Raw genomic sequence first — 69202 nt, forward strand, 5'->3', positions numbered from 1 at the left:
GCCCACGCGCCGAGGCTAACCACGGCGCGTATCACGCCACCGCCGCCCCAAATCTCTCCTTTTCTTCTTCCTCCTCCCCCCCGCGGCCTCACGCCGCCTCATACGCCCTCCCACCAACCTCACGCGCCGCCTAAAGCGGCGGTAATCTCCCCTTTCATCTCTCCGTCCGATCTCCACCAAATCAACCCAAAACAATCAAAATCTCACAACCAATTCATCAATTTCATCGATTCTTACCTTTCTTGAAGCTAAGGACTCCGATTTGGGCACCGGGAGTGGTCGAATCGCCGGTGATGCTTTGATTCCTCGGGGAGGACTTGAATCGCGGGGTTTTTGCCCCTTAGTCGATTGCAGAGGCTCCAAGGGCGAGGATAAGCGTCGTGGTGTTGTGCCCTCGCGTCGCCGAAGTGGCGCTCGGTGGCGATGAAGCTTACGGCCTCGGGTTGGAGTGTGGAGGCTGACGACGGCGCGAGGAGGTGCGTCGACCTTGGGGTTTGTAGAGAAGAGCCGTGCGACGCGATTGGGAGGGGCGGTGTTCGTCACGGCAGCCTGGATGGCGAGATCGCCGGCGTGGGAGAAGGATCGGGGAGGGAGGGAGTCGCGAGGAGAGAGAGAGAAAAAGGAGGCGGGCCGAATGAGGGGTTTCCAATTATGGAAACCCTAATTCATAAATGCTCTATTTATACTAGTTTCCAAATCGGAAACTAACTTCCGACGTTAATAACTCTTACGTACGACGTCCGATTTGAACGTGTCACATACTCACGAACTCGTATCGACGAGCTCTACTACTTTCGTGAAGGAAGTTTTCGCAACCGAGCGATGGAATAAAAGTCGATAAAAACGTTCGGAAACTTAACGTTTTTCTTATTAAACGCTCTCGGAACGTTTCCGTTCCCGTTTCGTAGCGTTTGCAACAATCATATTCATTTAAACTGAAAATCATGTCTTTATAGAACTCAAATTAATTCGAACAATGTATTTGAAATTTAGGGTTATTACACCATGCCCAGTAAATTTTATAACTGCACATTTCACTTTATACAAACTTACAAAGAGCCAGTAGTTTATGTCTGAATAGTATCACCCCTAAAAGAGAAACAGAAGTCATAACAAAATGGCTGTGATCATCTCTTCCTTTACAACCCTTGGTAGGCAGAAATGACTTTTTTTTTTTCAGCATAATCTCACTTGCAAATTGTGTCTTTACCACAAGCGTCCAAAACTGTTGCTTCCCAAGCTTCGCAACATAATTGCATATTTATGTTACTTAGTTCTATCAGTTCTTAAAACTAGACATCAACAGGTCGTAATGTATATGGAATGCTTCAATTTGCTGACAAAGCAGATTTTCCCTATTGTTATTGTGTGGACAATTTTTATGCACCCAAAGAACCTCTTTTTACTGTCGTCATCATCATGAATTGAGTTATATGTCACGTCCCTATTTTGGGATTGTCGATCGTGGGCTGCTGGTTGAAAGAACTTCATGCATATATGAGATTTGCTCCAAGATTCAATGTGTGGGAGATATATGGCTGCTCCTTCCGAGGGGTTCAAGCATGCCGACCCGGTTAAATTCGGAGAGCTTGTTGCTAGTCGAGGACTTAACGTCAAAGAGGCGAGTTGGCCGCCCTACACACATGTAGGGGTCTGGAGCCGATCCCCTGATGAGCCCAAGGCAGGGCGAAACCAGTGTATTGCCCCGTTGGATAAGGCTGGCTCCATGGGGATGGAGCGCCACATGGACGAAGTGTGGCAGCCGAATGGCTAGGTCCGTGACAAGTGGTATCAGAGCCACCTCAACATCGATGTCGTTGTGTTCGCCAAGCGCTCACACGTGTCGCCGTGTCCCCAAGATACGGGGGGCTCCGCGGGGGACTCGAGTAGGCAGGGTCGCCTCCAGGGGGGAGGAACGGACGAGAAGATCCGTGGCAATGTCCAGGACAAGAGAGATCCGGCGCGAAGTCATTGTTGGGTGGAAGATCTTTGGGAACTCCTTTTCGTCGCTCTAGGCATCGCGGGTGCACAAGGGATGCGCGGGCCACAAGGGAGGATGCTGTGTACGAGGACGTACACCAAGTTTGGTGGGGGAGGATGTCACGTCTCTATTTTGGGATTGTCGATCGTGGGCTGCTGGTTGAAAGAACTTCATGCATATATGGGATTTGCTCCAAGATTCAATGTGTGGGAGATATATGGCTGCTCCTTCCGAGGGGTTCAAGCATGCCGACCCGGTTAAATTCGGAGAGCTTGTTGCTAGTCGAGCACTTAACGTCAAAGAGGCGAGTTGGCCGCCCTACGCACAGGTAGGGGTTTGGAGCCGATCCCCTGATGAGCCCAAGGCAGGGCGAAACCAGTGTATTGCCCCGTTGGATAAGGCTGGCTCCATGGGGATGGAGCGCCACATGGACCAAGTGTGGCAGCCGAATGGCTAGGTCCGTGACATATAGCTTACCACCTGATTGCATTTTTGTCTCTCAAATGTCTTATCAAACACATTGTAAACTCCTTTCTGTTCTTCACGTCTTCTCAAGATAGAAATTCTTATGATTGTTTAGTCTGGCATTTACGCTAGTTTCCAGAATTTAAAATACCTGTGTCTTTTGGTCAAAAGAGAATTAGATGTACCCAATGGTGTCATTGGTGTGGGAACTTCAATGGACAAATAAAATCATGTTATGCTCCTACCTACAACTTGATGTGACCTGCTATTAAAAATCTCTTGTATTTAATTTTATTTTTAATTTCTGACTGTTTTTCTTTTAATTTTTCCGCACATGGATAATAGAGTGCATAGTTTTGCAGTTTGCTACATGGTACTTGTTGATGTTGTGATTACACTTGATTTAGTACGCCGTATTCCTTGTGGATGTGATACACCGTACTCCTTGTCTTTTCCCTGTCACAAGTGGCACACGTCGTCAAAGTAGAGACCGCGACGGCGTGGTCTTCAACTCTCCGACACTTAAGTTAGAGTGATGGTAATTTATGTAGAGTTACAGTAGGGGATTTAGTGTACTTACCTTATGAGGTCAAGAGTTTGACCTTTTATTGTTGAGTTGAGGTAGATCGTTTACCTATCTTTCGGTGTGGGACGAGGTCCGATTAAGGTGTTCTCTGGAGTCTTCTTTGAGATGCGCGTGAGGGCGCGTCCGTAGTCAGTTTGGACCGCGGGGAGGCCCATTGTGTAGCTAGTGCTGCTGACTTGCTGTCAGTATTGTAAGACTGTGCTATACATTAGCTTTAATACGCTGATAGTTGTGCTGATTATGGCGGGCATAAGCCTATGCCAACAAGTCTCCCCAAGTTTCCAGTCTAGAGAGGTAATTTCTTGACTGGGGAATTAATATTTGAGCGTTTCGCCATAATCAGCAATGGGTCTCACTGACCCTCTCGTAGTCCCCCCACTCCCCGGTTAAGGAATGCCGAGTTTGTGTTTTGTGTAGTACGTTTGATCGCTCTCTTTGAATGTAGTGCGTCCGTCATAGCGTAGTGAATTCTTACGTGTGAGACGTCTTTCATCGCTATCTTTGAGCGTAATGCGTCCGTTATAGCGTGGTATATTTTTTTTACGCGTAGGACGTCTTTCATCGCTATCTTTGAGCGTAGTGCGTCCGTCATGGCGTAGTAAGTTCTTACGCGTAGGACGTCTTTCATCGCTATCTTTGAGCGTAATGCGTATGTTATAGCGTAGTAAGTTCTTACGCGTAGGACGTCTTCAACGCTATCTTTGAGCGTAATGCGTCCGTTATAGCGTAGTAAGTTCTTACGCGTAGGACGTCTTTCATCGCTATCTTTGAGCGTAATACGTCCGTTATAGCGTAGTAAGTTCTTACACGTAGGACGTCTTTTATCGCTATCTTTGAGCGTAATGCGTCCGTTATAGCGTAGTAAATTCTTACGCGTAGGACGTCTTCATCACTATCTGTGAGCGTAGTGTTTGTAGGTTGAGAGCAGCGCCATTCGCGCTGTGGGCAGAACGTGTCGTACATGCATTGGGCGGATGTTTCGTGAATGATTCAAATTCGTGGGGTGACATTATCCGAGAAGACAGTTATTGCATGTAATTAAGGCGTGTGTAACCGAAGCGTTGCCTCAGTAACTCATGCCACGTGGCGAGATCTGGAGCGATGTCTCTTGGGTCGACGGCTAAGATGTGAGTAACAGTTTTCTGGATCTGACGGTTAAGGAATGCTTTTGAGGAATCAACGGGCTAGATGTGAGATGTAGTTTACTATAAAAGGGTGAAAGGGATAGAATGGCTGTCACTATCGACAGATCCAAGTTTTTGAAATCTAAATTCTCTCATTCCCTCTCTTTTGCTCTCGTCTGCTCCCCTTCACGTTTGGAAGAAACTCATCGGGACTTTTGTGTGAATCGGTTTTTTGAGGTATGTTTCTGATCTGAATCTCCTTTATACGGCTTGTGGCTTTGGTTGTTTGTTGGTAGGTTTGTGTTTATAGGGTAAATCAGTGGTTTTAGGTTTGGGTTTTTCCAGCAGATTTGTGGGTTTTGGGTCTATTTGATCTTTGGATGGGTGTTTTCGGCAAAGTGGGGTGTTTGTACGGGCGGTGCGGATGGGTTTTCGCCGTTAACTGGGTTTGATGTTCTTCATGTTCTTCTTGTTCTTGAAACTCGTTCTTGCGAGGTTCGTATGATAGATCTGACTGACTTTCTGACTTCTAGTTCTAGGTTGTTCGCCTTTGACTTCGGTGTTGCTTGCTGCGGCGTAATGCCTAGGATAAATATAATAAATGACAGCGATTCCGCATCTGCAGAAGGAAGTTGGTCCGCGTCGTCATCCTCTTGGTCGTGGACAAGTGAATTGGAGGCCAACTACTTGGATTTGGTGCGACGTAGCGGTGGAAACGACTTGCGCCGTGAAGATCGTGCCGCTGTCTTTGCAAGAGTGCTAGTGTACTGGGACACGAGTGAGTCGTCAAGCACCATGGAGTCACAACGTGAGGAGATTGGAGAAAGTGTGGTGAATCTCGCTCTGGGACAAGATCAAGGCGTGTCAGAGCATATCGCGAGTGCCTCGGGGACTAGTACTTCAGGCCCAACACTGAGCCCAGCGCCTGTAAGGCGTTGGTTAGATGGCGGAGTGCAGAGGTCAGAGGTGGAAGAACCGCATGGAGCTGACTCCGCCGCAGTGGATGGCTACGTGGAGGAGTTTAAGTTGCGTGCCGCGATCGTCGCCTGTGCGATTCGTTGTGATGAGTTTGGTTCTATGTTGCCTAACGGGTACGCGCTAGTAAGTCCTTCCGTACTACGGCTTGGGGTGGAGTTACCGTTAGATCCGCGCCTGCAATGTCTTGTGGCAGAGTTTGGCTTGGCTTTTGGTCAAGTCAGCTACAACATGTGGCGAGTCCTTCTCGGCCTCTGCTCGCTCTTCCACCTCTCAGGGTGTTCGTCTCCTACTGCGGCAGAGGTGCTCCATTTTTTCAATGTGGATTATAACCAGCGCAATGGTAATGGTGGGACCGCGCGATTTGTGAGGCGAGATGAGCGCAGTGAGTACCAGGTTTTAGAGAACTAGCCCACCTCGGAGGCGAACTGGAGGAAAAACAGCTTCGTAGTGGAGAGGGGATGGGAATATGGGTGCATTAACGGGGTAGAGTATCTCCCAGAGAAGCGTATTCCCTCGCGGTTTCAAGCCATTAATTGTAGGTTTCAATGTTTTACTAAATTTTGTCGCTACGGAATAACTGCTTGCTGACGCTCCCCTTTTCTTTGTTGTGTAGCTGGAAGGAGGTTGGTGTTGTCGGAGAGGGAAGTTGATCGAGTAAATCGTGTGACATATCTTTGGAGGTGCCAAGGTGAGGACTTAGTCCACGATTTGAAGGTATTGACGAACACGTACCTCTTGTTCGAGCAAGGATTACTCAGTCGCCATCGTAAGTAAAAGTGCTACGCTCTTCAGTCTTCTATTCTTTGTTTATGGCGTACTAATCTGTTGTTATGTGTGCAGCTACGACGCTCTCGGTGAATAGGAATTTTGAGAAATCGGAGCGCATATGCTACGCAAGATTTCTGCAGCAGGAAGATCCCGACATAACGCCAGATACTGAAGGGCTAGCGCTAACAATGTTGCGGCGCGTTATGTCCAAGAAAGTGGCGGCGTCCACGAAGAAGGTGAATGCCTCGGCGAAGCGGGTCGAGGATTTCCCGCAGGTCGTGGATCTACCTATTCCCTCACACGCGAGCCTGCCAAACGAGCAGGGGTTGCCGCGCCGGAGCGATGCGGAAGGAGTAGGCCGCATTGATGCTGACCCGCATCTAGCTGATCCGGCGGTGTCCCAAGAGACCGGAAGAAAGAAGAAGGTGCCGAAGGCGGGTGCGTCTTCAAGGAAAACAAAGTCCTCCGCTGCTCCCGAAGATGTGGAGGATGTAATGGTAGAAGCTCCGCCTCCTAAGAGACAGAGGACTACGCAGGTGGCGCCTCTCACCTTTACAGATTCTCGGGTCTACGAGGATCTGTCAGCGCTGGATCGTAGTCCCCTAAGCCAACTGGGAGCTCCGAAATTGGAGAAGCTGGTTTTGCTGAGTCAGCATGCCTGGCTCGGAGGACTGCGGCGACCTGAAGGGTCCGGTCTTGAGGTGCGGAGCCCGCTTGGGCTTGCTACGACAAGGGCAGCTAAGATGGTGTTCAACTTGCTCGACGCCGAGCGGGATGCTCTTGAGGCGCAGCGTTATCTTGCCGAGGTGATTGAGCGGGATGGCAATCATGCGACGAGGGTTTTACTTCTAGAAAACAACTTGGCCAATGCTAAGTTCAAGTTGGAGAATGCGGCGAAGCTCCAAGAGGATCTTCGGTAGGAGGTTGCCTGTCGGGAGGTGGCCGAGTCGCTTGCCCAGGAGATGGCCGCGGAGAGAGATGCGGCACAATCTGCTCTTGCGGAGGCTGAGGTTAGGCAGATGAGCGAGGAGGCGGAGACTGAAAAAGCCCGCGTAGCGGAGGAGGCTTTATCCAGTGCAGTGGCTGCCATCAAATCATCCGTGGAAACGACCGCATACCTGGAAGGGTACTACGTCACGGCCGTGGGTGATATGATAGCACAGTTGCAGGAGTTGGAGATGCTGGATCCCGCGGAATATGAGGTTCGACTGGCGGAGAAGGGTTTGGAAGCGCCGCCAATGCCACATGAGGTGACTCCGCCCTTTTCACAGCCTGCTGCTGCTACGGAGGCCCAAGATGGTAAGAAAATCTCTGACTCTTCTTCTTCTGGTTTATCTTGTGATAATGACAGGTCTGATTCTAATCCGGAGACCCCTTCTCCTACTCCTCCTTCTCAGAGCATCAGAATGCACAACCGCCGCAAGGCGAATCGGGGCAAGGGGCAGAGCTAGAGGCTGCGAGTACCAGCGATGCAGCCTGAGCGATGTTGGCGTATCAAGCTGCGAGGGAGGAATAGGGTGGGGTGATAAAACTTTTGTAATGCGTCCCTCGTCCCCGTAGTGCTTCATTTTCATTTCTGTAATTTTTTTTTTTGCATTTTCCCTTCTGTAATGGCCTTTGTGCCGAACTCGCTATCTTTAATGAATAGAAGTTGTCTTTTGGTCCGAGTGATTTTGTTTATATTATTGCCGTAGCAATGTTGTGTGATTGTTATCTTATACTTCTAGCTACATGCTTAATGCTATCTTTGTTGTGCGCACAATGAAATAGTCTGTCGAAGGTATTTAATTGCCGTACTACGCTGGTATAGTAAGGATCAATGGTTTGAAAAATTCCTCATTTCATTGATAGCCTGCCCGTAGCCGTTTTGTACAAAGATAGCTTTGGCAGTGTGCCGAAAGTACTCAAACAGTCCGAGTCCCTGTCTTGCGCTACGCGCAAACCCCTACTTGTAGTAGTACTTAAGCTGTTCCATGTCCTAAGAATGGGCTAATTTCTCTCCGTACTTGTTCTCTAGGCAATACGTGTTTGGTGCCACGATTTCGACGACTTTGTATGGTCTGTCCCATCTCGGGCGTAGTCCAGTGACCTTTGCTTGGACCTTCTTTAGGACCCAGTCACCTAGTTGTAGTGTCCTTCTCTTGACTCTGGAGTTATAGAAGCGCGCCACGCGCTGTTTGTTCTGGATGTTATGACGATGCGCTGCGATGCGTTTCTCTTCCAAGAGATCTTTATCAAGTTGCATATTTTCCGAATTGGTATCAGGGTCGAACAGTGAAACCTGTTGCGTTGGCTGAATTACTTCGATGGGAATGACTGCTTCCTTGCCGTACATTAGGAAAAAAGGAGTTTCGCCCGTGGCTTCTGTTGGTGTGGTATGGATTGCCCATAGCACTTCGTCGAGTTTTTCGGGCCAAAGTCATTTGGCTTCATCTAGCTTTTTTCTAAGGAGGCCTTTGATCAACTTGTTAGCGGCTTCTATTTTCCCGTTGGTTTTGGAATGTGCTACGGATGCGAATTTGAGCTTAGTCCCTCTTTCCTTGCACCATGTGATGAGGTGGTCGTTATTGAATTGTGTGCCGTTATCTGTGATGATAGACTCCGGCGTACCGTGGCGGTAGAAGATGTTGCGTTGCAGGAAGTTTTGGACCTTCTCGGTTGTAATAGCAGTCAGAGGCGCAGCCTCAAGCCATTTGGAATGATAATCAATGCACACAATTACACATTTGAATTGGCATTTCCCGACGGGAAGTGGGCCAATCAAATCCATTTCCCAGAAGCAGTTGATCCACGGGCTGACTATGTAAGATAGCGGTTCTGAGGGTTGGCGTGGTATGGGTCCATGAATTTGACATTTGTGGCCAGATCTGGCGAGCTCCTGTGCATCGGAGGCTAGTGTGGGCCAATAATATCATGTGCGGAGTGTCTTTGCAGCTAATGCGCGGCTGCCGTAATGGTTGCCACAATCACCGCTGTGGATTTCATTCAAGATCTGCTTGCCTTCTTTGGCTGTGACGCATCTAAGGTCGGCGTTCAGCAGACCTTGGCGGTGGAGCGTGTTATTCCGCAAATAATACCTTACCGCTCACCTCCTTAGTTGTTTTCCCACAGTCTTGTTTTCGGGTAGCCTGCCGTTACGCTTGAATGCTATTATCCCATCCATCCATGAGGCTTGGTCGCGCTCTACCTGGCATATCTTTTGCAAGGTCTGGTAGATGGAGGGATGGTGGAGAACTTCAACCCTGGTATCCTTGTGGCATTCGTGTGGTTGCTCCGTGGCGAGTCTTGCTAAAGAGTCCGCCCTTGCGTTATTGGCCCTTGGTATTTGATTGATGTGGTAGAATTCAAATCGCTTTAACAGCGTTGTGGCGTACGCCAAGTAGGCTGCTAATTGCTCATCTTTGGTAGTGAAGGACCCTGTGATTTGATTGACTACGAGCTGAGAGTCGCTAAACATATTGATGCTGGTGGCACCCGTGCTGAGGGCGAACTGTAGTCCTGCAATCAGTGCTTCATACTCCGCTACATTGTTGGAGGCAATAAAGTTGAATTTTAGAGCATACTCGAGTTCGAGTCCCCCCGGTCCGTTCAAGATGATCCCTGCTCCGCTAGATTTGGCGCAGCTGGAGCCATCTACATGCAAGTTCCATGGCGAAACTTTGATGGGGTTAATGACGTCATCTGGTACCACTTTCGTCGTATCTCGGGGGATCATTTCTGCAATAAAATCAGCTACGGCTTGTCCTTTTATGGCGGGTCGTGGCTTGTATTCGATGTCGAATTCTGTCAGCTCGATAGCCCACTTGCTGAGTCGCCCGGAGTGTTCTGGATTCTGAAAGACTTGTTTGAGAGGCTGGTTTGTAAGTACGTGGATGCTATGAGCCTGGAAGTAGTGGCGCAGTTGTCTAGCTGCTACGATGAGCGAAGGGCTAATTGTTCCAGCATTGGATATCTTGTTTCTGGGCCGTTCATGGCCCTGCCTGCGTAGAAAATTGGCAATTCTTTAGTGCCATCACGGCGAACTAAGGCGCTGCTGACCGCGGTTGCGGATACTGCGCGGTAAAGGTATAGATGTTCTCCTGGCTATGGGGTCGACAGTAGTGGTACTGCGGTGAGGTAGTCTTTTAATCCCTGAAAGGCTTTTTGGTAGTCCAGTGTCCATTCGATCAGTTTGCTCTCCAGTTTGAAGAATGATTCGCACTTGTCAGTCAATCTTGATATAAATCGAGATAGTGCCACAAGTCTGCCTTGGAATGCTTCTACGTCCTTCTTGAGTACCGGCTGTGCCATATCCAGGATGACTTGTATCTTTTCAGGATTTGCCTCTATGCCACATTGACTGACGATGTAGCCCAGGAACTTGCTTGTTGTTACGCCGAAAAAACATTTCTCCTGGTTCAATCGCATCTTGTATTTTTTGAGCACATTGAAGATGGTTCGTAGGTTGGCTACGTGGTCTTCGGCCTTTATGCTCTTGGCCAGCATGTCATCAACGTACACCTCAATTTCCCGACCGATGTGTTGGTTAAACATTTGTGTGACGCAACGCATATACGTAGCGCCCGCATTTTTTAATCCGAAGGGCATGACGTTATAACAGTACAGTTCTCTGTCAGTAACGAAGGTCGTAGCTTCCTGATCCGCCGGGTTCATGCGTATCTGATTGTACCCGGAGTAGGCGTCCATCATGCTTAGCAACTCACCTGCCGTTGCGTCGATTAGCTGGTCAATTCTCAGTAGGGGGAAACTGTCTTTTGGGCATGCTTTGTTTACGTTCTTGTAATCCACACAAATTTGCCATTTACCATTGGCTTTACGGACCATAACGCAGTTTGAGATCCACTCAGGGTATTGCACTTCCCGGACGAACTTCATGCCTTTCAATTTGTCAACTTCCTGGCGTATTGCCGTGCTTTTTTCGTCATCGAAGCTTCGGCGCTTTTGTTTAATTGGGTGTACGGAAGGTTTGATGTGCAATTCATGCATGATGATGTCGGCCGAGATGCCGGGCATGTCCTCATAGGACCATGCAAAGACTTCCATGTTGTCGCCCAAGAAACTTATTAAGTCTCTCTCAACAGTGGGACTGAGAGTTACGCCGAATTTGATCTTACGCTCCGGATGGTGTGGGAATGGCGTAATGCTTTTCAATGAAGATTCAGGGTTTGCCGGTGTTTTGGCCTCGTATGGCGTAGCCTTCTGCTTGCTCTTGACTTTCGATGTTTCGCCATCACGTGCGTCGACGACCTTGTCGGTCAAGTTTACTGTGGCATGTACTGCCAGGATTTCGTGCGGTTGCGCGTCTGTCGAATCGCGCGTGTTTGGCAATCTTTTGCTACGGATTGTGAACCCCGGACCTGTCCTGTTACATGCGGAGTTGGGAATTTTATGAGCATCATGTGTCCAGCGATAAAAGTTCGCATCCGGTTTAGTGTAGGTCGGCCGATGATCCCGTTGTAGGAACTGTAGGCGTCGACTATGATGAACTCGGCTTCGACGCAAACCGTGCATGGTGCGGTCCCAATGCGTACTGTCATATAATCCGAGCCTAAGGGTTGGGTTACGTCGCCAGAGAAGCTGATTAGCGGTTCGTGGTCCTGTACTAACTTCTTGCCACTACGGTCCATTTTTTCGTAGCATCCCTTGAATAGGACGTTGACTGCGGATCCCGTGTCAATCATCATCTTCCCTACATCCCATTGTCCGCCCAAGACTGCGTCGATGAGGAAGGCGTCGTCATTGGGTAAAGAGATGCCAATTTCCTCTTCCTCAGTGAAGGTTTTCGACTTCCACCCTTCCTTTTGTCGCTTAGCGTTTCCTCCTGTGATGGCGTACACCTGCCTTGGGTGATTACTGCGGTCAAAATGCTTTTTTGCTCGGTTAGACATGTTTGTCATCGGGGCTCCTCCCTCTATTACGTTGATGCGGCACATGTTCTCAACTACGGCCACCACGTTCTGCTGTTCCCTTTGTTGCGCCGGGCGAACCCCCATGTCGCCATTGGCTCTTAGTATGCGGAGGGTGTGGCAATCATTCGTGTTATGGCTTCCATTTTCGTGAAATCTGCATCACTTACTAGTTTCTGCCTCGGTTTGAGGGCGTAGTGGTCTTGTTGGTTTCCTCAGCGTCCCCTGATGCTTGTGGAAAAAGTCCTCTAAGGTCTCTTCCCTAGGCAGTGTGTGGTCACTACGGCGTCCCATCGCGTTAACTTGGCGAGGGTCTCTGTTGTCGCGACGTTCATTGCCAAGTCTCATGTTCTTGTTCCGGCTTTTGTGCCGATCGTTGTTGCGCGCGTCACGGTGATTGGCATGATGCCACTCTCTTTTCCTTCCTTTGTTATGGTCTTCTGTGTTAGGAAAGAGCTCACGCTGGAGGGGGATAGTGTGTACAGATGTCTGCGGCGCAGTGCTTTTGTCTGATGGTACTAGGGTCCGTTTTTCCCCATATGTGACGTATTCTGCCTGAGCGTATCGTACTGCTTCAGTTATGATGTCATCATATGTGGCGCCGCGCATTCGAGGGTCCACTTTAATATGGAATAAGAAGTTCTCTGACCGCAGTCCTTCCTTAAAAGCGGCCAAGGCGAGCGTTTTGTTCAGGTTCCGACATTTGGATGCTGCTATCTGCCATCGCATGACGAAGGCGCCCAACGTTTCCCTGCTTTCCTGCTTTACTTGAAATAGGCCATTAGTTGTGTGTGCGGCTCCGGCCATGAGGATGAACCGATTAAGAAATGTTGTGGTCAACTGCGCGAAAGAATCCATAGAGTTCGCCGGTTGTTCGAAGAACCAATTCATGGCATCCCCATCTAGTGTTTCGCTGAACAGGTGGCACAAGGTGGCGTCGTCGAACTCTCTACTGGCGGTGACTTTCTTGAAGTTATCGATGTGCCGGAATGGATCGCCTTCACCTATGTACGACGAAATTTTTGGGCTCTTTGATTGAGAAGGGCGCACGGTGTTCATTATTCGCGTAGTGAAGGGGCCCGGCCTGGCTGCGAACACTGGTTGGAACAGTTGATTGGCATCCCATTGTTCTATTGCGGTTAGTCGCTGCAAGATCAGAGCTAGCGTGGCAGACTCGCTGTTGTGAGCAGTTGTGTGGGGTCTAGAATGGGAAGTGACGCTCGTGCTTCCTTCCTCACGATTGTGGATATGCCGTGGTGATGGTGGCCGCTTCTTGGCGAGTTCGGAGGGAGTTAAGCTGATGCTCAAGTGAACTTGTTCTCGTCCTCTCGTTTGCGCGCTGCCCTCGCGGTTTGACTCGCCATGTAAATGACTGCGCTCGGCCCGCTCGAGCTGTGCTCGCATCCTGTCGAGCTCGCCCTGCAGAGCTGCTGCCTTCTCGCATTTAAGTGCCTCGCGCTGCTGGCATTCGGCTAGATCTCGGGCCATGTTTTCCATTCTTGCGGCGGTTGTCGGATCCGGAGTCGCGTTAGTGCTGACGACTGTTCCGGGTGTAGGTGTGAGGATGATAGGGTCGTTAGCGGAAGGTAGGGGTGGTTGAGGCTAAGGTCTGTGATGTCTTCGATGTGACCATCTGCTGGAGTGGAGGGGGAGGGATTGATAGTGCCCATGTCGAAGTGTAGTTGTTTGGCTAAGTGCTGCATGTGGTTTTTTGTTGACTTTTTGTTGCGTTTTCCCACAGACGGTGCCAATGTTGATGTTCTGTTTACACTTGATTTAGTACGCTGTATTCCTTGTGGATGTGATACGCCATACTCCTTGTCTTTTCTCTATCACAAGTGGCACACGTCGTCAAAGTAGAGACCACGGCGGCGTGGTCTTCAACTCTCTGACGCTTAAGTTAGGGTGATGATAACTTATGCAGAGTTACAGTAGGGGATTTCGTGTACTTACCTTATAAGGTCAAGAGTTTGACTTTTTATTGTTGAGTTGAGGTAGATCGTTTACCTATCTTTCGGTGTGGGACGAGGTCCGATTAAGGTGTTCTCTGGAGTCTTCTTTGAGATGCGCGTGAGGGCGCGTCCGTAGTCAGTTTGGACCACGGGGAGGCTCATTGTGTAGCTAGTGCGGCTGACTTGCTGTCAGTATTGTAAGACTGTGCTATACATTAGCCTTAATGCGCTGATAGTTGTGCTGATTATAGCGGGCATAAGCCTATGCCAACAGTACTGAATCAGAAAATAAATGTTCCACTAAATAGGCATCTCCAATTTCTTTACTTTCCAAAAGCTGTATGCATCCCTTTCTTTTTTAAACCCTTGTATATCTACACAACACATTTCTGCAGATTTTCAAATGAAATTTTCATTCATTTGATGTTGATGCACTGATAGTAAAACATTAATTCCCTATCTTCTATTCATCAAGGCCTGAGTCACTCTTTTGAGATCTTTATGCACACCAAAGCCGTTACATTTGTTGTCTTATAAACAATGCAGTGTAAAAAGATGTCTTGAAAACTATTCAAAATTGAACTGATGAATATATATGACCTTGAGAAACTTTGGTTTTGATTGATCAATGAGAAGATGATACAATAGTTGGTCTATCACTATCAAAGTATTCTATACAATTATTTCAATAACTTCCATAAAAAAAATATAATCATTTCAACATGGAACAGATGTCTGCATTTGTTGTACTGTTCTGGTGCTTTCATTTCTAATATTGTTGTAGCTTTTACATATGTAAACCTGAAATGAAACCTTAGTTTTTGTGTGTTAAGGACTTAAAGATTGATTTATGGCCAAGTATTCTCCTTTTTCATGTTTAGTTTATTGGTCCATCCACAACTACAAATTCTAGAAACCTGTCTTGATGTTTCCACATTTGATTCTATACTTCTAAATTCACAACCAAAGCTTTGAAAATTGAAACTTATCTTAGAATTCCAGGTTTGGACCCATTTTTATCTTGGTTGGTTATTTACACATTGGATCATACAGAGATGTCTAACTACTTCATGTTACTGTTATCAGAATCAGAGTCAGCTTATGATATATTAAAAATTTTATTTTAGCAATATTTTTGTGACACATATTACCAAATTAAATAAATAAAAAAATCTTTTTGTGTACAAGATTTTTGCAGAGCTTTTACACCTTGTAGAACTAAGAATGCAGGATGGCTAATGAATGCATTGAAGACTTCACCTGTAAACAATATGTATTAAGTTCTCTCTCTCTCTCTCTCTCATTTTTGAATTTTTTTTGTTCTTTGCAGACAGAAGCCCCCATAGTTTTCGTTGTTGGATACTTCTGATCGATGGATTCTTCGAGCAGGAGCAAGAAAAGTGCTATAGGAGTTTCCTATCCAAGCTTCTACAAGGCTGTTGTCGATGAGGCTCTTAAAAAAAGGTCTGACGGGATGCTTGTAAGTTTGAACCCGTGTATTGTTGTCGATGAGGAATTTGTTGGTTTTAGTATTGTTATCCTGTCTGTCTAATTCTATGAAGAACTCGAAGGATGAGGCATAATTATAAACTTGTTATGTGACTGTACTTAAATATTTGACTAGAAGTGAAAGAAGCTGGCTGTTGATTAGATTTACTTGTCCACCGTCTTTTTTCAACTCCTTTCTTCTTCAAATCTTTAAAGAGTACTTATGCTGAGCTTTCCTGACTAAGTAAAACAGTTAAAACCAAAGCATATCAGAAGCATATGTTTGATGATTTACCACAGCATTTGTGTTTCTGTATGTCGAAAACTAAATTGTAGGTTGATTTGGGGATATTTTGAGTGATCCTCTATTTTCTGTTAGCTGCACATATGTGTTTGCATTCTCTACATCTAACTTTGAGGAAGTTGTTCATTATAGGAAATTGAAGATTATGTTGCAAGGAAGTATGCAGATTTCCTGGAACGCTCAATAGTCCTTACTGATCCGAATGGAAATACGTGGACAATGGAACTCAAATGGAGCAAAGGCAGTGTTTGGTTGAAAAAGGGATGGTTAAAATTTGCCAACTTTTATTCCCTAGAACAAGGATGCTTCATATTTTTTACCCACAAAGGTGACCAATCAGGTTTTCAAGCACGTATTTTCAATAAGAAGAATGTGGAGATAGAGTATCCATTCAAATCAAGGCATTGTGAGATTTCCAAGTCAAGTAGAGGTAATCATATGATTAAAGTAAACTTTCGAGTTTGTGTATTGTATCAGGGGCTATGAATCTTGAATATAGGACAGGTGGTAATGGCGCCTTTAAGAGAGCCAAGAGGTTCGAATGTAGCAATCCGTGTTGTGCTGTCAGAATGCGGCCGTCCTACTTGAACACGAACGGGGGTTTGGTAAGCTCTTCGTTCACAACCCCAGTTCCTAAAAGTGGGAGAGATGCATATATGGCTTCCTTTATTTACATTTTTCACTGCTGTGTGCAGCTATTGAATTCAGCCTTTGTGAAAGAAAATATCTGTGCAATGCGTACCTAGAAGAAAAGAATATAGATTGAATTCTTATTGATTGATCAATATAATTACAATGTATTTATAAAATTCTAGACTACAAATTATCAAGTATGAAACCAAAAATTGTTAATTACTACGGCTAGAGATTTGGTTGGTGAGATCCGGTTGTTGTATATTGACTCACACCAATACTCCCCCTGAAGTTGGTACAAACACATCGATCATGCCCAGCTTGCTAAGTGAGTCATAAAAGGCTTTCTTAGACACTCTTTTTGTGAGTATATCTGCAAGTTGATCTTCCGAAGGAACAAAAGGAAAACTAATGATCTTAACATCTAGCTTCTCCTTAATAAAGTGACGATCAACCTCCACATGCTTTGTACGATCATGTTGTACAGGATTCTGGGAAATATCAACAGCTGCCTTGTTGTCACAGTACAGCTGCATAGCACACTTAGGCTTAATACCCAAATCGTGTAGCAAATTTCTAAGCCATAACAACTCGCACACTCCCTGAGCCATATCTCTGTATTCTGCTTCAGCACTAGATCGAGCTACCACCTTTTGTTTCTTACTCTTCCAAGTAACAAGATTACCCCCAACAAAGGTAAAGTACCCTGATGTGGATCTCCGATCTGTAATATTTTCAGCTCAGTCTGCATCTGTGAAACCACAAACCTCAATAATATTGTTGTGATTAGAAAACATTACTCCTCTCCCTGGAGATGACTTCAAGTACCTCAAAACCCTCACAACAGCATCCATGTGATCCATACTGAGATTATGCATGAACTGACTCACTACACTTACTGCATACGCAAGATCTGGTCTGGTATGTGATAAATAAATCAGGCGTCCAACTAGCCTCTGATAACGAGTTTTATTAGTAGGCACCTGATCTGGGTACTCTGCTAACCGATAGTTCTGCTCAATAGGAGTATCAATTGGAGTGCAATCCAACATACCTGTCTCTGTTAGTAGATCAAGGATGTACTTCCTCTGACATAGATAGATACCATAACTTCCCCGGGCTACCTCAATGCCCAAGAAGTACTTGAGTGTACCTAATTCCTTCATCTCAAACTCTGTGGCTAACTGCTTCTGTAATCTATCCACCTCAATAGTATCATTACCAATAACTACCATATCGTCAACATATATAATTAGGGCTTCCCTTGTTGGTGTATGAGAAATAATGTGTGGTCTGAATTACTCTACCTGTAGCCAATTTTCCTCATGAATTGTGAAAATCTTCCAAACCAAGCACGAAGAGACTATTTAAGACCATACAAAGACTTTCTCAATCTGCATACAAAGTTATCTGAAGAAGCTGCCACATATCCAGGAGGAAGATCCATATACACTTCCTCTGTAAGTTATCCATGAAGGAATGCATTCTTAACATCAAACTGTTTAAGTGGCTAGTTTTAGGTAGTAGCAAAAGAGAGCAATACCCGAATAGTGTTCATCTTTGCAACAGGTGCAAATGTCTCATCATAGTCTATGCCATATGTTTGGGTGAACCCTTTTGCTACTAGGCGTGCTTTATACCGGCTCACTGACCCATCTGGATTATGCTTCACTGTAAACACCCAACGACATCCCACTGCCTTCTTGCCATGTGGTGGAGATACAAGCTCCCAAGTATTGTTCTTCTATAATGCTTCCATCTCTTCCTCCATCGCTTTCCTCCATTTTGGATCTCCCAATGCATCCTGCACTTTGTTAGGTATTGATACAACAAAAATTTGATTCACAAATGATTCATATGACTTAGACAATCTTTTGTTAGACATAAAATTTGCCACAGGATACTTAGCTTTAGCATGAAGGGTAGGTTCATATTTTTTTTTTGGCTGACCTCGAGTAGACCTATTTGGCAAGACGTATTGTCTACCATTAGATTCACTAGTATTAGCCCCAATAGAATGACTAACCTTAGATGAGTGATATTCTGTACCAGGAGAACGTTGGTCAAGGGTATAAACAACAGTAGGGGAGGCAGGAGGGGCAGTTGTGCTGTCAGCTTCCAGTACCTGAATCTCTGGAGTGACTATACCAGAATCATCAGTAATCTCAACCGAACCTATCACCATATCTCTTGGATAACTTGTCTCCCCCTCTCTATGATACAGCTCTTCAAAATATGAAATCTCCCCTTGAAGAGCAGTATCAGAAGACGTGAAATAGCTCATGTCCTCAAAGAAAGTAACATCCATAGTGACATAATACTCTATGGTAGGTGGATGATAGCACCTGTACCCTTTCTGATGTCCTCCGTATCCAACAAACACGCATTTAACTACTCGGGCATCCAACTTAGACCTCTGATATTTTGGAAGATTGACAAAAGCAACACAACCGAAAACACGGGCGGGAAAATTATGAAAAGAGGGTAAGGAAACATGGGATGCAACCACCTCATATGGAACTTTACCATCAAGGACACGAGATGGAAGACGATTAATGAGGTGAGCAGAAGTTATGACAGCATCACCCCAAAGGTATTTAGGCATATGGGCACTAAAGAGAATACACCGAGCCATATCAAGTAAATGACGATTTTTTCTTTCGGCAACTCCATTTTGCTCAGGTGTGTAAGGACACGTTGTTTGATGAACAATTCCGTGTGCGTTAAAGAACTCCTGAAAGACACGATTCACATATTCCCCCCCCCGTTATCAGAACGAAGAATTTTAATTGTGGCATTGTATTGTGTTTGGACAGTGGTATAGAAGGCTTGAAAAGCTGGAAAAACCTCATTTTTGGTTTTCAGAAGAACAATCCATGAAAGACGTGTGCAATCATCAATAAATGACACGTAATACCGCATTCCCGACACAGTAGACTCTTTGGAGGGTCCCCAAACATCAGAATGAATTAATTCAAAAGGAAGAATGTTTTTATTAGAAGTGCTAGGGGAATAAGTAGACCGATGACTCTTGCCCAAAACACATGTTTCACAACGAAAACCTGACTCATCCACACCAATAAAAAAAGTAGGCATGGATTTTTTCATAACACTAAATGAAGGATGTCCCAAGCGACGATGCCATAACCAAACTTCACTTAGCTTATCAGAAGTGGAGAGTAAAGCGATCCGAGACTGTGCCCCTGGTTTCTTTCCCGCATATGTCTGATCCAGATGAAACAACCTGCCCCGTAGATACCCCCGACCAATTAACTCCCCGGTGAGAAGATCTTGAAATATCACATACATGTGAAAAAATGTCACAGGGCACTTAGCTTCAGTGTTCAACTGTGGGACATATATCAAATGATGAGATAAAACAGGTACATATAACACATTGTGAAGCTCTATTGTGGGAGTAATACGAACTGACCATTTCCCTAATACGGGGAAGGCCTCACCATTAGCATTAGTAACATATGGTACTGGTGGAGGAGATAATATATAAAATAAGATTTGTCATAAGTCATATGATCGGACGCACCCGAATCAATAATCCATGTATCAAAACTATCAAAGTGAGAAATATGTAAAGCCATACCAATCTTACCACGACCAGCTAGTGACGTTGTGGGTGTTGCTCCTCCTTTTGTATGATGATCATGTCCAACTACACCATAAATATCCGGTTCCTGGACTAGTTGAATAGCTGCTTTTGCCTTAGGACGATAATTAGGCCTTTGGGGCCTCAAGGTGTGAATACAACTTCCAACAGGTTGCACGAGCATGGTTTATATCATAGAAATAAGAGCAAGGAGGGCATGGCTGATTCCCGAAGCCTGGTGGTGGGCCTTAGGACGATAATTAGGCCTTTGGGACCTCAAGGTGTGAATACAACTTCCAACAGGTTGCACGAGCATGGTTTATATCATAGAAATAAGAGCAAGGAGGGCAGGGCTGATTCCCGAAGCCTGGTGGTGGTCCTCGATGATGAAGTGGTGGAAACTTCAACTTGTGTCTGATGAAGGCTTTCCTAGTGAGATTCATCTTTACGAATATATGTGAAAGCTGTAATTAAGCTAGGGGTTCGGTTTGGCGGAGCAATTCCCCTTTCGCATTGTTATGTTTAGTACCAAGACCTTTCAGGAAATGGTGAACTCGCTCAAGCTTCTTCTCACGTTGGTACCAAACAATATCCTCCTGATGTTTGATCATGCAAGGACGTTTCACATCAATCTCAGCCCAAATATTTCTTAATTTGGTGAAATATTGCACCACCGGTTGCCCATCTTGTTGCATCGTCAAAGCGGTGCACATTAACTCATGAACCTGTATGAAATCAGAGTCATTAGTATATAAGTCTTCAAGTGTCAGCCATATTGTTCGCGCAGTGTCACATGCCTCCACCAGATCAATTATCTCGTCATTCATAGCTTTCCACAAGATGGACATCACAAGGCCATCATCATCGTCCCACTTAGTGTAGGCAATAATATCATTTTTACTAGGAGCCTGAGTGACTCCGGTTACATGCCCCATTTTGTGCATACCTCGAAGATGAGCCGCCATAAGTCGCTTCCATTTACGGAAATTGGTCTCATTGAGTTTAGTACCCCCAAAGGACCCACTGTCAGAACTCTTGACATATACTTCAAATTTCGGAACATCACCTTCGTCTCCAGAACCCATTGAAAATGAAATGGAAAAAAAAGAATCAGGAATTATACAGCGGAAACACCAAAAAACTGATAAGAATCTGTCTTGGGTGCACGTGCACTGTCGGTGCACCTACACTGCCAATAAAGAGGTATCAATTCTGGGCTGGAGCGGGTCGGATTGAATCTGGTCCGGTCGGAGCTTCTGCGGGTCGGGTCGGATCGTTTGCGGGTCGGGTCGTCTGCGGGTCGGGTCGGATTGACTGCAGGCCGGGTCGGATCGTATGCGGGTCGGATTGACTGCAAGCCGGGTCAGATCGACTGCAGATTTTGGAGATGCTCGACGTCGGAGAAAAAACTTGACGCCGGAGAGTCGGAGCGTGATACCGGCTGGTGGTGACTTGATGCGGCGGAGGGAAGAATGTGGAGCGGTCCACCGATGGTCGTCGGAGATGGAGGAGTGAGCCGGAACGGTTGTCGCGGTTCCTCCGAGCTGGCGGTGATAGCGAGGTCGTCGGCTCCGAGATGGCGTGCGGCTGGACGTTACGTGTCGTTGGACGCATAGCGGTAGAGAGCGGCGCCGGTGGTGGAGTACGTCGTCGTCGTAGGGTGTATACAACAAGAAGAAACCGTCGGGGTACGTGCGAAGTGACCAGCAGATGTCAGGTGGGTTGGCACGTGTGAGCTCGACGGAAGTGAGGGCGGCCGGCAGGAAAGAAAGGAGCAGCAGGAGCTCCAAAGAAAAATGTCTGCCGGAAAAAGAAAACCCAGAAAAAACAGAGCCTTTTTTGTTTGCTCTGATACCAAGATGAAAAGAATATAGATTGAATTCTTATTGATTGATCAATATAATTACAATGTATTTATAAGATTCTAGACTACAAATTATCAAGTATGAAACCAAAGATTGTTTGTCAATTATTACGGCTAGAGATTTGGTTGGTGAGATCCGGTTGTTTTTTATATTGACTCACGCCAACATACCTCTCGCGAAATAATCTTTCAGAATTCAGATGGGAAAGCCTGGCTTGTTAAGTGCGGAACCTGGTTCTGCGGGAACAGAGAATTTGCAAGACTCTGTGGCGGTTGGAGAACGTTTGCAAATGAAAATAAGCTGCAGGTAGGGGATGCTTGTCTGTTAGAATTGATAACGAAGAGCCCTACACTTACACTCGTGGTTCACATATTCCGAACTGATTAAGAGATGCATGTATGCTGATAGAAAAGACTAGTTTATTTTGCTACTAGGTCCTTTTCTCAGAACATGAAATAGCTACGAGTCTAATATTTCAGGATTTGCATTTTGTTGCGTGTCAATGTAAGGTACTTTTTATTGAAGAACAAAGTTTGAAACAGAGGCAAGGGTAAGATATTCATGTTCCATGGCGACAAATTGTGACAAAGCTTTCCTGTCATAACTCAGTCCACCAGTAGATACTAGATACAAATGACCTCATTTTTGCATGCCTATCAAATTCTATTCACACCACAAGTTTTACTCACCAGAGCCAATCAAGCACTAAACTTCACATCAACAATGTTATTCTTCCACAAAATCTCCCCTCTGTTCCCAGAAGCCTTCCAGTTGAGCGTAGAGTAGCTTGGTTTGAATGCTCACTTAATCTCTTGAAGAACCACAACTATCTGGGGAAGAACTTCTTGAGACCATGACACGGAAATCATAATTAAATTCCATGACATCAATGGCATTTTTTCACTCCATGCTAATGGCCAAGCAGCAACATGTTTCTCTGGTGGATGAATTTTATTTTATTGTTGACAAGCCCAGTAAATTTTTAAACTGCACATTTCACTGTCATCCCTGAAAGAAAAACAAAAGTGATAACAAAATGGCTGTGATTATGTCTTCCTTGACACCCCTGAGTAGGAAGATATGACCTCAGTCATAATCTCACCGGCAATAATGTCTTTACCACAAGCATCCAAAACTGGTGCTTCCCAAGCTTCGCAACATAATTGCATATTTCTGTTTTCCATCTCCTCCAAGACAAAAGAAGCACCATCTACCTTCCCGCACTTCAAAAGTCCCTCAAACAAGCACTCAAATGTTGTCAACCGAGGACAGTGTTTACTTTTCAACATTGCAATCAAAACCTTCAGCCCTCCCTCAAATTCTTCAATCTGACAAAACCCATCAACCATCATCCTATATGTAGCTGCATTAGGCTCAAAACCTCCAACCTGCATTTCAATCAAGACTTTATAAGCCTCTGCAGCCCTACCTTGCTTACACAGAAAATTAATCAATATGTTATAAATCACAACATCTGGCTTAAACCGCCTTTTCTTCATTTCCTGCAGTAAAGACTTTGCCTCCTCAAGCTTCTCTCTCCTTCCCAGATCACTTATCAGAACACCATAATTTACAATCCCCGGTTTACAACCCCGATACGCCATATCAAACATCATCTTCTTAGCTTCATCATACTTTCCCACGATGCACAAACCTTCCATCAACAATGCATATGTTACCGCATTAGGGTATTTCCCTTTCTGCCTCATATCCTCAAGCAAACCAGTCGCTTCCTCCACCTCGCCCTTTCGACTAAAAAACCCAATCAGACTGTTATACGTCACGACACTCGGCTGCACTTTCCTCTCAAGCATTTCATCGAACACCTTCCTTGCTTCACCCACTTCACCTCTTCTCAGCCACCCCTTGACCATTATGTTATACGAAATCGAATTCGGACGAAAACCCATTTCCCTACACCGACCGAAAATCTCCTCGGCGTCGGCAAACCGATCACTGTCAACAACCACATTGAGAAGTGAATTGAAACACTGCAATGTACGGACGCAGTTATAAGAATCCATTTGATTAAAAAGCTCAACGGCTTTCTCAACCAAATTGGCTTTCCCATAATGTTGAAACAGAGCAATGAACAGGGTGTCTTTACATTGAATGTTTCTGTCTTTTACATGGCCTAGAATGGTCTCAACGGCTTCGAAGTTTCGACTACGAGCGAGCTTGTAGATGAGAGCAGAGTAAGAAGGGTAGTCGTGTTTGAAGCCCATTTCGTCGTACTCCCGGAAGAGAGACAAGGCGTCTTCTGGGTCGTGAGTTTGTTTGACATCGGAGACGAAATGTATGGGCTTTTTGCGAAGCTTTGCGGCGTCTCTGTGGGGGCGTTGTTCACGGCGAGGCTTTTTGGTGTTGGGTTTGTTTGGTCGGCGGAGAGTGTGGTATAGTTGAAGTTTTGTGAGGCTGATAAAATGGAGGAGAAGGGTTGGTTGTGTTTGGTTCAGAGATTTGGCTCTTGAATGGAACATGGTGGCGGGAAAGATGTAAAGATGGGTGGAATGAGAGATCCGCTGTCCGGCTGTCGTATTATACTTGCCGGTAAACTATACTTAGTGAGTGTGAGACTGAGAGGTACAGTTTTTAACCCAAACAGTAAAACAAATTTACTTTAGAGTTGACTCAGGGCCAGACTCAGATTTAAAGACTTAAGGCGAGTCCAATACTGATGCCCTCTACTTTGGTCATATAAGAAAAATGAAAAAATCCGTTTGAATAACCCAATACGCTCAAAACCTACTTTTATAACCATATAAACTAACCTGATGTTAATTTAATTGTTGCTAATAATATGAGATTTAGTTACACAACAACAACCCATAGTGAAGCATGTCCAATCAAGCAAAACAGCTTCTAAGAGGTTCTATTCTTGTTTACGCTAAACCATCATGTATGTGTTTTCTTACATTCTAAAACTTACACAGACTACCTGAAATTTGAGAAATATAGAATATTTTATACATATGCTTAATATATACATATATTATATATGAGTTTAAAATGCCTTGGTACCCCCATATGCCTCGGTGTAGGCTCACCTCAGGTCCGGGCCTATCAATATTGTACGTGGTACATAATAATACAAACCATAGAACATAGATCATACTGTACGTAGTACATAATAATACAACAAACATATATCGTATGCTAGTTCATAATTCAAAGTTCAGACTATAAGTCAATTTCATGGATCATGATTCAAAATACTAAGGTGACTGAAGCGGGCTACAGGAACACAAACAAGATCATACGCCCTCGGAGTCGTGAAACCGGGTTTTTCATCCATTTCAAGAACATTATTCTTGCAATGTGTCCCGACACCTTTCCAATCAAAGCATTGAATCAGAGCTGCAAGTAGTGCAGGTAGCATTTTCATGCTCAAGGTTATTCCAGGACATATCCTCCTTCCTGATCCGAACGGAAGAAACTGAAAATGTTGCCCTCTAACATCTACCGCAGTCGCCTTGTCACCCCCGTCGAGTTGTAAGAATCGTTCGGGATAGAACTCTAATGGCTTTTCCCAGTACTTAGGGTCTCTTCCGATGGCCCAGGTGTTTATGAACAACGTTGTGTCTTTGGCAATGACATATTTGTCAACCTTACATTGCTTTACACATTTTCTTGCAACTGAAGTCAATGGTGGGTGTAGCCTGATTGTTTCTTTTATAATTGCTTGGATGTAAATAAGCTTTGGAACATCCGATTCTCCGACTAACCGTTCTTTTTCAACGACTCGATCTATCTCACTCCTTGCTTTCTCAAGCAACTCTGGGTGATTGATAAGCTCTGCTAGCGCCCACTCCATTGCAATTGAGGTCGTGTCTATGCTGGCCGCAAACATATCCTAAAAAGAAAACCTTCGTCACTTATATATGATAAAATATATGATTAAATACTTGTGACACTCTATACTCTAGGTGTAAAAACAGTTTTGTCCTTTTACTTTTAAATTTAATCTGTATATCATTTAACTCTTATTTTTTAACAGTTTTGTCCTTTTACTTTCAAATTAAACTTGTATATCCTTTAACTCTTATTTTTTAACAGTTTAGTCAATTCCGTTAGTTGACCGTAAAAAAATTCCGGTAAGCCGTTAAAATGCCTAGAATACTTCCAATTCAAATAAGATTTTTTTCTTTCTTTTCTCATGCCTTTTTTATTTTCTCTTTTTGTTTTCTTGGTTTTAAATAATTCATCATATGTGCTATCAAATATATATAATTGTAATCAACACAAATTATCAAATTAATTGTAAACAAGAGGAGAATTAATGACAATTGCTTAACATCAAGTTAGAAATAAATAATTTGAAACTATTTTTGCATCAAAGTATGGATATGATAGTAGAAGTCTTTTTTGTCTTAGCATTATAGAAATTAATCAAAGGATTAAATATTTGTGACACCCTATATTTTAGGTGTAAAAACAGTTTTGTCCTTCTACTTTCAAATTTAATATGTATATCTTTTAACTCTTATTTTTTAACAGTTTTGTCTATTCCGTTAGTTGACCGTTAAAAAATTCCGTTAAGCTGTTAAAATGTCTAGAATACCCCCAATTCAAATCATATATTTTTTTCTTTTTTTCTTATGCCTTTTTTATTTTCTCTTTTGGTCTTTCTTTTTCTTTTTCTTGTTTTTAAATTTCATTCATCATAAGTGCTATCAAATATATATAATTGTAATCAACACAAATTATCAAATTAATTGTAAATATTTTATTAGATAATGCCTAAAATGACATGTGAGTGCCAGTACTCAAATCCAGTTAGAAACTTCTTTATATTATGATGTTCTACAAACATATTTTGATTATTTTCTACAATGTTAAGACAAAAAAAGACTTATATTATCATATCCATAATTTAATGCATAAATAGTTTCAAATTATTTATTTCCAACTTGATGTCAAGCAATTGTCATTAATTCTCCTCTTGTTTATAATTAATTTGATAATTTGTGTTGATTACAATATATATTTAATAGCACATATTATGAATTAAACTTAAAAACAAGAAAAACCAAAAGAGAAAATAAAAAAGGCATAAGAAAAGAAAGAAAAAAATCTTATTTGAATTGGGGGTATTCTAGGCATTTTAACGACTTAACGGAAATTTTCTACAGCCAACTAACAGAATTGACTAAACTGTTAAAAAAATGACAAAATTGTTAAAAAATAAGAGTTAAAGGATATACAGATTTAATTTGAAAGTAGAAGGACAAAACTGTTAAAAATAAGAGTTAAAAGATATACAGATTAAATTTGAAAATAGAAGGACAAAACTATTTTTACACCTAAAGTATAGGGTGTCACAAGTATTTAATCCTTAATCAAAATATGTTTGTAGAGCATCATAATATAAAGGAAGTTTATAATTGGATTTGAGTATTGGCACTCACATGTCATTTTAGGCATTATCCAATTGATTATAAGATGTTTACAATTAATTTGATAATTTGTGTTGATTACAATTATATATATTTGATAGCACATATGATGAATGAAATTTAAAAACAAGAAAAACAAAAAGAAAGACCAAAAGAGAAAATAAAAAAGGCATAAGAAAAAAAGAAAAAATATATGATTTGAATTTGGGGTATTTTAGACATTTTAACGGCTTAACGGAATTTTTTAACGGTCAATTAACGGAATGGACAAAACTGTTAAAAAATAAAAGTTAAAGGATATACAGATTAAATTTGAAAGTAGAAGGACAAAACTGTTTTTACACCTAAAGTATAGGGTGTCACAAGTATTTAACCCTAAAATATAACAGTTGAGAATCTAGATTATGTTCAAGAGAGTATAAAAATCATGAACAAACTGACATTTTTGTACCAGAATTATGATACAAGTTCTGTGTAAGATATAACATGTAAGAACTGTGAACCAACGCGCGCACGTTCAAAGATACGTAAGCATATGTTTATGAACGAGTACTTTCACCAATATGTCGACATTTAATTAATATCAAACCCTTTCTAAAAAAAATAGTATCAAAGCCAGAATTATGATTTATCATATGCATGCATAGAAAACATACACTATAGTGCCATATATATACATAGCATGTATTCTACGTCTAAAAATTATGTTTAGGTTTAGAATTAGGGTCTGGAATAGGATTTAGGTTTAGAAGAAGAAATATAGGGATGAATTATACCGTAATTAGACCCTTAACATGATCTCTTGAAAATTCAACCTCCAAATCCTCAATGCTCTTATTCTCCACAATATCAAGCAATATATCAAGGAATCCCTTGACATCCTCTTCTTCTGTAATATTGTTGCCTTTCTTCTGTATCTTCCTCAACTCTTCACGTTCAGCGATCACCTTCTCCACCAATGCATCGAACTTCTTATGTATGGCCTCGGTTCTCTTTCGGAATCCCTGCAAATCAAATTTCTTCCAAATCCAATTAAAATCACTGAAATTGAACTCCCCGAAAATTTGGGTCGCCTCTCGGACAACAGATGCCATCTCTTCCGCCCGTGAAGTACTAGAATAGTTCCCCATCATCATCTGCCCGATAACATTGTGGCTAAGTCTTGGCAGCTCCTCACTGAGGTTGACTGATTCGGAAGTCTCGGCTTTCTTGGCCAACAGCCTTAGAAGTCTTATGTACTCTTGGTTTCGGATGGCACCAAAGTTGTCTACGCTGCGGCTGCTGAGGAGCTTGTTCGCGATCAGCTTCTTGGTATACTTCCAGATATTTCCATAAGGTCCAAATGCAAAAGAAGCATTGTAGGTCATAGTTTCGACCACGGTTGTCTGAAGCCGGTTTACGAAGGAGAGCTCGTGGGATTTGAGGATTTCTTTTGCCAACTCCGGCGAGGTCACCACGATGCATGGGATGGAGCCGAGGCGCAGAGAGAATATGGGACCGAAGCGTATAGAGAGATCGTGAAAGGAACGATGGATGAGAGGGCAGAGGAGATGAAAATGGCCGATGATGGGCAACGCCAAGGGGCTTGGAGGAAAGTAGTCATGGTGTTTCAGAAGGAACTTTTTGATGAAGATAGACGTAACAAGGATGAGGACGAGGACTAATCCAAGTACCATGACTACCAAAATGCTTGTGATCGCTATGAGCTTTTAGAAAGAATAGATTGGGTATTATTCACTATATAATTAAAGACCATATACAGTAATGTATATATCTTTTGGGGAGTTCCATTGTCAAAATAATTGATATTAATGTCTCGCCAAACTTATCTACTTAATGCAGTTCAACTTTCAAGTATAGCCATCTGGTCTTTGTGGATCAATTTCTGAATTGCAAAAATACTAGTGAACAAGTCTTTTTTTTTTTTTGAGTATGGAGCCATAGATCTGCACCACCCTATGTATAGATCCTTATAGACTTTATCAAATCATTAACATCTAAATCGTCCGCTGCCTACCGGCAATGCTTTTTCTTTCTAATTAACTTTGGTTTAGGACCAATGATAGTGACCTACTGCATGTAATTAACTGTTTAGGGTCGATATTGCACAATTAGACGACCTCAGTATCCTAAATGCACATAACAGGACCAAAGACACGTACACAACCAACTTATTATTGACAATATATGCACGAAAAAATGAGACGTAATTAGTTTGTAAGTTTATAAGAGTTTGGATCACCCTAGTTTTTATATGTAAACCTAAACTTACTTTCATCACTTATCCTAGAGGACGTTCAGTGGCGAAGGTAGAGAGATTAGAAATGAAGGTGCCAATGCATTAACTATATGAAAGTACTCAACTGTACGCGTTAAGTTACAAAATACATATACATCAAAAACATAGGGAGTGCCATGGACAATGCAAGCCTTTGAGTAGCTTCGCCCCTACGTACGTTGTATTAATAAAATTGGTCATGCATGACGAATTAGATTTGTCCCACCATGTAATTAATTGATATCGTTTTGTGGATCAAAATCCAAACTAGCTGCAACAAGTCCTAGTGAACAAGAAACTATAAGTGATCGAGGAGCCATAGATCTGCACCATTCTGTTCGTTAACTTTTTTTTTTAAAGAAATATTGTTCGTTGACTTCATCAAATTGCAGAATAGACGACCGAGCTCCTTATCCTAAATGCTCTTAGCATGACTAAAAAAACAACTTACACAAGTACTACTAAACATCTTGAACAACTACTTTTTTTTAGGGAATGAAACAAATCCAATCGGCCATCACTCTTACAAAGATCAAGCAAGTAGAATGACATTGCTTGTACAATAATTATTTAATAATCGTTCCACTTAATTTCCTTAATACCTTTTACAGGCCTATGCACGGTCAGTAAAACCAAGTGGATTCAACCGAGTTACTGGAACACAGACAATATCATGAGCCCTCGGAGCTGTTAACCAGGCCCGTCATCCATATTAAGAACATTGTTTACTTCACCATTTGGTCCAACGATCTTCTAATCAAAGCATTGAATCAAAGCTGCTAGTAATCAAGGGAGAAATTCTATGGTGTAGCGCTGCATACTATACATACCTCTAATCCACCATTTATATACTTTACGGACCCCACGTGCATTTTAAAACACATTCTATCTACCGTCCGATTCGATATGTATGGTATGCAGCGCTGCACCATAGACGAATCCGTAATTCAGGTAGCATTTTCATACTTAAGTTCATGCCAGTACATATCGTCCTTCCAGTCCCAAAAGGATTATATTCAAACTGTTGTCCTGTTACATCTAGTTTTCTTGTTCTATCCATCCCATCAACTTGTAAGAATCTTTCCGGATATAATTCCAATGGGTTTTCCCAGTATTTAGGGTCTCTTCCAAAGTTCCAATAGCCCATGTGTTCACAAATAGTAGTGTGTTTTTGGGGATAACATATTGGCCAATTTGAAATAATTCTGTAGAACTTTTCCTGATCAAAGACAGCGGTGGGTGTAGCCTATATGCTAAGTATCACGGACACATACACGGTTCGATACGTAGACACGGCATATCGAAATGTTTTTGGACACGGACATGTAGTGGACACGTTAATTAAATATTATTTTAATATATATAGGTATTAAAAATTGAAATCTAAGTTATATAGTTTCTTAATTTAAAAAATTTAAACAAAGATTTAAACCAATTACTAAAATATTAACTTTTAAGGAAAATCCGACATTCTAAAAATAGATCTTGATAAATTTTCAAGGAAAAAAAATTGATTTATATAAATTTTAAATTATTTAGATAGCTATATCTATTAATACACAAAAACAATTCAAGAGGAATGACTAAGGAGTTCACATCTCCTTGGAGTAACCAAGGCTCAAATAATACTATGTGCAATTTTGTGATTTTATTGCATGTGTGGAAGATTTGGACCATCCAGTTCTTCAACTAACCGTTCATTTTTAACAAGCTGATGGATTTCTTCTCTTGCTTTCTCGAGCACCTTTGGGTTATTGATGAGCTCCCGCTAGTGCCCAATCTATTGAAATTGCAATTAGATCGCCTGCTGATATCAAATCCTTGTAAACAAAATAGTAATATTAGTTCTGTGACTTCTGTCTCACATATATACGCATATACCTGCAGAAAAATGAGAATATTGATCATGACTTCTTCACGTAGTTTTAGTTTTTAGGTCTCCATGAGTTAATACTGTTTCAATTGATCAAGCAAAGATATGAAACATATCTTACCGCAATAAGTGCCTTAATGTGAACTCTTGAAAATCCAAGCTCCACACTCTCAGGGCTCGATCTGCTTGTCCAACAGATGAAGAAAAGTGTCAAGAAAATCCTTGGCCTCCTCCTCTTCAACATTGCCTCCTCCGTTGGTTTTCTTACGTTCCTTCCTCAGTTGTTCTCGTTTTCCAATGATCATCTCTAAGTAACCATCGACCTTCCCATGAGCGTTCTCAATTTTATTCCCAAATCCTGCAAATCCAACTTCTTCCAAACCCAATTAAAATCACATAAATTCACATCTCCTACAATCTTACAAGTTACAACCTTCACTCCTCTTTCCAGGAAGAAGCACTGGAGTATTGTTTCCCAATCAACATCATCCCCATCACATTGTGCCCCATCCTCCGTAGCTCCTCATTGAGATTCACAGCTTCAAGACTCTCCGCTTTCTTGGCCAACAACCTAAGAAGCCGGAGAGACTCTTGGTTTCGAATAGAAACCAACTTGTCTACGTTACGACTGCTTATAACACTATAAGATAATTGAGTTTTTACGACGCAAAATTTACGGTATGCATCGATGTGCGCCATGAAAAAATATCATTTACAACGTGCTTTCAAAGTGCGCCGTTAATCGTGTATTTTCTTTAAAAAAAAAATGACGTGCACTATTGCGCATCGTGTTTTGAGTGTCCTAATTCCCTACTATTGTTGCTCGTTGTTTACTTTACAGGGTTCTTGGATTATAATAAAAATAGACTTTGAAGAACTCTCTTCCAAACTCGATTAGAGCCCTAAATATCTCTCCAACTTCACCCAAATTCCACCAAATATCTCCCGACGGTTGTGCCCGCCATGTCCTCCGAGTCCAGCTCCGCCGACGAAGCCTCCGACCTAAAACTAAACCCGATCAATAAATTCTCGGAGACGCCGATGGCCAGGAAAATAATGTCGTCTACGAAGCGCCGCACACAACTACAGTGAGATCAAGAATGAAGACAACGCAGCTGCGCTGACCACTTCGGTTCCCTCTTTGTTAGGCTGCGGCGGAGGAATTGAGCAATGACATCGGGTGCGATGAAGGAGGAGAAGGTGGTGGTGTTATCACGGACGAATTCGGAGGTGGAATATTCTCCGGCAACCGGAATATTCGCATTTCCTGGTAAGCATCTCACATGAATATTCCCCACGTTGCCACTGATCTGTATGTCCTTTTTCAATCGTCGATTCGGAGGCTGCGTATCTCAGTTTAATTTGATTGAGGAGTTTGTTTAATTTCCATAGTGAAATTGAAGCTTTATTGTGACTCTGTTTGAGATTTTAGGTGTTTTGTTCAGTTTCGGAGAATCAGAGAGGTTCGGTTGGTGGTGAAATGAGAGCTGAAGGAAGACGATGATGAAGAAGACGAAGGTAAATGTAAGCAAGTATAAGGGTAAGCCAAAAGCACCATTCTCAAGTATAGAATGGTTGATCAGGTAGTCATTTCCTCAATTAACTTGCTCTATCTTAATTTTGAATTTGGAATCTGTTTGAGTTCAGATCCAATCCTTGTTTGTGATGATGGATTTGGCTAAGTTTTAGTTGAAATTGTGTTACATATTATAAGAGAGATTTCGATAATGAAGATTTTCAGGCATCCTAATATTGTGAGGTTGCATGAGGTAATCTTCCGATTTTTCATGATGTTTTGAAGCTAGTGGAGTGTAATCTTTTATCATTGTTTGGCATCATAGCTGATATGACTGTTTTCTAGTTTGGCATCACAGAGATCTATATAAGTTCAACATTAATGAAAGTACAACTATCCAATAGTTATACATACCAGAGTGCTACAAAATATCCAAGGCCATGAAGAGTTCATATACCATACGGTCTGAGAGTATTTTGTCTAAAAGACTAGAAGTAAAACTAATTTGATGAGAAAACTTTAACAATGCAGTATGTAATAGAACTGCGCATGATGCTACGAGTTCAAGTCTAAGCCACATTCTTGCTTTAAGATGATTAAGATCACATTCTGATGGTTTGTTAAGTTGTGTTTTATAAACCTCAACCCCCCTTCTGCCTTCTTATCACATTTTATTTTTCCAATTGTAATCAATGGCTTAAATGAACTGGACACATGCAGATACACAAAAACGAAATGTATGAGCCTGAGTTTGTTAATTTTATTTTCTGAACTAAAACTATGACTTTTTTTTTTGCTTATTAGTCAGAAAACGAAGAACATTTGATATAGTTGTTAATAATTTCAAGGAAAAGAAGCACATTAAACCTTTCGATTGTGGAAGTTGATTGGTTTTTTGTTGTTGTTGCAACTGTAGGCATAGGTGGACGGATCGGTACGAAGCTCATCTCTGGGATAAGAGTACCTGCAACCAGAATAAGAAGGGAAAGCCAAGTCTCTCTCTCTCTCTCTGCTATATAAATTTATTTTTTCATGTTATTTTTGTGTATGTCTCTGGATCTGTGAATTGATCTATAGTTGCTAATTGTGTTTAACTTGGGTAAGTTAGTGGCTTCAGTTCTCTAAAGTACCTTATGGAGCTTGCTATTATTGTGCACATATATGTCGAGTTGATCCTTGAATAACATATGTAATTTGCATGGGCATAGAGGCTGCAACCAGAGCTTATGATCTTTCTGCCTTGAAATATTGGGGCCCCAACACTCTGACTAATTCCCCAGTGAGATTATTGACCTTGATTTAATGGATTTGTTGCATTGTTTTTTATTCACATGAAAGCATATACATGTTCAAGCACTTCGGTTCATTTTACCTTTATCTTAAGGATGATATACTCCCTGGAAAGAGAATAAATCAGTGTTTCTTAAATCAGGGCCTCAGTTTCATTTTTTCTCAAGATTTGAAAATGCATCACATATTTGCATACTTGTGGTCAACTCTGAAGACTTTTCAAAGTATTCTTATTGTAATTAAATTTATTAATTTCAGAATGTTTTCTTATCATTTTCTCAATTGCACTCGTTTTATTACGCTTTAGGTTACTGATTACACAAGACTTTGAATTCATCCTACGAGCTTACATTATTTATAGTATGTATTTGTTAATGTTGTGATAGCACTCGGTTTAGTACGCCGTATTCCTTATGGATGAGATACGCTGTATTCCTTGTGGATGAGATACGCCGTATTCCTTGTGGATGAGATACGCCGTACTCCTTGTCTTTTCCCTGTCACAAATGGCACATGTCGTCAAAGTGGAGACCACGACGGCGTGGTCTTCAACTTTTCGACGCTTAAGTTAGGATGGTGATAATTTATGCAGAGATACAGTAGGGATTTAGTGTACTTACCTTATGAGGTCAAGAGTTTGACCTTTTATTATTGAGTTGAGGTAGATCGTTTACCTATCTTTCGGTGTGGGACGACGTCCGATTAAGGTGTTCTCTGGAGTATTCTTTAAGATGCGCGTGAGAGCGCGTCCGTAGTCAGTTTGGACCGCGGGGAGGCCCATTGCGTAGCTGGTGCGGCTGACTCGCTGTCAGTATTGTAAGACTGCTATATATTAGCCTTAATGTGCTGATAGTTGTGCTGATTATGGCGGGCATAAGCCTATGCCAACAAGTCCCCCCAAGTTCCCAGTCCAGGGAGGTAATTTCTTGACTGGGGAGTTAATATTTGATCGTTTTGCCATAATCAGCAATGGGTCTCACTGACCCTCTCGTAGTCCCCCCACTCCCCGGTTAAGGAATGCCGAGTTGTTTGATGGTGTAATGAGCCGTGTCGAACCTCTTTGGGTATTGGTTGGTTTCAGTGCTTCTGTTGTAGCCGAGTCATGTTTTCTGTAGTACGTTTGATCGCTCTCTTTGAGCGTAGTGCGTCCGTCATAGCGTAGTGAATTCTTACGCGTGTGACGTTTTTCATCGCTATCTTTGAGCGTAGTGCGTCCGTCATAGCGTAATAGATTCTTACACGTAGGACGTCTTTCATTGCTATCTTTGAGCGTAATGCGTTCGTTATAGCGTAGTAAATTCTTACGCGTAAGACATCTTTCATCGCTATCTTTGAGCGTAGTGCGTCCGTCATGGCGTAGTAGATTCTTACGCGTAGGACGTCTTTCATCGCTATCTTTGAGCGTAGTGCGTCCGTCATAGCGTAGTAAATTCTTACGCGTATGACGTCTTTCATCGCTATCTTTAAGTGTAGTAAATTCTTACGCGTAGGACGTCTTTCATCGCTATCTTTGAGCGTAGTTTTTGTAGGTTGAGAGCAGCGTCATTCGCTCTGTGGGCAGCAAGTGTCGTACATGCATTGGGCGGATGTTTCGTGAACGATTCAATTTCGTGGGGTGACGTTATCCGAGAAGACAGTTATTGCATGTAATTAAGGCGTGTGTAACCGAAACATTGTCTCTGTAACTCATGCCACGTGGCGAGATCTGGAGCGATGTCTCTTGGGTCGACGGCTAAGATGTGAGTAACGGTTTTCTGGATCTGACGGTTAAGGAATGCTTTTGAGAAATCAACGGGCGAGATGTGAGATGGAGTTTAGTATAAAAGGGTGAAAGGGATAGAATGGCTGTCATTATCGACAGATCCAAGTTTTCGAAATCCAAATTCTCTCGTTCCCTCTCTTTTGCTCTCGTATGCTTTCCTTCATGTTTGGAAGAAACTCATCGGGATCTTTGTGTGAATCGGTTTTTTGAGGTATGTTTCTGATCTGAATCTCCTTTATACGGCTTGTGGCTTTGGTTGTTTGTTGGTAGATTTGTGTTTATAGGGTAAATCAGTGGTTTTGGGTTTGGGTTTTTTCCGGCAAATTGGTAGGTTTTGGGTCTATTTAATCTTTGGATGGGTGTTTTCCGGCCAAGTGGGGTGTTTGTACGGGCGGTACTGATGGGTTTTCGCCGTTAACTGGGTTTGATGTTCTTCGTGTTCTTCATGTTCTTCATGTTCTTCAAACTCGTTCTTGCGAGGTTCGTAGGATAGATCTGACTGACTTTCTGACTTCTAGTTCTAGGTTGTTCGCCTTTGACTTCGGTGTTGCTTGCTGCGGTGTAATGCCTAGGAAAAATATACTAACTGACATCGATTTCGCGTCTGCAGAGGGAAGTTGGTCCGCGTCGTCATCCTCTTGGTCGTGGACTAGTGAATTGGAGGCCAACTACTTGGACTTGGTGCGGCGTAGCGGTGGGAACGACTTGCGCCGTGAAGATCGTGCCTCTGTCTTTGCAAGAGTGCTGGCGAATTGGGACACGAGTGAGTCGTCAAGCACCATGGAGTCACAACATGAGGAGGTTGGAGAAAGTGATGTGAATCTCACTTTGGGCCAAGATCAAGGCGTCTCAGAGCGTATCGCGAGTGCCTCGGGGACTAGTACTTTAGGCCCAACACTGAGCCCAGCGCATGTAAGGCGTTGGTTAGATGGCGGAGTGCAGAGGTCAGAGGTGGAAGAACCGCATGAAGCTGACTCTGTCGCGGTGGATGGCTACGTGGAGGAGTTTAAGTTGCCTGCCACGATCGTTGCCCGTGCAATTCGGCGTGATGAGTTTGGTTCTATGCTGCCTATCGGGTATGCGCTAATAAGTCTTTCCGTACTACGGCTTGGGGTGTAGTTACCGTTGGATCCGCGCCTGCAGTGTCTTGTGGCGGAGTTTGGTTTGGCTTTTGGTCAAGTCAGCTACAACATGTGGCGAGTTCTTCTCGGTCTCTGCTCGCTCTTCCACCTCTCAGGGTGTTCGTCTCCTACTGCGGTAGAGGTGCTCCATTTTTTCAAGGTGGATTATAACCAGCGGAATGGTAACGGAGGGACTGTGCGTAGTGAGTTCCAAGTCTTAGAGAACTGGCCCACCTCGGAAGCTAATTGGAGGAAAAACAGCTTCGTAGTAGAGAGAGGATGAGAATATGGGCGCATTAACGGGGTAGAATATCTCCCAGAGAAGTGTATTCCCTTGCGGTTTCAAGCCATTAATTGTAGGTTTTAATGTTTTACTAAATTTTGTCGCTACGGAATAACTGCTTGCTGACGCTCCTTTTTTTTTTTGCGCAGCGGGAAGGAGGTTGGTGTTGTCGGAGCGGGAAGTCGATCGAGTGAATCGTGTGACATACCTTTGGAGGTGCCAAGATGAGGACCTAGTCCACGATTTGAAGGTACTGACGAACCCGTACCTCTTGTTCGAGGAAGGATTACTCTGTCGCCATCGTAAGTAAAAGTGCTACGTTTTTCAGTCTTCTATTCTTTGTTTATGGCGTACTAATTTGTTGCTACGTGTGTAGCTACGACGCTCTCGGTGAATAGGAATTTTGAGAAGTCGGAGCGTATCTGCTACGCGAGATTTTTGCAGCAGGAAGATCCCGACGTAACGCCGGATACCAAATGGCTAGCGGTAACGATGTTACGATGCGTTATGTCGAAGAAAGTGGCGGCGTCCACGAAGAATGTGAATGTCTCAGCGAAGCGGGTCGAGGATTCCCCGCAGGTCGTGGATCTACCTATTCCCTCTCATGTGAGCCTGCCAAACGAGCAAGGGTTGCCGCGCCGGAGCGATGCGGAAGGAGTAGGCCGCATTGATGTCGATCCGCATTTGGCTGATCCGGCGGTGTCCTAAGAAACCGGGAGAAAGAAGAAGGTGCAGAAGGCGGGCGCATCTTGAAGGAAAACGAAGTCCTCTGCTGCTCCCGAAGATGAGGATATAATGGTGGAAGCTCCGCCTCCTAAAAGATAGAGGACTACGCAGGTGCGCCTCTCACCTTTACGGATTCTCTGGTCTATGAGGATCTGTCATCGCTGGATCGTAGTCCCTTGAGCCAACTGGGAGCTCCGGAATTGGAGAAGCTGGTCTTGCTCAGTCAGTGTGCCGGGCTCGGAGGACTGCGGCGACCTGAAGGGTCCGGTCTTGAGTTGCGAAGCCCACTTGGTCTTGTTATGACGAGGGCGGCTAAGATGGTGTTCTACTTGCTCGACGCCGAGCGGGATGCTCTTGAGGCGCAGCGTCATCTTGCTGAAGTGATCGAGCAGAATAGCAGTCATGCGACGAGGGTTTTATTTCTCGAAAACGACTTGGCCAATGCTAAAACCAAGTTGGAGAATGCGGCGAACCTCTAGGAGGACCTTCGGCAGGAGGTTGCCCGTCGGGAGGTGGCTGAGTCGCTTGCCTAGGAGATGGCCGCGGAAAAGGATGCGGCACAATCTGCCCTTCCGGAGGCCGAGGAGCTCGTTAGGCGGGTGAGGGAGGACGCGGAGACCAAAAAGGCCCGCGTAGCGGATGAGGCCGCATCCAGCGCAGTGGCTGCCTTCAAATCATCTGCGGAAATGACCGCGTACCTGGAAGGGTACTACGTCACGGTCGTGGGTGATATGATAGCGCAGTTCCAGGAGTTGGAGATGTTGGATCTTGCGGATTATGAGGTTCGGCTAGCGGAGAAGGGCTTGGAAGCGCCACCAATGCCGCATGAGGTCATTCCGCCCTTTTCACAGCCTGCTGCTACTACGGAGACCGAAGTGCAGAGGGAAGATGGTAAGAAAATTTCTGATTATTCTTCTTCTGGTTTATCTTGTGATAATGACAGGTCTGATTCTAATCCGGAGACCCCTTCTCCTACTCCTCCTTCTCAGAGCATCAGGATGCACAACTGCCGCAAGGTGAATCGGGGCAAGCGGCGGAGCTAGAGGCTGCGAGTACCAGCGATGCGGCCTGAGCTATGTCGGCGTATCAAGCTGCGAGGGAGGAGTAGGATGGGGTGATAATAGACTTTTGTAATGCGTCACTCGTCCTCGTAGTGCTTCATTTCCGTTTCTGTAAAAAAAAATTTCTGTAATTTTTTTTTGGTAATGGCCTTTGTGCCGAGCTTGATATCTTTAATGAATAGAAGTTGTCTTTTGGTCCAAATGATTTTGTTTATATTATTGCCGTAGCAATGTTATGTGATTGTTATCTTATACTTTTGGCTACATGCTTAATGCTATCTTTGTTGTGCGCACAATGAAATAGTCTGTCGAAGGAATTTAATTATCGTAGTACGCTAGCGTAGTAAGGATCAATGGTTTGAAAAATTCCTCATTTCATTGATAGCCTGGCCATAGCCGTTTTGTACAAAGATAGCTTTGACAGTGTGCCGTAAGTACTCAATCAGTCCAAGTCTCTGTCTTGCGCTACGCGCGGACCCCTACTTGTAGTAGTACTTAAGCTGTTCCATGTTCCAAGGATGAGCTAATCTCTCTCCGTACTTGTCCACTAGGAAATACGTGTTTGGTGCCACGATTTCGACTATTTTGTATGGTCCGTCCCATCTCGGGCGTAGTCCAGTGACCTTTGCTTGGACCTTCTTTAGGACCCAGTCGCCTAGTTGTAGTGTCCTGCTCTTGACTCTGGAGTTATAGAAGCGTGCCACGCGTTGTTTGTTCTGGATGTTATGACGGTGCGCTGCGATGCGTTTCTCTTCCAAGAGATCTTTATCAATTTGCATATTTTCCGTATTGGTGTCGGGGTCGAACAGCGAAACCCGTTGCGTTGGCTGAATTACTTTGATGGGAAGGACTGCTTCCGTGCCGTACATTAGGCAGAAGGTAGTTTTGCCCGTGGCTTCTGTTGGTGTGGTACGGATTGCCCATAGTACTTCGTCGAGTTTTTCGGGCTAAAGTCCTTTGGCTTCATCCAGTTTTTTCCTAAGGAGGCCTTTGATCAACTTGTTAGCGGCTTCTACTTGCCCGTTAGTTCTGGGGTGTGCTACGGATGCGAATTTGAGCTTAGTCCCTCTTGCCCTGCACCATGTGATAAGGTGGTCGTTATTGAATTTTGTGCCGTTATCTGTGATGATGGACTCCGGCGTACCGTGGCGGTAGAAGATGCTGCGTTGCAGGAAGTTTTGGACCTTCTCCGTTGTAATGGCGGTCAGAGGCGTAACTTCGATCCATTTGGAATGATAATCGATGCACACAATGACCCACTTGAATTGGCATTTCCCGACCGGAAGTGGACCAATCAGATCCATTCCCCAGAGGCAGTTGATCCATGGGCTGAATATGTAAGATAGCGGTTCTGAGGGTTGGCGTTGTATGGGTCCGTGAATTTGACATTTGTGGCAAGATCTGGCGAGTTCCTGTGCATCGGAGGCTAGTGTGGGCCAATAATATCCTGTGCGGAGTGTCTTTGCAACTAATGCGCGGCTGCCGTAATGGTTGTCACAATCACCGTTGTGGATTTCGTTTAAGATCTGCTTGCCTTCTTTGGTTGTGACGCATCTCAGGTCGGCGTTCAGCAGACCTTGGCGGTAAAGCATGTTATTCCGCAAATAATATCTTACCGCTCGCCTCCTTAGTTGCTTTACCGCAGTCCCGTCTTCGGGTAGCCTGCCGTTACGCTTGAATGTTATTATCTCATCCATCCATGAGGCTTGGTCGCGCTCTACCTGGCATATCTGCTGTAAGGTCTGGGAGATGGAGGGATGGTGGAGAACTTCAACCTTGGTATCCTTGTGGCATTGGTGTGGTTGCGTCGTGGCGAGTCTTGCTAAGGAGTCCGCCCTTGCGTTATTGGCCCTTGGTATTTGATTGATGTGGTAGAATTTAAATCGTTTTAATAGCGTTGTGTCGTACGCCAGGTAGCCTGCTAATTGCTCATCTTTGGCAGTGAAGGACCCAGTGATTTGATTGACTACGAGCTGAGAGTCGCTAAATACGTTAATGCTGGTGGCACCCGTGCTGAGGGCCAACTGTAGTCCCGCAATTAATGCTTCGTACTCTGCTACATTGTTGGAGGCAGCAAAGTTGAATTTTAGAGCATACTCGAGTTCGAGTCCCTCCGGTCCGCTCAAGATAATCCCCGCTCCGCTAGATTTGGCGCAGCTGGAGCCATCTACATGCAAGTTTCATGGCGAAATCTTGATGGGGTTGATGACATCATATGGTACCACTTCCATCGTATCTCGGGGGATCATTTCTGCAATAAAATCAGCTTCGGCTTGTCCTTTTATGACAGGTCGTGGCTTGTATTCGATGTCGAATTCTGTCAGCTCGATAGCCCACTTCCTGAGTCGCCCGAAGTGTTCTGGATTCTGTAGTACTTGTTTGAGAGGCTGGTTTGTAAGTACGTGGATGCTATGATCTTGGAAGTAGTGGCGCAGTCGTCTAGCTGCTACGATGAGCGCAAGGGCTAATTGTTCCAGTGTTGGATATCTTGTCTCTGGGCCGTTCATGGCCCTGCCTGCGTAAAAAACTGGCAATTCTTTAGTTCCATCGCGGCGAACTAAGGCACTGCTGACCTTGGTTGTGGATACTGCGAGGTAAAGGTATAGAGGTTCTCCTGGCTGTGGGGTCGACAGTAATGATACTGCGGCGAGGTAGTCTTTTAATCCCTGAAAGGCTTCTTGGCAGTCCGGTGTCCATTCGATCAGTTTGCTCTTGGAGCGTTTTAACAGTTTGAAGAATGGCTCACACTTGTCGGTCAGTCTTGATATGAATCGAGATAGTGCCACGAGTCTGCCTTGGAGAGCTTCTACGTCCTTCTTAAGTACTGGCTGCGCCATATCCAGGATGGCTTGTATCTTTTCAGGATTTGCCTCTATGCCACGTTGACTGACGATGTAGCCCAGGAACTTACTTGTTATTACGCCAAAAAAACATTTCTCCGGGTTCAGTCGCATCTTGTATTTTTTGAGCACATTGAAGATGGTTCGGAGCTTGGCTACGTGGTCTTCGGCCTTTATGCTCTTGGCCAACATGTCATTGATGTATACCTCGATTTCCCGACCGATGTATTGGTCAAACATTTGTGTGACGTAACGCACATACCTAGCGCATGCATTCTTTAACCGAAGGGCATGACGTTATAACAGTATAGGCCTCTTTCAGTAACGAAGGTCGTAGCTTCATGATCCGCAGGGTTCATGCGTATTTGATTGTACCCGGAGTAGGCGTCCATCAAGCTTATCAACTCATGATCTGCTGTTGCATCGATTAGCTGGTCAATTCTAGGTAGGGGAAACTGTCTTTTGGGCATGCTTTGTTTACGTTCTTGTAATCCACACACATTCGCCATTTACCATTGGCTTTACGGACCATAACACAGTTTGAAATCCACTCAGGGTATTGCACTTCCCGGACGAACCTCATGCCTTTCAATTTGTCAACTTCCTGGCGAATTGCCGTGCTTTTTTCGTCGTCGAAGCTTCGGTGCTTTTGTTTAATTGGGTGTGCGGAAGGTTTGATATGCAATTCATGCATGATGATGTCGGGCGAGATGCCAGGCATGTCCTCATAGGACCATGCAAAGACTTCCATGTTGTCGTCTAAGAAATTTGTTAAGTCTCTCTCAACAGTGGGACTGAGAGTTGTGCCGACTTTAATCTTGCGGCCCGGATTGTGCGGGAATGGCGTGATGCTTTTGAAGGAAGATTCAGGGTTTGCCGGTGTTTTGGCCTCGTATGGTTTAGCCTTCTGCTTGCTCTTGCCTTTTGATGTTTCGCCATCTCGTGCGTCGACGACCTTGTCGATCAAGTTTTCTGCGGCATGCACTGCCAGGATTTCGTGTCTGTTGCGCGTCTGTCGAATCGCGCGTGTTTGGCAATCTTTTGCTACGGATTGTGAACCCCGGACCTGTCATGTTCCATGCGGAGTTGGGAATTTTATGAACATCATGTGTCCAGCAATAAAAGTTCACATCCGGTTAAGTGTAGATCGACCGATGATCCCGTTGTAGGAACTGTAAGTGTCGACTATGATGAACTCAGGTTCGACGCAAACCGTGCATGGTGCGGTCCCTATGCGTATTGTCATATAATCCGAGCCTAGGGGTTGGGTTACGTCGCCAGAGAAGCTGATTAGTGGTTTGTGGTCCTGCACTAACTTCTTGCCACTACGCTCCATCTTTTCGTAGCATCCCTTGAATAGGACGTTGACTGCAGACTCCGTGTCGATCATCATCTTCCTTACGTCCCATTGTTCGCCCAAGACTGCGTCGATGAGGAAGGGGTCGTCATTGGGTAAGGAGATGTCAATTCCTCTTCCTCAGTGAAGGTGATCTGCTTCCATCCTTCCTTCTGTCGCTTGGCGTTTCCTCCTGTGATGGCGTACACCTGCCTTGGGTGGTTGCTGCGGTAAAAACGCTTTTTTGCACGGTTAGACATGTTTGTCATCGGGGCTCCTCCCTTTATTACGTTGATGCGGCGCAGGTTCTCAACTACGGCCACCACGTTCTACTGTGCCATTTGCTGCGCCGGGCGAACCCCCGTGTCGCCATTGGCTCTTAGTGTAGGGAGGGTGCGGCAATTATTCGTGTTATGGCTTATATTTTCATGAAATCTGCACCACTTACCAGTTTCTGCTTCGGTTTAAGGGCGTAGTGGTCTTGCTGGTTTCCTCAGCGTCCCCTGATGCTTTCGAAAAAAGTTCTCTAAGGTTTCTTCCCTAGGCGGTGTGTGGTCACTACGGCATCCCATCGCGTTAACTTGGCGAGGGTCTCTGTTGTCGCGACGTTCACTGCCAAGTCTCATGTTCTTATCCCGGCCTCTGTGCCGATCGTTGTTGCGCGTGTCACGGTGATTGGCCTGATGCCACTCTCTTTTGTAGCCCTTGCTATGGTTTCTGTGTTAGGGAAGAGCTTGTGCTGGAGATGGATTGTGTGTACAGATGCCTGCGGCGCAGTGCTTTTGTCTGATGGTACTGGGGTTCGCTTTTCCCCGTATGTGACGTATTTCGCCTGAGCGTATCGTACTGCTTTAGTCATGATGTCATCATATGTGGCGTCGTGCATTCGAGGGTCCACGTTGATATGGAATAGGAAGTTCTCTGACCGCAGTCCTTCCTTGAATGCGGCCAAGGCGAGCGTTTTGTTCAGGTTCCGACATGTGGATGCTGCTGTCTGCCATCGCATGACGAAGGCACCCAACGTTTCCATGCTTTCTTGCTTTACTTGAAATAGGCCATCAGTTGTGTGGGCGGCTCCGGTCATGAGGATGAACTGATTGAGAAATGATGTGGTCAACTACGCGAAAGAATCCATAGAGTTCGCCGGTTGTTCGAAGAACCAATTCATGGCATCCCTATCTAGTTTTCGCTAAACAGGTGGCACAAGGTGGCGTCGTCGAATTCTCTGCTGGCGGTGACTTTCTTGAAGTTATCGATGTGCCGGAATGGATCGCCTTCGCTTGTGTACGGCGTAATTTTTGGGCTCTTGGATTGGGAAGGGCGCACGGTGTTCATTATTCTCGTGGTGAAGGGGCCCGGCCTGGCTGCGAACACTGGTTGGCACCGTGGATTGGCATCTCGTTATTCTATTGCGGTTAGTCGCTGCAATATCAGAGTTAGCGTGGCTGACTCGCTGTTGTGAGCAGTTGTGTGGGGTCTAGAGCGGGAGGTGACGCTCGTGCTCCCTTCCTCACGGTTGCGAATACGCCGTGGTGTTGGTGGCCGCTTCTTGGCGAGTTCGGAGGGAGTCAAGCTGATGCTCAAGTGAACTTGTTCTCGTCCTCTCGTTTGCGCGCTGCCCTCGCGTTGTGACTCACCATGTAAATGACTGCGCTCGGCCCGCTCGAGCTGTGCTCGCATCCTGTCGAGCTCGCCCTGCAGAGTTGCTGCCTTCTCGCGTTCAAGTGCCTCGCGCTGCTGGCATTCGGCTAGATCTCGGGCCATGTTTTCCATTCTCGCGGCGGTTGCCGGATCCGGAGTCACGTTAGTGCTGACGACCGTTCCGGGTGTAGGTGTGAGGATGATAGGGTCGTTGACGGAAGGTAGGGGTGGTTGAGGCTAAGGTCTATGATGTCTTCGATATGATCGTCTGCCGGAGTGGAGGGGGAGGGATTGATAGTGCCCATGTCGAAGTGTAGTTCTTTGGCTAAGTGCTGCATGTGGTTTTTGGTGACTTTTTGTTGCGGTTTGCCACAGACGACGCCAATGTTAATGTTGTGATAGCACTCGGTTTAGTACGCCGTATTCTTTGTGGATGAGATACGTTGTACTCCTTGTCTTTTCCCTGTCACAAATGGCACACGTCGTTAAAGTAGAGACCACGGCGGCGTAGTCTTCAACTCTCCGACGCTTAAGTTAGGATGGTGATCATTTATGCAGAGTTACAGTAAGGGATTTAGTGTACTTACCTTATGAGGTCAAGAGTTTGACCTTTTATTGTTGAGTTGAGGTAGATCGTTTACCTATTTTTAGGTGTGGGACGACGTCCGATTAAGGTGTTCTCTGGAGTCTTTTTTAAGATGCGCGTGAGGGCGCGTCTGTAGTCAGTTTGGACCGCATGGAGGCCCATTGCGTAGCTGGTGCGGCTGACTCGCTGTCAGTATTGTAAGATTGTGCTATATATTAGCCTTAATGCGCTGATAGTTGTGCTGATTATGGCGGGCATAAGCCTATGCCAACAGTATTTTTGTTGATAGTCTGTATTTTGTATACTCTTTAGGTGGCTTTCATTTACATTATTTCTCAACTCTGTTTAAAATACAGGCCAGTACATGATGTGAAGTTACTGTGGACATCTGTCAAGGAATACAAATAGCAAAGCTCATTCATTGTGTGCTTCTTGATGAACTTCCAGTACGGTCCATGGGGTCCAAAGATAAACGAAGCATCGTAGGTGATACGTTCCACAGCTATTGTTTTGGGGCGATTTATGAAAGTGAGTTCTTGAGTTTTAAGGCACTCTTGCGAGCTCCGGCATTGTAGGTGATATGTTCCACAACTACTATTTTGGGGCGATTTATGAAAGTGAGTTCTTGTGTTTTAAGGCATTCTCTTGCGAGCTCCGGCATTGTAGGAGATACGTTCCACAACTATTGTTTTGGGGCGATTTATGAAAGTGAGTTCTTGTGTTTTTAGGCACTCTCTTGCGAGCTCCGATGAGGTTACAACAATGCATGGGACAGAGCCGAGGCGCAGGGAGAATAATGGGCCAAAGTGTAATGAAGGTATATGGAAGGAGTGGTGGATTATAGAGCTGAGCAAGTGCAGGTGGCCGATGAAGGGCAAGGCTAAGGGGCCTGGAGGCAAGATTTAAAATATTGGTATCGGTATATATATATATCGTTTGTTAAAAAAATATCGAATACATCGGATATATATTGAGGATATTTGAAAAAACATATTGTTCATGTTCCGAAATTATTTATTTATTATTAAATTACATACAAATATACATGGGCGGATCTATTCAGTAGGCGACCTAAGCTGCAGCCCAGAGACAATTATATATTTTCTTTCTACACCTAGTACTAATGAACATGTCAGTTATGTTGTCACATGTATCCTAGGAGTATGCACTTCATCCTTAGTTCGAATCCCACCCATTTTTTACAATTTTCTTCTATGTTTTATTTTTTTACCCTTCTTTTCCTATATTCTATTAGCATTTACTACCTTGCTTCTTGTTGTTTCCCCCATTTTTTCCTCCTCCAAGAAACTTGGGGTTTTAGACCGAATGAAAAATCATTTGATCAAAATAAAAATTAAGAAAACACCAAAAACGATATTGACAAAAAAAATCTTCTAAGAGAGTAATTAACATAGACTAGATTTTACTTCTAGATCCGCCTCTGCAAACATATATAATTATTAACTTTATTTAGTACTAAAAAGACTCTAGGTGCTTGAAAAAACGCACGTTGGTCAATAAAACTACAATACTCTGCCCAAGACATACAAGCTAAATAGTACGAATTGTAATGGTTAACATGATAGATATATCTCTTTCGAACTATCGACAAATTCTCCAAGAAGGGAATAGTAAAGATAAATCTAACTTGATGATTAATCATATACGTTTCTAAATTGACCATAATCGTAAATAAGATAACCAGATTGATATTTTGATTTCATGTGATTTGTCTGACATCCCACTATACTATGTGCTCTATCAATATAGAATCAAAACTTAAGGCAACTAAAGTAACACTAGATGAAATATTTTGATCATCAATGACTCTTCTTGTCCTCCTCCAGCACATATTCTGCTGTTGCGCACCATGACCACCTACTCTAGATTCATGAACCTCATCTTGAGTAGAATGATCAAAATTACTTTCATAAGTAAACTTCTCAAATCCTCCACTTACATAAGATTGTCCATATTCAAACCTTGTATCTCCGCCACCTTGTTGACTTCCACCACTACCATCACCATTACCATCATCTGAACTACCTGGAGTTGCTACCCCGCTCCACACACTAGCATTATCATAATCATTTTTGGGGTTTCTATCTTCATCAGATAATACCTTGTTTACATCAATTTCAAAATCAGTTGTCTTTTCTATGATGTGTGGATGAGGGTTGCCATTTTCATCATGGAGGTCAAAGAGAGCACTAGTCACTAATATGGCTTGACTCTTAAGAGTTAAGACTTGAACTTTCACTTCTCATCCAGATTTCTTTTACGAAAAATTAAAAATTAATTGATTGAGGGACTACTCTTCTTTTTAATATCTCTTGAAGTTCGAGGTGATTAATTAATCAAAAACTCATCTCTGAGAGTCCGAGACGTTCTCAAGTTGAGATAAAAAAAATTTAATAAAATTTTTCGGATATTTATCCAAAATATCGAAGATATATGGGATATATCATAAATATCAGAAAATATCGAAGATATTTTTTGTTATCGGAGAAATATCGCAGATACGGAAAAAATTAGATATTTACCCCTAAGATATATCATTTTTGTTTTAAAAAGATATAGCGGAAATTTCGGAGAGATTTTGAACCTTGCCTGGAGGAAGGTCATGATCATGGTAAAACATTATTGAGATATTTTCAGTGTTGTGGATACCGTATACCAATCTTTAGCCCCAAAAACGAACAATGGCATTTTCGGGAAGTTAGAATTATTAATTAGGAATACATTTAGTTCAAAAAAAATTATCCACTTTTTTGGACATCATTATTTGTTTGGGTAGGAGCTATTGTACTTATCGCAAGTTTGTAGTGAGGGTAGGCACCATCAAATTTGTGTCCATTATGTATGATTATGAATGGCAACTCCCAATGATCAGTCAATTAAAATGAAACAAACTAGGTCAAATTTGTGTCCATTATGATTAGGAATGGCAGCTCCACAATTATCAGTCAATTAATTAAAATGAAATAAACTAGGTCAAATTTGTGTCCATTATGATTATGAATGCAGCTCCAGAATTATAAGTCAATTAAAATGAAACAAATTAGGTAAAAAAGTGAAATTGTTGAACCCTATATTAGTGTATTGCTTGTAGTTCGGGTCACCAAGATCTACCTTTTGATTGGAAGAACGTTCAATAAGGGTACATAAGTTATGAAGTAAATCGATCCTAAAATTTTGAGCTGTTTGTTAACCGTGAGATAATACTACCAACAAAATCAATAATAGCACTCCCGTTCAAAAGTTAGTCATTCCATCTACTATTTCCGGTACAAAAGAACGAACACAAGATAAATGTCTACTGTTATGGTTTTCAAGACACTGAATCTACTAATACAGATACATTTAACTATGTAACCTAACAACATTCTAACTGCAGCTGCATATAAAACGGAGCTCATCAGGTCTCAGCATGTTCTTGCCGGCAGAGAAGCATTTATACTTTTTTTTTTTGAAACGAGCATTGTGACAACAGAGTATGCAGAGTTTAGTCTCCTGCAATTGTTGACCAAAATAGGAAACTGGAACTGTCTTGGATTCTGGATGCTGAATGTATTGATGCAGTTACTAAGTTAATTTAGAAGGCTGAGCTGATTTGTGTTCTCACGATGGGAACTAAATTGTGTGGTAGGAGCCTAGGAGGTTGGCCAGTACCTAGTTAATTTATGCTAAGAATCACCACCGCAAAAAGAGATAAATCAAATAAGGCTGCGGACAATATCCGCATAAAGAACAGTTCAGATTCCAATAGATTCTTCCTACTAGTTTGTGTGGCCGTATAGTGCCAAGTACTATAAGATATATATGCTATTTCCTCTACACTCTGAACCTCCCAACATTTCCAGAAGCCTGGGAAAATTAGGACGGCAAATTATAAGGAAACCCAACAAGAAGGTTCTGAAACTACATTGCTAATGTGCTGTAGACTACTTTTTTATGGAACAAAATACTGTTAACTTCGAGAATACTGTGTCGAAGAAAAAATAACTTTTGAAGGAGAAACTATCAGCTGTTAATTGCCTTGACAGGAGACTGCTACAGCTTTGATCTTGAAGTGATAAAAAAAAACCATTTGCACGGATGGACCTAGGGACTTGAGCAAGTACAGCAGTGCAGAAAAGTAATTTACTAAGACTGGATTAAAAATAACTTACCATAGATAAATGTTTTAGGACAGAAATACTCCGGGTAGCATTTCCATGGTTAACGGAGAGCAGAAGCCTCACATGTACAACGCTCTTCCAGGTCTGGCCAAGAGCTGGTTTTGGAATCCCTTTTTCTCCACCTACGGTGTGATTGGTCACCTTCACATTTAGTGCACTTACACAGTTATTGGAAAGGAGAAGGCATAAGTTTAAACTCCTACTGAATAATACTTCCAAATGCAATATAGTATCATTCATTCATTCAGAGAAGATACAGAATTCATTTTCTTTTCCAAATTCAAGTAAATCCTATGATGAACAAAATGGTGTGGGGATGCATAATGCTGGATTTTGAAATGGAGACCAATCCAAGCTATGAAAAATGTTTACTTTTGTACTATATAAAAGTGAACTGACAGCTTTTTTAAGTTGTTGGTAGTGGTTCCTTGAAAAGATTATGTTGAGCTGCTAATTACCCGTAAGGCCGTAACATGATTTGAAAAGAAACTTGCCAGTACCACAATGTTATGCTCGTGTGCTAATTTCTTTAACAAATATCCAGCAGATGTCATCAAAGCACGTCCTATCACCAATGAGCTCAATTTTTAGTCTTATATGACACTTTATGAAAAAAAATCATTAAAATAATAGAGAAATTCTTGAGAACAAGAAGAAAAATCTTCCAAGAAGATGCAGGAACAGGTATGATAAAATTGATATTGAATTTAAATAAATAAATAAATAAGCTGTTTATTTGGACTGTGATGTAATACCCTGTGAACTTGAGTTCCCAAGAATTGGGCTAATTAGTGAAGAGATGGAATCAACAATAAGCAACCGCACCTGCCCTCCCTTCTGCAGCAGAAACCAGTTTGTATGGTATATATAAAGAAAGTCTACCAGGAATTGGAAAGGAAAGGCCTCATGTCAATAAGAACCTGAGATTTCAAATTGAACTCTAGCCGATACAGCACATTGAACATAGCAAAGATATCAAACACAGAATGGCATAAGATGTTGGTCAGTACATTCTGCAAATTCCTTTGGCCTGCCTACAATTTGGACAAATATCAGAGACTAGAGTTGTCACTTTCAGTACGTAAAATGGCTAATGACAACAAATAAAAGAACGAAGCAGTACTAGGAAGTAATGGTATAACCTGACTGACCGTATGGTTAGACAATCTACCAACAAACTCTGCAATTCGTTGGGTGGAGAAAGAGTTTCCTGTGTCTAGGTATACAACAGTACTCATGTGCTTTGATGCAAAATATGAGGCAGCAAGCAGGCAGACCTGAACATAACCAAGAATCGGCAATCTTTAAGAACATGAACTTTGTTTTATCTGTTTCATAATGTCATGAAATTTCTCCGCGGGTTACTAAAAGTCAATATCAAGTTAGTGATGAGAAAGTGGTTTATGTGATCACGAGCAAAGTACACCAAACACTGTATTACAATGTTCTTAAGTAATGCCAACCATGCACGGACATGAGGGGAGGCCTAAGAAGCAACTGCCTCAGGCCCTAGAGAGAGAGAGAGAGAGAGAGAGAGAGAAAGAGAGAGAGAGAGAGAGAGAGAGAGAGAAACATTTCACTAATAAGATTAAGATTTAAAGAGAATCATCGTACGAGAGCTACAAACCCTAGGTAGCGGTGCGTCTAGTTTGTATTGTACTATACAAGACATGTCATCGTAGAATAATTTCAAACGTCTGAAACATTTTATCTACATACAGTATATGGTATTCTGTCAGTACCGAAACATGATTAAAACCAAACAATAACTTTAATAGAATTGCTTTTAGAAGACACCATTTAAGAAACTTGCCCCAGGTGTCAAAATCTCAGGTCTGGCCCTGATGCCAACAAAACCCAAATAAACTTTCAACAGTCATATACAACTTACATAACAGTGTTTCTAAGTAAGTAATGAACAAAATACCCCAACAACTGATTGTGATGTAAACAGAAAATTTCAAATCACAGCTATCATCAGAGGCGGAGCCACTCATGCACCTACTGGTTCCTATGCACCAGTAGGTTTCAAATATTTTCTTGTTTGCTTTGTGTTCTAAATGTTTGTCTGGCATAGTGGATATCTGCCTACATTCTCCTCCTAGATCGGCAGTTCAAACCTCGCTGGTGCAGTTTTTTCTTATTTTTTTCCTTTTCCTTTGCCTTTTCATTTTGTGTTTTTGTTTGTTTTTTCTTTTCAATATCAAGCAATAAGCAGTAACATTTTATATTTTGATAGTTTATATTGAAGATCTTCAACCTGGAAGTCTTCTTACAATGCAAATTATTTTTGATAGTTATCATATCCTTATAATATAAATTAAATTTTCTTACCATTTGTAAGAAGAAATTGTGCAACAGTAATGTTAAATTTCTGGCTCCGCCACTGGCTATCATCAAGTCATACAACTTTTGAACAAGGTCAGTTACTAACTTGTGTTTTATCAGAAGATGACGGCCCAACGAGTTCAGTTAATTGTCCCACACGTAACCCACCTCCCAGTAACAAATCAATCCTGCTTCACAGAAACCCAACAAACAATACAAATCCACATTCACCATTAGTCCATTACTAACAGCAGTAAAACGAATGTCAGTCTTTTTGGGTTAATCAAACATACCCTTCACGGCCAGTTGGAAGTACATGTTTCCTATGTACAGCATCATCCAAAAGCTCCACACCATTCACCCAAGGTTGGTGCTGAGTATCAATAATAGCGAGAATCTGGGTAATGCCCTGATAGCCCATACATAACAATGCAATAAAATTATATAAAAAGCCGATGTCATCTGGTTAACTTAAGATAGAACATGAATGTAAGGCATTCAAATTGTAAACCTGCTCTAGTTTTTCAGATGTGGGTTGTTGTCTTGCAAACGCAGTCAACTCATACAGGTCGTGAATGAGGAAATCTTCCACCGCATCAAAGCAGAGGCAAAGTCACAAACTTTGAATGTAGTTTATAGGATTTGAAGCAAGTTATAGACCTGAGAGAATGCCGTGTGAAGCACAGAAGGTCTGGAAATTGGAGTCGATGCTTGGGTAGTCTAGCTCCACAGCTTTGAGGGGTGCCGTTTCTTTTGCACTCTTCGCTCTTCGGTTCTTCCAAGTCGTTTCAAGTAGGAAGCGTCTTCTGGGTACTTGCTGACCCGCTTTTCTATAGGGAGGGTGGTAGTTGGGCCTGTTTCCTTTGCTATTGGGCTGTTGGCTATAATTGGGCATTGGCTAAATGGCTAGCTCCAACATTTGGGTACTTACGTATTGATTTGGAATGCCAAGTCGTCATAGATGATCACGAGTAAGAAACATAAAAAATCTACTTGTACGAGTAAATTTGTGATCAGATCACGTCTTTGATTTGGCAAAGTTAAACTGAAAGAGTTTACCAATTGTTTGGTTGGTACTTGGTACTTTGTTTGTGGTCTCATGTTTTTGGATGTAGACTTCGGGATCGTGGTTAACTGGTAGATTTTGATTTGGATAGTTGATCGAGTAGTTATAGAATCTCTTTTAGAGTACTTGATCAGGATCACTGCCTTCTCTGGGTCCTTGATTTAGCAACGGTATGGGGTTTACTAACTGTTAACTTCCTAAGATTGTAAGAAGTGGCTCCTTTTGTAAGCCATTTGTGTAATACTATAGCTAATTGTAAGAAATGATTATCAGAGATCAACCCCTTTGTCATTGGTACCAGAAGCCAGGGTATGTTACTTAGAACTAAACAGAACAACAGATGCAACACAAATGCCCATTTTATAGTAGTAGAGATACGCAATGTGGCTAGTATAAAGGAGTTACTAATACTAATGTTTATGACAAATCCAAATGCAAACCATCATAGGATAACATCTCCATCAGAAAGCCTTTATTCCGCCAAAAAACTAGCAGGGGTAAGCAAATTTGATCACTTCGGTGGAGGGAAGAATATTGCATCCGAAGTCCTCTTTGAACGGAATAGTTGCTCAGTCTCTGAATCCACATTGAAAGAAGACTCAAGCACCTTAGGAGATAAACCTTTCCAGCAACCAATACTTCCAGCCATGTGGGTGAAAATCGGACTGCAGCAAAGTAAAACATAAACATTAGCAATTATCTCAACTTCAACAAAGGAGTTTTGGAACCTATTACATGAAAGTATAAGGTGACAGAAAATGTGACCAAAAATAGCCTGAGAAGGTAAAATGACTCACTTGGGAGTGGTGATGATGGAGAACCATTCCAAGCCTTCTGGATCAGCAATTTTAGAAACAATGAAGAATCTAGGAACGATGAACAAGTTGCCAGCTTTTACGGTTGTTTCCAAGACCCTCTTCCCATCAACACCAACAACTTGGGCGCGGCCACTGCCCCTAACAATGTAAGTAACCTGTAATGCAGAGTCACAAGAAAAACCAGGAGAGCACATGGCACTTCCGTCCAACCTAACAAGATCAGCACCAAGCCCAACCTCTCCGACCAAAGGAAGGTTCTTAGTATTCAAGACCACAACTCTTCCGCCACCCTTGATATCAACATCTAGAGGAGCCTCTTCGCAATTCAATGTCATTCCATCTCTATGTTCCTTCTTTGGCTCAGGCATATTTGCTCCTGATAACTTAACAATGCCCTTGCCGGTTTGCTTGCCAACAAGAGTCTTCACAACACTTTCCTCCAAATCCCATGCTCGGCTGACAAATTCAGTTGAGAAACCAGTGAAAATGCCATTAGAACCAGTGAGATAAAAGGTGGTGAACTCTCCCCTTTTGTGTGCTGTTTTGGTATCACCCAAGAAAAGAACTACAAACTCGGCATCCTCCTTGTTGTGCCACCATGTGATCACTCCAAAAGGTAGGGCAATGGCATCACCCTTCTTTACTGGAAGAACCTTTTCTTCCTTCTCCGGGAGGACAATTCCAACAGCACCACATCCTAGATATGAAAGTATTTACAAATTTACAATACCATAGTAATGCTAATACAACATCATAGATATAAAGAGGAGCTCAGTGGCCACAAAACCATAATTTTGGAATGTGATTGACCTCAAAACTACTGAACTCTTCCATAGTATTATTGTCTTTACAATATAGATATAGCAATCTCCTTCAAAAAAAAAACATTCAGAGAAGAGAAGTCCTAAGAAACCCGCTTGATCATGTGATTAATAATCTCACACGATCAAACAGCGTCAGCTATTATAGAATTCCCACAAGATCAGGAGATATAAATCACAAGCCCAGATGTTAAATTAATTGCCGTAAAATATAAAATAAAAACCCACTTGATCCTATATGATCTATTCTTCTATGAATCAACAAAACCAGAAGAGAAAATAAAAAAATACCAACAAGCCAATCATGAACTCTCATACGACCTCATCAACAGTTTTAAACTACTTGAATCGAAATAACAATTCAGACAGCAGTATGAAACAATACCTTGAAGAATATAAGCAACTCTGGCAGAATCACAATAGTTGGGGAGAGCAAAGCCGTTCTTCTCGAGGGCGAGCTTTGAAGCGCCGATGTTACCTTCAGAGAGCATGGGAAGCTCCTTCGGGCACCAAGCAAAGTAAGAACCTCCATCTCCTCCATAAACCTTCTTGGCCAACTTTGGTGAAAGATCAATATCCATCTCTACAAAATTCTATCCAATGCTGAAACCAAAAACCCAGATCGAGAGGAAAGTGATAGTACTACACTTCTACTATATCAAGCACAATGAGTGAGGGATGAGAAATGCAGTGTGTTTGGGGTTGCCCATTTATAGTAGTATAGAGAAGGAAAGATGATCTGTTACGGAATCTGATTAGGAAGTGGATTAATTTCGGATTGAATTGAGGATAATATACCGTGATTTGGACTGGTAATATGATTTTTACTCGGTCTGTAAAATTTCTGATCCGGAGTGGAAGGGGCTTGGTTGAGGAAGAACTAGTAGTTGGGACAGATGTACGTAAACTGTGTCAGGTTTTTGACATAACAAATCTTGCACATGTGCTGATGTGCAGTTTAGATATTTGTTGAGTTAACTTGCTAAAATTCATAATTAGATGACAATTTTAATTTTTTTTTTAAGAAGGAGAAAACACATCTTCATGACTTCAACAACTGTAATGTTGACTAATTTTTTAATTAGTGATGGGCTTATATACCCCCGAAAAGAATAAAACAATATTAATGTAAAAAATATTGATATGTAACATTGATCGAAGAAGTTTTTAGATGCATTTGACAGATATTTAGTTTGCTAAAGAACAATTAGGAATGATCAAATAAACGTTGAAATTTTATAATGCAAGTCCAAAAAATGGAGAATTTATTCACAAACAGAGATTAAAGAGTGGAGAATGAGATCCAAAGAGATCAGATCAACCACAGGTGTCATCTCACTATTGCCTTCTTTGTAAAGAAAGGCAATGATCATGGAAAAAGACAAAAAAAAAGTAATCTTCAATATTATCCAAATATCTAATCTTATTGTGATATTGGTCCAAAAAGATTGACTGCACAGCATGGAATACTGATAATCACCGAATTTATCCAAAGATGAGTTCTTGCTGAACTAGTATATTTTTATCCAAGCATGTAATCCTAGTCTGATTTGCAATTAGGGATGAGAGTAATTTCTTGCTTAACTAGTCATATCTTGTACGTACAGAATTTATAACAGAATTAATTAATAATGAATGAATATAACAGCATCCTGATCCTTGTGTTTGATTATATCACTAAACCTAATTAAGGGATTTTGTAGTCGATATACAAGCATTGACATCCGAATGGGATTATAGTTGCATATCAATCACCTAGGCATAGTTAGTGTAAACAAAATCCACAAAAAAGGTATAGTTTGTGAAAATGTCTACTACCAACCAATTGTTCCAGCATAATTAAAATCAAATTATTGTCATTAATTCCACTCATTACATGTTAATCTCTCATCCGCAATTCAATCAGATCAAGGATAAACAAGAATCCAGAGATATTAATCCGTAATGTAATCAAATGCAACCTTTCTCCCTCCGAATCCTTCCCTTGTAGAAAAAGACATACTCTTATAGTCCCACTATAAATACAACCCCATACATCTGCACTTTTCATCGCTCACACACATTGTGCTTGATATTTGGTACGATCATCATCACTTTGCTCTCGTCTTGTGTTTTTTGCTTTCTCGGTTAAAACAGCGATGGAGATTGATCTTACACCAAGGTTGGCTAACAAGGTTTATGGAGGAGATGGTGGTTCCTACTCTGCTTGGTCCCCGTCGGAGCTTCCCATGCTTAAGGAAGGTGACATCGGAGCTGCCAAGCTCTCTCTGCAGAAGGATGGCTTTGCTCTTCCCAGTTACTCTGACTCTGCCCGAGTTGCTTATGTCCTTCATGGTATGGTTTTCTTCTGCTAGCTTTGTTCTTTTTTTTTTTTACTAATTGTGATTACACTGCAGAATTGTTGTTAATTGATCTTATTAGTTAGCTGTTGATTGTCTGAAACTCTGAATATATCCTAAATGAAATTGCTTACGATGTATTGATTTTTGTGGATCATTAGTGGTTAATTGATCTCTTGATGATATTAGAATGAGATCATGCGTTGGAGTTTCATGATCGGCCTGATATACAAAGTTCTGAATTGTTTTTGTGCTATTGAATCGTCAAAGTCAATTATGAAATACTTTAAAAGAAGGTCTCTTACAAAAAATAAATTAGTGTGTCATATATGAATTTTTATAATTGAAGTCATGTACTCGTGTGTTTTGTTTTTTGTTTTTGGATCCGAACTTTGTATAATCTGGTTTGGAGTTATATTATTTTTTTCTGTATATATACTTCTATGCTTGTAATTTTGTATTTTATTGTTTAGTTTCTTCTAAATGTATAAGATGTTCAAATCACTTGGCAAGTATCCTTTTGTTTTTTCAATGTAATGTGCTGTGATTCTGTAATCATTGGTTATGTGCCTCTTTGATCGATATTTTATGGTTGTTCCTTAATTCTTTGTTGACAACTTGACATCAATTATCAACCACCGTCTAGTTCTTGTGATTAAATTTGTTACTTTTCTTGGGACTCAGGTAATGGAGTAGTGGGAATTGTTCTGCCAGAGAAGGAAGAAAAGGTTCTTCCAGTGAAGAAGGGTGATGCCATTGCCCTGCCGTTTGGAGTTATCACTTGGTGGCACAACAAGGAGGACACTGAGTTTGTGGTTTTGTTCTTGGGTAATACCAAAACAGCACACAAGAGGGGCGAGTTCACTGACTTCTATCTCAATGGTTCTAATGGCATTTTCACTGGCTTCTCAACTAAGTTTGTTGGCCGCGCATGCATGGGATTTGGAGGAGAATGTTGTGAAGACTCTCGTTGGCAAACAAACCGGCAAGGGCATTGTTAAGTTGGGGGGGGGGGGGTAATTTGCCTGAGCCAAAGAAGGAACATAGAGATGGAATGACATTGACTTGCGAAGAGGCTCCTCTTGATGTTGATATCAAGGGTGGTGGAAGAGTTGTTGTCCTGAATACTAAGAACCTTCCTTTGGTTGGAGAGGTTGGGCTAGGTGCCGACCTTGTTAGGTTGGATGGGAGTGCCATGTGCTCCCCTGGATTTTCTTGTGACTCGGCCTTGCAGGTGACATACATTGTTAGGGGCAGTGGCCGTGTGCAGGTTGTTGGTGTTGATGGCAAAAGGTGTTGGAAAATGGTTGGAAAAACCATTGAAAATCAAATTTTAATTGATTAATTAAATTAAGTTAAACTTATAATTAATCAAAGATGAACATAGATTTGAGTTCTCCATAATGAGAGCTACAAGATTATATGTTTGTTTGTGTAATTTGGTTTGTGGGTGAATAAGATATTATCACTCAAAGATGGCTACTTAGAATGAGGAAAATGTATTTGTCCCACATTGGAAAAGAGAAGTGTTGAAAAGACTTTATATAGAATCCATTGTGTATGTATTGTAAAGTGTGTAAGCTTTTTTATACCTTCTCGCGCACGCGCGGGGTTGCAAATCCTAGGTCACAAGGGAAACTCGTGTATGACCGTACGACCTGCAGACACAAATGCAACACCGAACCGAGGGTCGGAACGCATATTTTTTTTGCATTTCTAAAATTCAGTTTTAACTTTTCAAATTCTCTTGACTGTTCAAATTCTTCTTTTGTAACAACTGAGTTATTGTGTGTTATGGAGAATTATAACATAATTGAAATCAATGTTTGTAACATATGTTATGATCTTTTGATTTCTATAACAGCCATCTTATTAATTGCTGAATGCAAATCCTCACACTATAAATAGCCACCATCATTTCATTGTAAATTCATTCCATTTGAAACACAATCTGCTCTCTCATTCCTCTCAAAGTTCTTAGTTTTTCTCTGGTGATAGAAAGAGGTTCATTTCAAGTTCGTTGAAGGTTCTAGTTAGTAGTGCAATTTCCTAGAATCGTTTAGTCGTTATATCCTGGGAGACAAGCGCCAAGCATCCTTGTACCGGTAGAAGAGACGTAAACGTCTTAAGGACAGTGTGGTATCACACACGTCTCGACTAGTTCTTCCATCACCAATCGTTCGGTATTTTGGTTGAATTTCTTCTCGTGTTCTTCGTTTCTGATTTATAATTATTTATAATTCGGCTTATTAAATTATATATGTAATATATCACTGTTTTTTCAACAAAAGGGTCTTGGAAACAACTGTTAGAGCTGGCAACCTATTCATCGTTCCTCGATTCTTTGTTGTTTCAAAGATTGCTGATCCAGAAGGCCTTGAATGGTTCTCTATTATCACCACTCCTAACCCGATATTTACGCATTTGGCTGGAAGCATTGGAGCTTGGAAGGCGTTATCTCCTCAAGTGCTTGAGGCTTCTTTCAATGTGGACTCAGATATTGAGAAGCTCTTCCGATCAAAAAGAACTTCCGACGCAATCTTCTTCCCTCCTCCTAAGTGACTAATCTGCTAATATAATAAACGTTATGTTCTTTGGGTGCTATTGGTCTTTTAGTTTGGAGATCTTTGGCTCTGTAAGTCTTTCATATCAGTTTGGACAAGTTGTTTAGTTTGAATTTTTCATAAACGTGGATGGTAGTGGTTTAAATTTTAATGTTTGAGCTTTTCAGAAATAATTTCTATTAAGTTCAGTTACTTTGTCGATTCCCTGTGAGATGGTTTATTTCACTCTATATATGCAAGTGATGCAACTAACAACTTCACGCTAGACCTTTCACTCTATTTCAGTCTATTGCACTTGCACTCATGTGCAATCCTCTACAGTACCTCCTAGGCTCCTAGTTTGCTCGGACAAGTCCAGTCTGTTATACTCAAGTAAGAATTGCTCTCAAGGATCCATTTGAATGGTGATAAGCTAACATGGGAAAAGCGACGAGCAAATGCCGCTAAACACATACCATTCTCCTCTCTGATGATAGCCCCTATTCAGCCTTGTCCTGCTTCACTAAGAGAAGCACATAACAAGATTCATTTCCAGTCTACCCCTCGGTGGCGGCTTCCATTTGGCCTTCTAACTTGCTATAATTTGTTCACCAAGTGTTTCTGTATAGTTCATGTTGCTTTTTCTGATAAATTTCATGAGCTTAACCACTATACTAATCTTAATAGGAATTAAAATATTGGAAAGGGACTATATATATAATTATATATAACTAAAATTGTCAAAATACACTCCAAATTTCATAATGGATAATATTGTCATTTTCTATTTATATTTTTCTTTAAAACAAATAAATATCTTCTTTTAAAATGAGGATTATTTTTTTTAATTAAATTATTTATTTACATCTTTTTTCTACATACTTAATCCTACTTCGAATTATATATTCAACGTACTCACTCATTCAAATATAGTATTGTGTATATATATATATATATATATATCGAGTTTTGTAATGCAAGTCCGAAAAATGGAGAACAAATTTTCCAGAAAGGATTAAAGTGGAGAATCGAATGAAATTTGTGTCATCTTACTACTGCATTGTTTGTAATGAGAAGCAATGATCGTAGGTGAATTTTTTTTTCAATACTGTATCATCCAAATATGTTCTCTTATTGTCATTTTGATTAAGAGTCGAATAAGACTGTTACTATTGGTCCTAATTCTAATGTCTGAGATTTTAGTAAATAGTTTCTGTTAAGTTTTCTATGTCGATGAGATGTTTAATTTCACTCTAAACCTTTTGTTCGACATTATATTGTAAATACCAAAAATCGTCTAAGCTGAACTAGACCTATTCTCATTTAACCCACTAATGCTTCCCCAGTTCCCCTGCTTCGACTCAAGGAATGAAACAAATGAAACAATATGGTAGCCAAAGAAACAGAGAGAACAGAGATGAATCAATCATTGATGAGGTGAAAACAAAAACAAACAAAAACAAAATATGAACTGTGGCTGCTGGGATTCGAGCCCAGGTCTCCACGGCCACAACGTGGAATTCTCACCACTAAACTACAGCCACTTCGTTGTTATGGTACTTCATATATAATTTAAATTAATTATCACCTGAACAACAAAATAACATCAATGCAAGTTGTAAATATTAAGCGTATTTTCTTCCTTGTTCTCAACATTTGCATTTTCTGAGACTTGGTTTTACCCTGATTCCCGAGGAAGTGAGAATGAGATACACTAATCAAAATGGAAATCAGGTCCCACACTATTCAACTATTGAATACTTCAAATTTTGTCATCGCTGGACAAACCAGTCACAAATTCTCATTTAGAACAGGAAATACATATCACTAAAAAGCAAGACAAAAGTACTATGGAAACACATTGGAATTGCAAGAACTCAAGTCTTTTTTTTTTAATCCATCTCTAACAAAATGTTGGCAGTAGCATTTTACATTCTCTAGTGGTGTATTCCAAGTACTAAGATAAAACACTAAAAGCAGTTTTCTTCCTTTTGTTAGTCTAATATCTCTATTTCCACATCCCAATGGAAATGTGGGTCTTCAAGAACTGTCTCCAGCTTGTTACAAGGAATTGATTTGCATGCGGTGTGGTTGAGACTCCATTTAAATCAGATATCCCATATTATAGTGGGTGCAGATCTATACTTGTAAAACCAAAGCTGTCCGTTGTTCAAAGTTGGAGGCAGTACCATTACAACATATCAAAGTTAACATACTGTTAAACCTGAACGCCATCAAGGGATCCCCTTTAAAGGGATAGAAGCTCCATTCTGCTCTTTTCCTGACGGGGATGGTTTTGGTGTTGCATTTCTCATAAATGATTTTGCGTATAGGGACCCAAAGACAACCACCTGATCAATATAAGATTAATAGTGTTGGGATACATGAAGTTTAGGAAATAGAAAAAGAGCAAAACCATGAGGGTTTAGGATGGCTTACGGCTCCAATACACTGTTCCCAGCTAAGTGGGTGATGAAACCACACACATGATAGCATAATGCTAACCAACTACAGAAACAAACAGTAGACACCAGTTATTACTTATTAGTATCACTAACATTTCAAAAAAAGAAAATGAAGAAGAGAAAATTCAAGGATTATCTGGGAGTTTGATCTACCTGTCTTGTGGTCATTATAGTGGCAAATGTTAAAGCACCAAATGTGCGAATTGTGTAAGAAATGAAAAATTGGCTAGCTGTTGCTACCTGCAACACAAACAGCAAGTAAATCAGGAAGCATTAGAGAAGGTGAAAGAAAAAAAGAAAGAAGGCAGAGAGAGAGGGGAAAGAATTAAACATCACGAGTTAAAAATATTAAATATTAAATATTAAATAGTGTTTAAATAGGATGCACAAGCAGGAACTAATAGAAAGTAAAAGTAAAGGTCTCTTACAGTTGAAAGCAGTGCAATGTCAAAGAAACAATCATTGTGGCTAGCAACAAATTGTATTGCTGGAAGTAGTTGTGCTTGTAATATAAGACCTGAAAGGTAATACAACAAATAAGCAACTGCTACAAGCAACAGGGAAAAAAATTTAACGAGAAAAGGTAAAGGAGGCGTGCAGACAAAATGCCTTCAAAGAGAAAAAATCAATAAGAAATTTCAAACCAAAAGGCAAGATGCTTACACCCTACTTGAAAGGGTCGGGTTTCAAAGTTTTAACTTTTACGTCACCAAACCTTCAAAAGCTGTTGAACTACACTACTACAAGAATATCTACACACAAAAAGCAAGGGAATCTGATACAGATACAAATATTGCGTACTGGTATGCAATATCCATTGGCAATAAATGCAAGCTCTCCCTTTGTCTACCCCAAACAGGCTCAGAGACGAAGACAGAGGCTAGTCTGGTAAGGTTCATGGTTTATGCCCCCTAAATGACTTTATCCTCCTCAATCAGTCAACAAATAAACAAAACCAACTATATCATTTGATTCAGGCATTCAGCAACAAGTTGCTTATCCAACAACATTACAAACTATCTCCTCCTACCAAATAACCAACCTAATGATCAGACCAAAAGATTTAGAAGAGACAGATCCAAACATAATCAAAAGGATTAAAATTCTATCTATTAGAATAGCAACAAAACAACCAAAAATGCCAACAAATGTAATTAGATTAGAACAACAACAACCAGAAAGATGAATATAGTGTTAATAAGGATTTTACCAGTCAAGCTGAGAACACAAGAACAGAACGTTGTGTAGAATATTTGATTATGTATCTCCATATCATAACCTTTGAAAAGTTTGTCTTGGAACGTGCTTGTAAAGCCATCAAACCTATTAAACAGAGAATGAAGATTTCCACGGATATGTAATAAATAAAATTTTAATTCTATAAAGTGAACAAAATGAAGAACCATAATAGAAAAATGCAAAATATCAAAGATGCCATGTTGGTAGTACAAGAGCGAAATTTTCAACTTGCTGTTTTGGTGTTAATTCACATATTGTTATAAAAACAATTACAATAATTTAGCCACTAGTGATCAATTACAATAATTTAGCCACTAGTGACTAGAATCCTATGTCACTTTTATCCTAGCAATCTAGGGGGTCTCACTTCCCCCCTAACTTATTTCAATAACATGCCTAAAAACAGATCAGACTACCTATAAGAGTACCTGAGACATAAAAAAAATTCATATGTTTCATTGTACTGAAGGCCATTAAACATTAAAATCAACAGCTAATGACAAACTTAAAAACAAAAAAGCATAACAAACAGAAGGTGACAGTTTCAGAATAATACCCAAGATAACCAATCATAAGAGAGACACCCCATATAGTATTTTCTCTTTCTCTACCAAATGCATCAGTTGGACCCAAGTCGGACCCTGCCTACAAGCAAAAGCACAAAACAATCAGTTGCATCATGTCAAAGAATGAAATTGGCCAACATATTGTGCAAAATCAAACAAAAGATATCACACAAACAACAGTATGCATCAACAGATGTAGCTTCTTCATAGAGAAGAGGAGGAGTATGCTGCTATGTGATAAAATATTACAGGTCATCTGGTATCACATCTGTGTCAAATAGCATCCCACAATACATAAATAGGATCGAGGAAGTGGAAAGTACTTGGCAATGAGATATCAGAGTATGAGACAATAAATCAACACCCTGTAGCTCAATTCGTCTAAACTGCTTCTGAAATGTAATAGAACTCAGCAGCTCTGTGGCCATTTATAAATGTCAAGAAAATATTTCTGAAAGCATGTGGATAACAGGTACAAGGGCATGAATTAAAATATTGAATGCATTGGAGAATTATCCATGATGTAACCACATAACTCCCTTAGCATTATAATATTTTTAAGCACCCGATGTAGCAGTCATTGACTCAACATTCAAGACATTTAAAGAAAAAAGGTAACACAGTTATTAATCTCCAGAGACTGTGAGTTACTGAGAATACTACAATGGGAACCAGAGACTGCATTAATACAAACATAACTCCCTTAGCATTATAATATTTTTAAGCACCCGATGTAGCAGTCATTGACTCAACGTTCAAGACATTTAAAGAAAAAAGGTAACAGTTATTAATCTCAAGAGACTGTGAGTTACTGAGAATACTACAATGGGAACCAGAGACTGCATTAATACAAAATACAAGTATCATAGCATGATGAAGATCATAAACCACTTCCTTCCAATACAATCAATTGCATGTGCAAGCCTGAGTGGAAAATGCTGAGATCAGAGACTAGGGGCATACCGGATATAGTATAAAAATTGAACAGCCAACTGTAACTAGAAAAGCAAACATATAGTCACGTCCCTCGTATTTCTTTTGCATGATGATTGTACCCCAAATCTGCATAAACAATCACAACATGAATGAAAACCAAAGAGCATAAAACTATATGTTCCTTGTGAAACATAGGGATGCAATGAGCACTAAATCATTCATTAATGACAAGTGTTGGAAACAAAACTGAAGTAGCAGATATATGTTCTCCCTGATTAACGACTTAAATTTGTGAATTAGATTTTCATTTGTTACTAATAAACGAACTGTATTTGACAGCAGCCTTCTCTCATCTTGACACAAACTTCAATGAGATCCTTAACACTTGTGAGTCGCTAACCATGCAATTGCTTGTCCACCAACTTCTGACCTCACCATTTACAGTGGGAGGTCAGGGACTGAGTGCTGTCTACTTATATGCCGTCCGACTATATTTCTGGCATATCCATCAATCTCTGGGATTCAACAACTTTAGTTGGGATTCAAAGAATTTAAGAAACAACAATCCCAATGCCCATCATGCTCCATACCACCCTCCACCCCTCCTCATCTTCAATAAAATGTTAATCTATGATTATAATCCTAATATTTTCCATCTCATTAGCTACAACAATCAATTACATAGCTCATCAGCTTCACTATGTTCTAAAAGGGAGAGAAAATTTAAAGAAAGAGAAATATGCTTCCATCACAGGACTAAATTGTACGGGAATCATAAACCAATTACAAGCTCCCCCTGCAACTAAGCTTTCACATAAGAATATATTAGAGAAGTTAAATTACAACTTTGACACTATATTCCGATTTGCCTCCTACAGGTCATTTCATCAGCAAAACTTTATCACCAAACTATTTCTTTACTCGTCCCTTCTACGAGAAACAACAGTTTATGCAGAGACACATATTTCTTCTATTTCAAAACCGAATGCAATAGCCAGCATCAATAGGTGCAATACTCCCTTTACTCGAGGTAGTAAAGTACTGCGTATAGTAACTCGTAACCACCACAATTAGTAGGAATTGTTACACTCACCATAACAGGAATCATCTTGGCACACTTTGCAAGTGTCTGAACAGGAAAGCTCACATACTTGAGGGCCTGCCACAACCAATTATAGTTAGTAACAACACTAAAACCGGTTGCGAAAATCTCCGAAAAGCAACAAAAATCTTCAAAGCACAAACTACCTCATACTGACAAGTAGTGGTCAGTATATTGGTCACAGACACAAGGCAGTACTTATATATCGGAGCCACCGGATTCAGATCCTTTTTACTCGAAATCAAAGCTCCGGCGGAGACCGCCGACGTCATGATCCGATTGCAGAACACGAGAAACAACGAGTACTTGAAAAAGGCGTGGTCTTCCCCGTAAGGCACTCTCATGATCTTCTCCTGCATTCAAACAACACCAAAAGATTCGAGCTTTGTTTTCATCAGAGAGAAATGTGAAATCGGTCAACGAGATTGGTCAAATGTGAGAGAGAGAGAGAGAGAGAGAGATTCCGGACCTGGAGGACGCCGTAGGTGACGAGCGTGGTCATGATTCCGGCGACGGCGAAAACGCCTTTCCAGAGCTTGCTGGGCTCTCGCGGCGGGCCGCCGAGCGACGACGTCGTTTCGGCCATGGGAAACCAGATTGTGATCCGAGGTGAAAACGGTGACTTTTTGGAAGGGAGAGAAAGTCGCCGGAGAGATTAATGCGGGCGGGGGCCGAGGAATTGGGGATGAAATAGAGAGTGAGGGGACACGTGGCGGGAGAGGGGGAGTGAGATTCTGAGTCGGGTTTAGGAAATGTTGGCTGGCTACGTCAGCGGCGGGCACAACCCAACTGGGGGGTGACCGGTTTCCGACTTGGGGAAGAGTTTTACGACGACAAGGGTTTTAGGTCTTTGTAAAGACAAAGTAACAACACACGTTGATGTGGTCAAAGTTTGTATTGTGCGATGTCTGTGTTTCCAAAGACCATTCCACATTTTAAAAAAAAAAAAATTTGGCATATCGGGTAGTATTCTTTTACAAATCATTACTTCTGGTTGTTTGACGATCTTCGTATAAGGTTTGACTTTCACAGCGTATGGTGCTGCATCCACCATGTTTCAAACTCGAAAACGTGTTTAAGTCACAGCAGCCCGTTATCACTACTGCATGCATCCGCTAGTAAAGATTATTCCACATTTCCACAATGTAACTCATTAATCTTGATTTGTTTTTGTGTTTTTTTTTTTTGTGATTTCGATAATTAAAATTTTTGAAGCTTTTTGTTGGACTCCTTCTTATCAACAAAATGATGAAGAGCATCAAAGCTGGCAAGAAAAATGGCTTTTATGATTAAAGCTAAACACACTAAAAGCAATATATTCAATTGTTCTAATGTACTACACAACAGGCTTGATCAGTTGCATAACCGTCTAATGTAGTTGTAACTTTAATGAGAGACTTGTGAATGTTAGAGCTCGAATTTACGTGGAAGTTTCAGTCCAAGTAAATGCATTGTCTTCGGTACCAACTCTCCAAAATATGATTCTTTCGCAAGTATGATTATTTGCAAATTGCAATTGTGGTTTAAATCAAAATTTAATTGCCTAAATATGAATACTTGAAGAGTGTCTTATCCGCTTTGCCGCACATAAAAGATGAGCACCTGGCATACGTTACGAATAGAAGAAAATAAATAAGTTTGTATTTTGGATAACGGCTTGAATACAAAAGTTGCAAACACATCCAAAACTAGAGGTCAGCTTTTCTCCCTTCATGCATTACGTAATATGCAAATTCTGATAATGAGAGAAGAGCTAAAGAAGAAGAAGTTCAAGTCTCTGGGAATTCTGTAATTTATGGACTGTGCTTTATTTCCTCACCCCCTCATTCCTCACATTCTCACTAACTCAAGGTAATCCATCTCTTCGATCTTTCAGGCTCTCTCAATGTTTTTATATATTTAATGAACTGAAAATTCATGTTTAACGCCATCGATTCTACTTCTTCTATTTCTTCAAAGTTTGCATCGATATTTTGCTGCTCCTCGAAAACAAAGGTGGTTGAATTCAAGTTGTTGGCCTATTGGGGTTTCTAAGGCAGGAGAGGGAAACCTTTCTAATGATCTTCCTTTGAAGAAAAGTGAAAATGGGTCTTTGTTTGGCGGCTTGGACGAGTCAGCTTCATCAGCACGGATAATTCAGACATTAGATGCTGAGATTACACAAGAAACCATCGACTTCTTTGTTAGTGATGCCGAGGGTGATCCCGATAGTCCATCGGAGGGTTACTCCTCCATAGAGCAAGCACTCAGTACATTACGTCAAGGAAAGGTGCGTCAATGCTTATTAAGCTAATGAATTTGTGCATCCAACTTATTAATCTTTGCTGTTCAAAAAAAAAAACGTATTGATCTTTGATCATATTAGAATTGCTATTATTGATGTTGTGTTCGAGTATAAATCATGAGAATGTGTGAAAGAAAAATGAGATCAGTCCCACATCGTGAACAACATTGTGCGATCATTCAAGACATAAATTTCATTCAACCAAAGTTATATATAGATGAAAACAATAGGAAAGGAGATAACACAATGGGAAAAATTATTATATGTATCTGGTATATAGTCGTACCCATTTAATATTATTGGTACATTTCTTTCATCGCGTGCATGTTTACCATATCATGTAGTAATATGATTGGATGGGAACACCACGTAGCAGTGTCACGTAGTGTTCCGGGTACACAAAATAATTATTTATCACAATGGTATGTTACCCTCTCTTTTTTGTAAGCGTAGAGAAGACTAAAAGAGTGTCATCCTAAAAAAATTATTGAAAAGAAAAAAGTTACAAAGAGGAACGAAAAATGACAAACATAATTATCCTATAACCAACTAATAAACAGTTGACGAAAACGAAAATTAGGAAAACCTAATCGATCTCTATTATAGTGATTTGTCATAAAATCTGGAATTGAATCCCACCAGGTAAAACCATCTGAAAAGTATGTTACCCTCAAGATCATGAAAGATGTGACATCTATTGTGTTGGTCTTATGAAACTCAAATTATCAAATGAATTGAACTTGATGTTACCTCACTGATATTTTTCTTCTCTTTTATTTGCATGTGGTCTAGTTTGTGATTGTTGTGGATGATGAAAATGCGGAAGTTGAAGGAAACCTTGTCATGGCAGCATCATTTGCAAATCCTAGAGACGTAGGATTCCTAATAAAACATGGATCGGGGATCATTTCTGTGGGCATGAAGGAGGAGGATCTTGAAAGATTAAAGCTTCCTCTGATGTCACCAGAAACCGAAGAAGAAGACTCTTCTGCTCCTACATTCACTATCACAGTGGTATATAATGCTTTTGCATTACTATACCGCAACTCAATGAACTTAATTTGATATCGTTTGAGTTCATATAGCAGTTTGTTTGGTTTTGTAGGATGCAAAAGTGGGAACATCTACTGGAGTATCAGCTCCAGATAGAG

The 69202-nt window shown here is 41.7% G+C and overlaps 7 protein-coding genes, 1 long non-coding RNA gene, 1 other non-coding gene and 2 pseudogenes across 11 annotated transcripts in view; 4 read left to right on the plus strand and 7 right to left on the minus strand.

Annotated features, from left to right (window-relative positions):
• The first annotated feature begins 15091 nt into the window (after window positions 1–15091).
• Window positions 15092–16038, plus strand: LOC126787385 (B3 domain-containing transcription factor VRN1-like). Its single transcript, XM_050513279.1, has 2 exons — window positions 15092–15240; window positions 15685–16038. The coding sequence occupies exons 1-2, from the start codon at window positions 15133–15135 to the stop codon at window positions 16036–16038; spliced, it is 462 nt and encodes a 153-aa protein (XP_050369236.1). The 5' UTR covers window positions 15092–15132.
• On the minus strand, window positions 16025–24262 carry LOC126786006 (pentatricopeptide repeat-containing protein At1g07740, mitochondrial). Of its 2 annotated transcripts, XM_050511707.1 has the most exons (3): window positions 23127–24262; window positions 21825–23042; window positions 16025–16294 (listed from the first exon to the last, which is right to left on the minus strand). In XM_050511707.1, exons 1-2 carry the CDS (start codon window positions 24132–24134, stop codon window positions 22701–22703), a joined length of 1350 nt encoding a protein of 449 aa, XP_050367664.1. In that variant the 5' UTR covers window positions 24135–24262; the 3' UTR covers window positions 16025–16294; window positions 21825–22700. The 2 variants fall into 2 exon arrangements, with proteins under 2 accessions (XP_050367664.1, XP_050367663.1); XM_050511706.1 differs by having other exon boundaries at window positions 21825–24262.
• Window positions 24263–24847: 585 nt separating this feature from the next.
• On the minus strand, window positions 24848–28726 carry LOC126786005 (licodione synthase-like). The gene is made up of 2 exons (XM_050511705.1): window positions 27827–28726; window positions 24848–25507 (listed from the first exon to the last, which is right to left on the minus strand). Exons 1-2 carry the CDS (start codon window positions 28724–28726, stop codon window positions 24848–24850), a joined length of 1560 nt encoding a protein of 519 aa, XP_050367662.1.
• Window positions 28727–30976: 2250 nt separating this feature from the next.
• Window positions 30977–46265, minus strand: LOC126787386 (licodione synthase-like; annotated as a pseudogene).
• On the plus strand, window positions 32120–34439 carry LOC126786052 (uncharacterized). The gene is made up of 3 exons (XR_007671165.1): window positions 32120–32471; window positions 32634–32784; window positions 33634–34439. It is a non-coding gene; the product is annotated as an uncharacterized LOC126786052 (long non-coding RNA).
• Window positions 46266–48685: 2420 nt separating the features above from the next.
• On the minus strand, window positions 48686–52767 carry LOC126787387 (DNA repair protein RAD51 homolog 4). Its single transcript, XM_050513281.1, has 9 exons — window positions 52533–52767; window positions 52384–52475; window positions 52166–52281; window positions 51979–52060; window positions 50687–50821; window positions 50465–50578; window positions 50300–50381; window positions 50039–50109; window positions 48686–49685 (listed from the first exon to the last, which is right to left on the minus strand). The coding sequence occupies exons 1-9, from the start codon at window positions 52765–52767 to the stop codon at window positions 49521–49523; spliced, it is 1092 nt and encodes a 363-aa protein (XP_050369238.1). The 3' UTR covers window positions 48686–49520.
• A 512-nt stretch (window positions 52768–53279) lies between these two features.
• On the minus strand, window positions 53280–55408 carry LOC126786013 (11S globulin seed storage protein 2-like). The gene is made up of 3 exons (XM_050511713.1): window positions 54963–55408; window positions 53736–54453; window positions 53280–53603 (listed from the first exon to the last, which is right to left on the minus strand). The coding sequence occupies exons 1-3, from the start codon at window positions 55156–55158 to the stop codon at window positions 53450–53452; spliced, it is 1068 nt and encodes a 355-aa protein (XP_050367670.1). The 5' UTR covers window positions 55159–55408; the 3' UTR covers window positions 53280–53449.
• Window positions 55409–56690: 1282 nt separating this feature from the next.
• LOC126786012 (glutelin type-D 1-like) lies at window positions 56691–59637 on the plus strand (annotated as a pseudogene).
• Window positions 59638–60931: 1294 nt separating this feature from the next.
• TRNAH-GUG (transfer RNA histidin (anticodon GUG)) lies at window positions 60932–61003 on the minus strand. Its single transcript has one exon. It is a non-coding gene; the product is annotated as a tRNA-His (tRNA).
• A 199-nt stretch (window positions 61004–61202) lies between these two features.
• On the minus strand, window positions 61203–66634 carry LOC126786015 (UDP-galactose/UDP-glucose transporter 5B). The gene is made up of 10 exons (XM_050511714.1): window positions 66237–66634; window positions 65914–66120; window positions 65759–65824; window positions 64693–64791; window positions 63720–63808; window positions 63135–63247; window positions 62353–62441; window positions 62078–62164; window positions 61899–61967; window positions 61203–61810 (listed from the first exon to the last, which is right to left on the minus strand). Exons 1-10 carry the CDS (start codon window positions 66351–66353, stop codon window positions 61694–61696), a joined length of 1053 nt encoding a protein of 350 aa, XP_050367671.1. The 5' UTR covers window positions 66354–66634; the 3' UTR covers window positions 61203–61693.
• Window positions 66635–67495: 861 nt separating this feature from the next.
• LOC126786004 (monofunctional riboflavin biosynthesis protein RIBA 3, chloroplastic) overlaps window positions 67496–69202 on the plus strand; it is a 3301-nt gene continuing 1594 nt past the window's right edge. Inside the window, exons 1-4 of one of the 2 annotated variants that reach the window (XM_050511703.1) lie at window positions 67496–67618; window positions 67727–68036; window positions 68844–69065; window positions 69157–69202. The exon at window positions 69157–69202 is cut by the window's right edge and continues 280 nt beyond it. In XM_050511703.1, coding sequence (XP_050367660.1) covers window positions 67563–67618; window positions 67727–68036; window positions 68844–69065; window positions 69157–69202 — 634 coding nt within the window. In that variant the 5' untranslated portion in view covers window positions 67496–67562. The remainder of the gene's footprint in view (window positions 67619–67726; window positions 68037–68843; window positions 69066–69156) is intronic. The other variant, XM_050511704.1, reaches the window with a different exon arrangement.

The sequence above is a fragment of the Argentina anserina genome, chromosome 3, assembly GCF_933775445.1.
Source record: "Argentina anserina chromosome 3, drPotAnse1.1, whole genome shotgun sequence".
Classification (NCBI taxonomy): domain Eukaryota; kingdom Viridiplantae; phylum Streptophyta; class Magnoliopsida; order Rosales; family Rosaceae; genus Argentina; species Argentina anserina.

What these genes read in the sequence shown, in the direction of transcription:
- LOC126787385 (XM_050513279.1), top strand. Translation starts at nt 15,133, where the DNA reads ATGGATTCTTCGAGCAGGAGCAAGAAAAGTGCTATAGGAGTTTCCTAT. An exon ending in AAAGGTCTGACGGGATGCTT is followed by an intron (nt 15,241 to 15,684) that starts GTAAGTTTGAAC and finishes TGTTCATTATAG; the next exon opens with GAAATTGAAGATTATGTTGC.
- LOC126786006 (XM_050511706.1), bottom strand. Translation starts at nt 24,134, where the DNA reads ATGTTCCATTCAAGAGCCAAATCTCTGAACCAAACACAACCAACCCTT.
- LOC126786005 (XM_050511705.1), bottom strand. Translation starts at nt 28,726, where the DNA reads ATGGTACTTGGATTAGTCCTCGTCCTCATCCTTGTTACGTCTATCTTC. An exon ending in ATGTTAAGGGTCTAATTACG is followed by an intron (nt 25,508 to 27,826) that starts GTATAATTCATC and finishes TTTTCTTTTTAG; the next exon opens with GATATGTTTGCGGCCAGCAT.
- LOC126787387 (XM_050513281.1), bottom strand. Translation starts at nt 52,767, where the DNA reads ATGCCCAATTATAGCCAACAGCCCAATAGCAAAGGAAACAGGCCCAAC. An exon ending in CTTCCAACTGGCCGTGAAGG is followed by an intron (nt 52,061 to 52,165) that starts GTATGTTTGATT and finishes TCTGTGAAGCAG; the next exon opens with GATTGATTTGTTACTGGGAG. An exon ending in CTAACCATACGGTCAGTCAG is followed by an intron (nt 50,579 to 50,686) that starts GTTATACCATTA and finishes TCCAAATTGTAG; the next exon opens with GCAGGCCAAAGGAATTTGCA.
- LOC126786013 (XM_050511713.1), bottom strand. Translation starts at nt 55,158, where the DNA reads ATGGATATTGATCTTTCACCAAAGTTGGCCAAGAAGGTTTATGGAGGA. An exon ending in AGTTGCTTATATTCTTCAAG is followed by an intron (nt 54,454 to 54,962) that starts GTATTGTTTCAT and finishes TTTCATATCTAG; the next exon opens with GATGTGGTGCTGTTGGAATT. An exon ending in TCCATCATCACCACTCCCAA is followed by an intron (nt 53,604 to 53,735) that starts GTGAGTCATTTT and finishes ACTTTGCTGCAG; the next exon opens with TCCGATTTTCACCCACATGG.
- LOC126786015 (XM_050511714.1), bottom strand. Translation starts at nt 66,353, where the DNA reads ATGGCCGAAACGACGTCGTCGCTCGGCGGCCCGCCGCGAGAGCCCAGC. An exon ending in ACATTGCACTGCTTTCAACT is followed by an intron (nt 62,165 to 62,352) that starts GTAAGAGACCTT and finishes TTTGTGTTGCAG; the next exon opens with GTAGCAACAGCTAGCCAATT. An exon ending in CTATAATGACCACAAGACAG is followed by an intron (nt 61,968 to 62,077) that starts GTAGATCAAACT and finishes TTGTTTCTGTAG; the next exon opens with TTGGTTAGCATTATGCTATC.